The sequence below is a fragment of the Mustela nigripes genome, chromosome 7, assembly GCF_022355385.1.
Source record: "Mustela nigripes isolate SB6536 chromosome 7, MUSNIG.SB6536, whole genome shotgun sequence".
Classification (NCBI taxonomy): Eukaryota; Metazoa; Chordata; class Mammalia; order Carnivora; family Mustelidae; genus Mustela; species Mustela nigripes.
The window spans coordinates 97,843,932-97,916,020 of NC_081563.1; the positions used below are offsets into that span (position 1 = coordinate 97,843,932).

The 72,089-nt window shown below is 43.1% G+C and overlaps 1 protein-coding gene and 1 pseudogene across 9 annotated transcripts; both read right to left on the reverse strand.

Annotated features, from left to right (window-relative positions):
- Nucleotides 1-4,592: 4,592 nt before the first annotated feature.
- On the reverse strand, nt 4,593-9,102 carry LOC132022403 (cytochrome c-like; annotated as a pseudogene).
- Nucleotides 9,103-23,503: 14,401 nt separating this feature from the next.
- On the reverse strand, nt 23,504-42,971 carry ZNF133 (zinc finger protein 133). 9 transcript variants are annotated; one of them, XM_059406486.1, is made up of 6 exons: nt 42,881-42,970; nt 41,224-41,388; nt 31,291-31,368; nt 27,842-27,968; nt 27,606-27,701; nt 23,504-25,433 (listed from the first exon to the last, which is right to left on the reverse strand). In XM_059406486.1, exons 3-6 carry the CDS (start codon nt 31,321-31,323, stop codon nt 23,686-23,688), a joined length of 2,004 nt encoding a protein of 667 aa, XP_059262469.1. In that variant the 5' UTR covers nt 31,324-31,368; nt 41,224-41,388; nt 42,881-42,970; the 3' UTR covers nt 23,504-23,685. The 9 variants fall into 9 exon arrangements, with proteins under 9 accessions (XP_059262469.1, XP_059262465.1, XP_059262468.1 ...); XM_059406482.1 differs by lacking the exon at nt 42,881-42,970 and adding an exon at nt 41,546-41,691; XM_059406485.1 differs by lacking the exon at nt 41,224-41,388 and having other exon boundaries at nt 42,881-42,964.
- Nucleotides 42,972-72,089: the final 29,118 nt, after the last annotated feature.

Genomic DNA, 72,089 nt, shown 5'->3' on the forward strand with positions numbered 1-72,089 from the left:
GCCACATATATAAGTTTTCTAATAGCCAAACTTAGTTTCCACTGATTCCCAACTTACTACCAATCCTGGTGGGATGAAAAACTGTACGTTAGTGATTTTCAGCATCCATTAAATTAATTTTTCGCCATGACTGAGTTACACTGATAGCTTCTCTTTTTTAGAATTTATTTATTTATTTGACAGACAGAGATCACAAGCAGACAGAGAGAGAGGAAGAAGCAGACTCCTTGCTAAGCAGAGAGCCCAATGCGGAGCTTGATCCCAGGATCTTGGGATCATGACCTGAGCCAAAGTCAGAGGCCTTAACCCACTGAGTCGCCCAGGCGCCCCTGGACTCACAGTGTTATAACCTTCTGTTTTTTCCGACTATTTTGGAGTGGTTCATGAAACACAGGAATGAAATATGTTGTGCAGGTTTATTTAGTAGAAGGCTTTCAGTATAACTCAGGGCCTCATGATTTTTAGGCATTAATCTTGGGCCTCTGTTATCAGGGCTCAGGCAGAGAAGCAGGACTAAAAGGAGATGTGTATCAAGAGACTCACTACAAGAAACGGGTGTAGGTGGTTCTAGAGGCCTGCTGGGCAAGTCCCCAGTCGCAGGGCAGATGTCAGGAAGGACATGCTCCAGCACTACTGAAGCTGGTGTCCCCCAGCAGAACTCCTCTATGGAGATCTCTCTCCTTCAGGGCTTTCAACCCACTGAATCAGGTAAACCCAGACCTGCTCAGATGATCTCCCCTTCTTCAAGTCAGCTAAGAACTTTAATCACAATACAAAATACCATACCAGCAACACCTAGATAGGTTAGTGTGTGAATAACTAAGGACTGGAGCCCAGGCAAGATAACACATAAAAAAGGACCATCACAGCCTCTGTTACAATGTCATTGATTATTGATTCTTTTTCCTACCCCTGAATTGAATAAAATCAGTAACACGCACACATCACACACATGTACATTTTGTGTCCTTGTTTTTTTTTTAGCCAGTTGCCTGGATTTGGGGGTCATACGATTTTTATCCATCCTTCTTTTGTGTTTTTATATTCAGATCGGTTGTTAACCTCTCATTTGGCAGCCACTATTTCAATTTGTGTGAACTTAAAGCCACTTGTAGTAGCAAGAGCTTCACCGCCTACAAATGCCCAAGTAGTGAGGGTTGAAGAGAGTTGAAGAGAACTTTCTGGCAAAGCTGAACCCCCTTCTCCCCACTCCGGCCCACCCAGTCCCCAAACACATCCTCGGAGAAGGACCAGAGTGACCTAACATTTATATCTGCTTCACTCTCAGACCCCTCACCCACTACCAGGACCCCTCCCATGATAGGGGAGGGGAGGGTTAGTTTAAATGAGGTGGCCTGGAAGTAGACAGAGGTTGGTGCATTCCAGAATCACCTTGAGTAAAAACAAAACAAAACAAAACAAAACAAACAAACAAACAAAAAACCATTTAGTGGATATGAATCCAATACTTATTGTTTATAAACAGCAGTTTCCAGGCCCCTGATCTGGAGTCCCCACATTTCCAGCTGGGTGGTAATAAGTCTTTTGATTTTTTGATTAATTACTTCCAGTGCAGTTAGAATCTCAGAAATTCTACTTCTGACCCAAACTCTCAACATGTAAAATTTTATTCTTTTCTCCCCCAAACCCCTCCCCAACTTTATCCTGCATCTGCTCAACAGAAACTTCCTTTCCCCAACCAGACAGAAGGGAAAGAGGCAATCCTTGGGAGGGATTCCCAAATCCTTTCTGATTTTGTGGCAGAGAGGGGCATTCTCAAATACAGCTTTCTTTCTTTCTTTTTTTTTTTTAAAGATTTTATTTATTTATTGGACAGACAGAGATCACAAGTAGGCAGAGAGGCAAGCAGAGAGAGAGGAGGTAGCAGGCTTCCTGCTGAGCAGAGAGCCCGATGCGGGGCTCGATCCCAGGACCCTGGGATCATGACCCAAGCCGAAGGCAGAGGCTTTAACCCACTGAGCCACCCAGGTGCCCCTCAAATACAGTTTTCTATAATATGTCCACTGGGGGTGGAAAAAGAAACCAGTGAAATCTGGTCGATTCCTTTCTTCTAACCACGTAGTTGTTAGGAACAGATTGCTGTTAGAGGGACGTTCATGCCTTTTCCTCTGGCAAGTATGTTCTGTTCTTCGGTTGTTTTCAAATTTGGGGAAGTATTGGAGATTTTTAGAACTTGACCTTTCACACCCTTCCCTTAGACTGCTTTGTTAAGCGAAATGTTAGCCTTTACAGAGTATGAGACATGTATCTTCTTTTCTTTTTTTTTTTTTAAGAATTTATTTATTTATTTGACAGAAAGAGAGAGAGAGCACAAGCAGGCGGAGCAGCAGGCAGAGGGAAAGGGAGAAGCAGACTTCCTATGGAGCAGGGAGCCTGATGTGAGGCTCGATCCCAGAACTCTGGGATCATGACCTGAGGCCAAAGGCAGATGCCTAACCAACTGAGGCACCCAGGTGCCCCAAGACTCTTAGAAATTAATTTCTCTGAACATTCCTTGCTCTAAAATCTGAATAGTGTGGGGTTTTTTGTGTTTTTACTTATTTGCTCAAAATTTCGTTGTGTTTAGAGAGGGCTTGCTCTGGGCTAGTTTGATACCACCATCTTACCTCAACAGCCCTATTTGGTCAGAAATTCAAGACTCTTCACCCCCTTCCCTGCTCCAGCCAACATTTGGACATTTCCACCAGGATGCGCATAGCTCACCCCAGATCCTCCACTTTCTGAGACACTGCCCTTGCAGAAAAATTACCATCTGCTATTTCTCTCTCTTGACCCAGGGCCTGGCAAACAAGAGAATGCTTGGTAAATATTTAATTACGTTATGTTTTTACTGCTGCATAACTAACTACTCTAAAACTCTGTTGCTTATAAACAATAAAGTCTTACTATCTGGCTGTTTCTCTGCCTTAAGAATTCAGAAGCAGCTGAGCTGGTGGTTCTGATTTGGGATCTTTGATTAGTTGCACTAAAGAAGCTGGTCAGGGCCTCAATCTTCTGAAAGCTTGGCTGGGGCCAGAGGATAGGTTTCCAGATGGCTTGCTCCCATGCTGCTGGTTTTGTGAGGAGGCCTCCATTCTTCCTGGTATGGGCCTCTCCATGGGCTGCTTGGGTGACCTCACAACATGGTGGCCCACTTCCCCTCAAGTGAGCAATCTAAGAGAAACCAAGGCAGAAAACACTTGTCTTTTATCACCTATGATTGGAATTCCACACCACGAGTTCCACTGCATCCTTCTGTGGTCAGCTCTGTTCAGTGTGAGAGGCAAACACACGAAGACATGACACCAGGAGATAAGTGCCATGAGGGGGTCATTTTGGAAGTTGGCCACTTCCGCAAATAAGAGTTGATTAGTAGATTGGCTAGAAAATAAGTGTTTTGCATTCCATGATAATTATCAATCAGCTTCAGAAAACATTTCCCTTTTTCATCCTTGGTTACCTGGAGCAGAAGGTTATGATGCAGATAAATACATAAATGTTTTAAAAGTATGTATCAATAAAGTATTAAGAGTTAAATATCAGGGTACCTGGGTAGCACAGTGTGTTGAGGGTCTCTTGGTTTCAGCTTGTCCTGTGACAGGCTCTGTGCTCACAGATTCTCTCTCTCCTTCTTTCTCTGCCCCTCCCACTCATGATCTCTCTCAAATAAATAAATAAATTTTTTTAAAAAAAGAGTTATATATCAACACTTACTAGCTTTTTTTTTTTTAGATGAGAAGTGTTAAATACTTTATTTAGTATTATACATAAACCACACTAAAATGTCTTTCATTAAGAAAGAGGCAACATTTGAGATGCAGGGAATTTTTATTTATTTAATTTTTTTTAAATGCAGGGAATTTTAATTAAATTGGCATAGTTAAGGGAAAAAAGTGGACACTGCCAGCTTATCTTCTCATCTTCAACCCTTGCCTTTATCAGGCTAATGAACACAACCTGAAACACAGCTGAGTCTTGGTTCTGAGACAGTGAAGGGATTTCCTCAGTATTTAAATATATGAATATAGGGGCGCCTGGGTGGCTCAGTGGATTAAGCCGCTGCCTTCGGCTCAGGCCATGATCTCGGTGTCCTGGGATCGAGCCCCACATCAGGCCCTCTGCTCAGCAGGGAGCCTGCTTCCCCCTCTGTCTCTGCCTGCCTCTCTGCCTACTTGTGATCTCTCTCTCTGTCAAATAAAATAAATAAAATCTTTAAAATAAATAAATAAATAAATAAATAAATAAATAAATGAATATAACCAGTTATATAAATCTAAATATAAAACCAGTCTCCTATAAGTTTAGAGATGGCATTTACCACCTCTGTGAAAAGCTGAACATTACTAATCAATTCCGACCATATTTTTAGAAGGGGAAAATTGACAGCGTTTGCTGAACCAGAATTACTATCAAGGTTCAAAAGCTGATCATATTCATTTAACCACAAGCCCATCTTATTTAAATCAGGACTGTCCAAAAGAAATTGTCTATCGGCCATTCATGATCTGAATTCTGGTGCATGAATCATCTGAACACCTAAAAAAAGTCATGAGTCATTTTTGTTTTAAACTAAGTAAGGCGATGGCCAACTATTACTCCTTAGTAGATTTTTTGAGATAAGCTATCAAGTCTGTTCTTTCCCCTGTCTTCTTAATGCCAGTGAAGATAATTTGTGTCCCAGGATATACTTCTTGGGATTCTCCAAATACTCCATCAGTGTCTCCTCTCCCCAGGTCATGTCTTTATTCTTTATTCTTGTTGGCATCCGTGTAAGAAAATCCAGGGGCCTGGCCTGGCCTGTCTTTCGGCCAAATAAACCATGGAGATTTGGCCCAGTCTTGTGCTTGCCTCCCTTTTCCACGGCGTGGCACTGGGCACACTTCTGAACAAAAATCTTCTTGCCCTTCTCAACATCACCCTTTTTAAGTCGCTCTTCCGTCGCTCACGAAACGAAGGTGCCCGCTCGCAAGCCGGACGTCCCGCTCTCTAACACTTACTAGCCTTTTTAAAATAAGCATTTATACAACACATATATCTGGATCTGGCTCCTCACATTAAAGACATTTAATTTAATTCACCCGATTCCTCTATTCTCTTTCCACAATCAGTGTTACCTTTAGATAGTAATCAGAAAAAAAAAAATCACAGATACCCATTAGCTCTTAGATGCTCTCTCCCATCTCAGACTGCCTGCCCACGACAATCCACTTCTCACCAAGACAAGCAACCCCAGGCTCTCCTTCCATCTATGTCCCTCTGCATCTCCTAACTGTCCCTGTGTGTCCAGGGCACCCACTCTCATACTGCACCTGTGGGAGTGGAGTGAGTTAGGCAGAATCTGAGATCGGCCCAGACTCTACCAACGTGCACAGAGAAATGTAGCTTCACACAGGATTTTCTATTTTCCTCACTTTAGCCCTCCCGGCTCCTGTCCCTAGCCACCATGCCTGTCTTTGGAGAAGCTACCTAGAATGGTTAATTTCATAGGTCAACCTGACTGGGTCATGGAGTGCCCGGATATTCGGTGAAACATTATCTCTGAGTGTGTCTGGATGAGATGAGCATTTGAGTTGGTGCACTGAGTGAAGCAGATGGTCCTCCCCGATGTGGTGGGCATCACCCAATCTGTTGAGGGCTGGATAGAACAAAAAGATGGAGGAAGGGAGAATTCACTGCCCATGTGACTATTGAGCTGGGACATTAGTCTTCTCCTACCCTTGGACTGGGACTTCCACTGTTGGTGCTCCTGGTTCTCAGGACTTCGGACTCAAACTGGAACTATGTCACTGGCTTTCGTGGCCCTCCAGCTTGCAGATGGATGTCATGAGGATTCTCAGCCTTCATAAGAGCATGAGCCTAGTTCTTACCATAAAGCTCTCTCCCTCCCACCCTGTACTATTGGCTCTGTTTCTCTGGAGAACCCTGACGAACACGCTGCTTCAATTTATTGTTTGTTTTCCCTTGGATGCCCCAGGACTATATTCCTTCTTCTCCTTCAAACAGGAGTTACACAGACAGAGACAGAAATCTCTGCCTGCCCTGGATGCAGCTGGGAGCCCCTTCTGCTGCTTGGGTTACTTCTCAGACTGGAAGTCCTGTAACTTTCAGGTTGCCATTCGGAAGTTACTGTGTTCTACAGCTCCCTCCTCTACGCATGGCAACATCACTATGCACTTTCTTCCCTCTTGGAAGGAGTTAGTGGCAAGTCAGTGAATTTCTCATTTCACTCCCTGCATCTTGTTCTCTTCCCTGGAGACTTTGACTTGGGCCTGGCAGGCTTTCGGACACTTCGGCTTGGCTCTCTATCACACCCGCCCCCGGCGCCCCTGGAGGCCACGCCTGCTGGTTGTTCTTGAGCCTCCAGCTGCACCTGTGGCCAGGACCCCCACACTGCACCGGCTAGGATGCCAGGCTCTGGGGTCGCAACCCGGCGCCTTGCTCAGGCCCCCATCCACCGGCTCTGGGACCCTTGTAGCCTTCTTCCTCCTGTCCTGCCTTGTGCCCTGCCTTTCTCCAGGTAGCCCACAGTTGTTCTCATGAGAATCCAAATGCCCTCCCCACGTTGGCAGGCGACTCCTGGATTAGTGGCTGCAGCGATCGCCCCGGCCTTTCGCCTTGCTGCTCCTCACTCCCATACCTGGGACTAAAAAAGTTCCCTGCGCATGCTCTCTCGGCTCTGGGCCTGCGCACCTATGGCCGCCCCTCCTGTTCTTCCACCATCTGCCACAACAGCCTCTGCTTCTCCCTCCAGCAGAAGTGACCAGTCCGTTGTGAACTGGCCTGGCCATATGCCCAAACTCGCTGGGACGCTGAATGTACGTGGGCGCTGCATCTGGTGCCTAATTCCAGTTTCTGGCGTGTGGTAGGTCCTCAAAAATAGTTGTTGATGTAATACATTGCATGGCTTTTCAGTATGGGCAAAGTTTTGTGGCTGGGTGTCTGGCCCGTGGAGTTTGAAAATCACAGGTCTTATTTTTTTATCTGCTGTAAGTTTGTAGATAAAAATGAAAGTATGTATGTCAGTAGACTATAAAATACTTGAATGTGACTCTTACAACTTAAAAATTTCAAAATAAATATTTTAAATTCCAAATAATATCTGGATTGATGGGTTTATGTATTGCTCCAAGACAGGTAATGTTGTATGTTTTGCTTTTTGCCACATTTATAGTTACGGTTGATATTTAAGCCTCATGAAATGTTGACAGCCTGAGTAATTTACTATTTCTCTTATAGAAATAATTGTGAGGAGCATTATGTGTTTGTTGTTAAAAAAAAAAACACAACAATGCAGAAAATTCAAATAAAGAATGAAATGAAATGAAATACCACCATGCAGAGATAGTTTTTTATTTCTTTTTAATTAACATATAATAACACGTTTATTAACATATAATTATTTGTTTCAGGGGTACAGGTCTGTGATTCATCAGTCTTACACAATTCACAGCACTCACCATAGCAAACACCCTCCCCAGTGTCCATCCCCCAGCCACCCCATCCCTCCCACGGCCCTCCCCTCCAGCAATCCTCAGTTTGTTTCCTGAGATTAAGAGTCTCTTATGGTTTGTCTCCCTCTCTGATTTCATCTTGTTTCATTTTTCCTTCCCTTCCCCTATGATCCTCTGTCTTCTCAAATTCCTCTTATCAGTGAGATCGTATGATAATTATTTTTCTCTGATGGACTTATCTAGCTTAGCATAATACCGTTTTCTTTTATTTCTTAAAGATTTATTTATTTCTTTAAGAGAGCCTATTCCCCATCTCTCTCTGCTTGCCTCTGGGGTGTGGGGGGAGAGGAAAGGGCAGAGGGACAGGGAGAGAATCTCAAGCGGACTCCCCACTAAGCAGGGAGCCTGACATGGGGCTCAATCCCAGAACCCTGGGATCATGACCTGAGCTGAGATCAGGAGTCCCATGCTTTACCTAAAGTCTGAGCCACCCAGGCATCCCCAGAGATAGTTTTCTAAACATCTCTCTACACACAGACTATTTTACATAAATATTTTTGTTCAATAATATATGGAGGGGCGCCTGGGTGGCTCAGTGGGTTGGGCCGCTGCCTTCGGCTTAGGTCATGATCTCAGGGTCCTGGGATCGAGTCCCGCATCGGGCTCTCTGCTCAGCAGGGAGCCTGCTTCCTCCTCTCTCTCTCTGTCTGCCTCTCTGCCTCTCTCTCAAATAAATAAATAAAAATCTTTAAAAAAAAATAATATATGGAAATCTACCTCCTTATAAAAATGATATCCTGTTTTTACTCCATAGACCAAGAAATACCTTGGGAAGCATCTCTTATTTCACCTGCTTCTCCTGCTTTTTTCTTAAATTCCTTAAAATCAGAGTCCAGCTTTACAGGAAAATCGAACTTTTCCAATCAAATGGTATTCAGTGAACGATTAGTATGTGCCTGCCCTTTGGGGAGAGAAAGAGTGGAGTAAAGCGTGACTCCCAATCGGTTGGATGTGCAGTGGCACGTGGAGACACAGCAGGTGTAGCGCACTTGGAGAATTTAAGGCACACACGTGCCAGTCCATGTCCGTCCCCTGTCCGGTGCATCTGGAGGCACTCCTGGAGAAGGATATCCAAAGTAAACTCGCAGCCGGGCCTAGGCACCTTTTTGTCCTTTCAGACTTCTGGTACCATCCGTGGCTTTGATCATGTCTCTCTTTCCTCAAATCCCCATGTCTTCTCTAATAACACCTGGCCAAGGGGACACCCAAAAAAGGCAAGACCATAAGATGGAAAGCCTCTCTCTGAGGCTCTCTGAAGATGAGCTGGAATCTGTTACTCAAGTCCCTTCCCAAACTTCTTACAGATCACTTTTAAAGTTCTGCAGTAAGGAGGCGCGACTTCCCGTTTAGCTGCGGAGTGCAGTCTGCACAGTGGCTTTCACGTTCGTGCCTTTTGGATGACCTGGTTGGCAAGTGGCACGTCCAACTTCCTGTTCCCATGTTTCTCCACGCCCGACAGAATGGCGTGTAAGCGGTACCACGCAACTGTATGGTTAGTGTCTTCTATCATCTTACCCTCCCCAGGTGGTAGCCAGCCGCCTTGTGCAAGCAAGGTATGACTCTCGGCCAGGGAGGAAGCTGAGCTCCCCATCCCCCACCTCCCAAGAAGGCTGCTGGCAAGCACAATGCCAGACCTGCTACCTGATTTCACCCCCTTGGGTCAAGTGCGTGTACTGTACCTAAATCAAGAGGATGCAGTTATTATGGGGAAACCCGTAAAGCTACATTTTCAGGGTGTTTTTGCAATTAAAAAAATTAAACTGAACTATGTGGAACCTTTGGTAAATTCTGGAGAGAAATCACCTTACAGCGAGGCTGCCCTTGCTCTGCTGTGTCCCTGGGGTTGAGATAGAATAGGAACAGGACTCAGGGCCCCTCCTCAAACCTTAAAGTGATGCAACTATACTGTAAAGTGAAAAGTCCCTAAAAGAAAATTCATGAATCTGTGTTTCTTGAGCAATATATTTTACAGGAATGCAGAAAAGAGGACATCAGCTTCAAAGAGAGAGTGAGCCCCTGCAAAAAACTAGTGAGATGCAGACCAAACCAGTCTGCACCAGGGCGGACCCCCCCCCACCCCATGCTGGAGTCAGAGTCTGTGCAGTGAGCACTGGAAGTACCCACAAGTTACCTTTTCCTCTTTTATTTTTTTACTCTTTAAAAAGATTTTATTTATTTATTTGACAGAGATCACAAGTAGGCAGAGAGGCAGGCAGAGAGAGATGGGGAAGTAGGCTCCCTGCTGCGCATAGAACCCGATGCGAGGCTGTGAGGCTGGATCCCAGGACCCTGGGATCATGACCAGAGCTGAAGGGAGAGGCTTTAACCCACTGAGGCACCCAGGCACCCCATACCTTTCCCTCTTTTAAATGCTAAAAGTCATGTCCAGGGGTGGAGATTTAACATGCTAATGAGACAGGCAATGTATGGAAAGCATAATGTCAAAGTAGGAAAGAGCCAGGAAGCTCTACAAGCTTTAACTTCTACAAGCTTAACCTCACCCTTTTCTCATCTCAGTTTCTTTCTTTTCTTTTCTTTTCTTTTCTTTCTTTCTTTCTTTATTTATTTATTTGACAGAAACAAGGAGAGAAGGGATACAAGCAGGGGCAGAGGGAGAGGGAGAAGCAGGCTTCCTGCTAAGCAGGGAGTCCCATGGAGGGCTGGATCCCAGGACTCTGGGATCATGACCTGAGCAAAGGCAGACTGAGTCACTCAGGCGCCCTTCCCATCTTAAGTCTAAGAAACTCTCCATGACCTCTCCTCCCGGGGTCCTGGAGCATAAGCCCCCAGTAAAGCCTTGCCTAAAACTCCTATTTGGCCTCTTTCCTTTCTTCCCTTCCCTCTTCCTCCTCCCCCTTTCCCTCTCCCCTCCCTTCCTTCCCTTTCTTCTTTTTTTCATTTTTATTTTTAAGTAGACTCCATCCCCAAGGCTGGGCTTAAACTCACAACACTGAGATCAAGAGTCCAAGGCTCTGCAGACTGGCCACCCAGGCAATCCCCCCTCTTTTTAAAAAGATTTTATTTTTCCGGGGCGCCTGGGTGGCTCAGTGGGTTAGGCCACTGCCTTCGGCTCGGGTCATGATCTCAGCGTCCTGGGATCGAGTCCCGCATCGGGCTCTCTGCTCAGCGGGAAGTCTGCTTCCTCCTCTCTCTCTGCCTGCCTCTCTGCCTACTTGTGATCTCTCTCTGTCAAATAAATAAATAAAATCTTTAAAAATAAAAAAATAAAAAAATAAAAAGATTTTATTTTTAAGTAATCTCTACACCCAATGTGGAACCACAACTCACAACTCACGAGATCAAAAGCTGCTTCCTCAGCAAGGTCTACATTAGCCACACTATGGAAAGAACCTAGATGTCCATGAACAGATGAATGGATCAAGAAGATGTGGTATAGGGGCGCCTGGGTGGCTCAGTTGGTTGGACGACTGCCTTCGGCTCAGGTCATGATCCTGGAGTCCCGGGATCGAGTCCCACATCGGGCTCCCAGCTCCATGGGGAGTCTGCTTCTCCCTCTGACCTTCTCCTTGCTCATGTTTTCTCTCACTGTCTCTCTCTCAAATAAATAAATAAAATCTTTAAAAAAAAAAAAAAAGAAGATGTGGTATATCTACACAATGGAATACTATGCAGCCATCAAAAGAAATGAAATCTTGCCATTTGCGACAACGTGAATGGAACTAGAGCGTATCATGCTTAGCGAAATAAGTCAGTCAGAGAAAGACAACTATCATATGATCTCCCTGATGTGAGGAAGTGGTGATGCAACATGGGGGCTTAAGTGGGTAGGGGAAGAATAAATGAAACAAGATGGGATTGGGAGGGAGACAAACCATAAGTGACTCTTAATCTCACAAAACAAACTGAGGGTTGCTGGGGGGAGGGGGCTTGGGAGAGGGGGGTGGGGTTATAGACACTGGGAGGGTATGTGCTATGGTGAGTGCTGTGAAGTGTGTAAACCTGGCGATTCACAGACCTGTACCCCCGGGGATAAAAATACATTATATGTTTATAAAAAACCAAAACCAAACCAAAACAAAACAAAAAACAACAACAAAAAAAGCTGCTTCCTCTTCCAACTGAGCCTGCCAGGCGCTCCCTCTTGTCAATTTCTATCCCTTAGCTCAAGGATCGGGTTCAGAAGCAGGGTAAACCCTGGTCCCAAGACCTTGCCCTGTTGCTTATTCCCTGTCTCAGCTGGGAGCCCCCGAGGGGCCCAAGTGTGCTGCTTGGCAGTTGACCCCAGCTCCCCCTTCCCGCCGTTCACATCCAGTCACCAAGCCTTGCAGACTGGGTCTTCTAAAGTGCTCCTGGTTCCCTTTCCCCCTCTTCCTGCAACCACTGGCTTAGTCAAGGTCATTTCTTATAGTCTGATGAAACTGCCCTCTTCTGGGTTCCCATCCCCGGCTTTGTGTCCCTCCACACTCTGTCAGAGCTGCTGGAGGGGTCTGCACAAAGGTGCCCTCAATGGTGATTGCTTAGAATGTTTCCCTTTTGCCCTCCGCTCCTCAGGAGGATGGGCTTCCCTGTGCTCCAGGCTCTGCCACCCACAGCTCACACTCGGGCCTCTGGCGTGCAGCTTCCTGCATGCACCAAGAAGAACCTGAAAGCATGTGCCGGATGTGGGTATGCCCAACTCTGATCTAGCAGAGCCAGGGACAAGCTATAGAGAAGAGAAGAAAGCAGATACACAAGAAATGAAGGTCTCCATTCCTCAGCTTTCTTAGAACTCATAGTATTCCCTGGTGCCCCTGGGAGTACTTGGAGCCACTGGCTTATCCAAGTGCTGGAGGGGAAATCTGAGTCTGGGTCAGTGTACCCGCTGCCTAACAGAACACCGCCAAGTATCATCTAAAAGGGTTTGGGTGGCTGGAAGAGGGAGACTTTTATGGGTCAGATTTACTAGAAACAGAGAAAGGAAAACACTAACAGAGTGTTAAATTGTCAGATGTTCCAAAAATATTTGTGCTAAGCCTCAGATCTTTGTGTGTCGTGGAATGACTATTGGTATTCCTAGTTTCTTGTGGTCAGCACGGTTTTAATTATGGTGATGGCAAACACAATGTGCTGTGTTTTTTTGAAATAGTTTTCTGGGTGGCTCAGTCAGTTGAGCACCTGCCTTTGGCTCAAGTCATGATCTTGAGGTCCTGGGATGGAGATCCGTTTCAGGCTCCCTGCTCCGTGGGGAGTCTGCTTCTCCCTCTCCCTTGCCCACCAATCCTCCTGCTTGCACTCTTTCTCTCAAATAAATAAATTTAAAACTTTTTTTTTCTTGAAGACTTAAGGGTGTCACACAATAAATCATTAATGGAGAACAGGAATTTTAACAGTATGCTACCATAATAGGAATAAAAAGCTGCCCTGATCAAGTGATATCAATATTCTGGTAACTTATCCTTCAAAAACTGTTCAACTGACATGCCAAAAATGACATGAGGATTTTCAGTCGAAAACATTAAGGACTTCTGCAAACTGAGCCCCTTCAAGCTATCCATAACCTAGAGTATGTTAACATAAAATGGTGTTTACTATAGCTGGTTTCTAGGTGACCCATGAGTCAGCTGTGTTCACAGTGTTCTAGAAGCTTCTGTCCTATGTGATGAAATATTTAGAGGTCACTGCATTCTGAGTTCCACACAACGAGGACACTGGGAGTCTGGATCCTCCAGTCTGCAAGTGCCTTCTCCTGTGGCTGGTGGGCCCCACTACGTGGCAGCCAGAGCCCCAGCTCCAGGCGTCCTGGCCTGGGGCCTTGAAGGTAAGTTACATTAGAAAGTTTCCTTTACATAAAAGACACAAAGGCAAAAAGTGTCCTTTCTCCACTCATCCCTCCCCTTCTTTTTGATCCCCAAGCCATGGACAAAAGGGCAGCTATGTATTCAGGCTTTAGTTTTACAAAGAAACGCACAGTCTTTGGCCTTTCCAGGGAGGAACCAGCTTCTGCACACTGCTGGGTGTTTGTCCCAGGAAAGGCGGAGGGGGCTCAAGAGAACACGGCAAGGGCCAGTGGGTGGTTCTGAGGGGAGTTCCTCTGGCTTCTTCCCTTCTGCTACGTTGAAGGCCTTTTGTTCCCTCAGCTAGAATTTGCATGTGGTGGGAATCCACAGCCTGGGGTGACCCAAGACAGACTTGTGGTTTCTCCTGGGAAAGTACTTAAAGGCATCTGACCATCCAGTGACAAACGAAGCCTAGAATTGTATACATTTCTTGAAACATCCTGTTGGGGGGTGGGTGGGGCAGGATTTTTACTAGGATGCAAACCTGGTCAGGCATGTCACAGATTGGGCCTAGATGTCTTCATGGAATTGGCTAAATATTGCAAACTCAGCTTTACTGCCCCTCTCCTAAATGTCTCCCCGCTTCTTGCTGCCCCTGATCTCCCTCTCCCGCTTTACCACCTCTCCTCCTCCTCCGGCCCTTCGCCACCTCCCTCCTCCTCTCCCCCCTCCCCCACCCCAACTTTCCTCCACCTCCCTCCCCCCTTCTCCTCCTCCTCTGCCTCCTCTCCCACCGCCCCCCTCCTCAGTTACCCTCCCCCACCCTTTCTTTTCAGATGGGATATTTAGGATTTACCTTAATAATAGACTAATTGCCTTAAATTTTCCATTTTTCTTTCTGAGTGAGGGCTCCTACTGATGTTTCAGGGAGAGATCCCTTGTTTACAAAGGAAATATGAATTTGAACTGCTGCACTCCCCTCCTGTGGATATAAACTCACCAGTTTTTGCCAAAAATGTATGCTAAGTTATGCCATTTGTTATCCCCGCTTCATCATTCACACAATATAGGAATCTAGTTACTGAAAACTGTGAATGTGAATGGTGTGTAAACATTTCATCCACAGAACTCCCCTAATGATCCAGCTTTTCCCCAAGGGAACAACTGGAAGGGTCTTTCTTCTCCTTAACCACTTGGACACAATCAGGTATATGTGTGCTTGGCTTCCAGATGTGGTGGTGTTGGGGTTTTGGAATATAGGTGAGGTTCAGTGGGGTAGGTCTGGAGCAGACGACCAAGAAGGAATTCTGGAGACGTCTATGGTGTAAATAGGTGGTTTATTAAAGCACAGGGGACAGGGCCCCTGGCAGGAAGAGGGGCTGCCCCGGGCTGTGAGGCGTGGCTGATTATATACTATGGGGTTGGGGGAGGTAAGAGAAAGGGAGGTTTTTGAAAAGATTTTCATCTGTTAAAGACTCACAGGATACACAGGGGCCTGGCGATTGTCAAATTAAGGTTTTTTTTTTCCCTCTAGCAGGGCATTAACATTAAGATAGCTGGGAGCTTCCTAGAGGAACATTACACTTTGCCGGGTTCAGGTATCTGTCAATGGGCCATGGATGATAAGGACTTTTAATCTATCCACATTCCCTTCTGGAATGTAGGCCTTTGGTAGAAAGGCTTTGTTCTTGTAAATTGCTAAACCTTTTGTAAATGGGGGGAGATTCCTGTCTTGCAGGATTGTAATCTCTGTAAATCAACTGTTTGTTTTTCCTTAAGGGCAGCCAGGAGTGCCTGAGGAATGTCACATACATCCCATGGGAGGGGGTGGGGGTTGTGGGGTGTCAGCTCCTGCTTTGTCCTCAGCTTGCCTTCTGTTCCCATTGGTATTGTGCTCATGTACATGGGTTACATGTAATATGGCCGATCTTCTATGGTGACTGCTGGGGCTTTCTGGGTGGTCAGTGTTAATAGATGGCTGACCAGCAGAGTTGGTAGGTGTGGGCACTTCCTCCCATTCCTGGTGATGCTGGGCCTGTGGGGCTGGGCTGGGCTGGGTGGTTCTTCCCCTGGCTTTGCTCCAAGGATCACGGATAGGGAGCAGGCCGGTAGGCTCACTCCTCCAATCCAGACTGTTGAGTAAGTAAAGGAATTTAACTTATCCCAGGGCAAAGCTGACTTCCTTACTATTATCCCATCCATGTGCTCTGAAGTGGCCTGAATAACCCTGTTCATCTCTGTGCTTCTGAGACTCTTACATCCATGCCAGACTTCAAAAAATTGTTGATTTTATCTTATTTTAGAACTGTTCAGATTTTGCACTTCTTCTTAGGTAAATCTTTATAGGTTGTCTTTTTCTAGAATTTGGCCTTGTCATCTGGGTTTTCTAATTTGTGGAACAGCATCTGATTGTTCATAATATTTCCTTAGACTCCTTTTTATTTTAATGTCCCCTCTTTGATATTATTTTCATCTTTTCTCTTTTTTTTTTTTCTTAGTTTCAATAAAGGTTTGCCCATGGGGTCAATCTTTTCCAGGTTCAGCAGGTAAGATACAGTGCCACAGCACTCTCAGAGAAATGGAGGGTCCTCAAAAAGTTAAAAATAGAACTACCTATGGCCTAGCAATTCTATCACTAGGTATTTACCCAAAGGATACAAAAGTACAGATTCAAAGGGGGCACAGACACCCAAATGTTTATAGCAGCATTATCCACAATTGCCAAAATATGGAAAGAGCCCAAATGTCTATCGACAGATGAATGGATAAAGAAGATGTGAAAAAAGAATGGAATCTTGCCATTTGGGATGACGTGGATGGAGCCACAGTGTATTAGGCTAAGTGAAAGAAGTCAATCAGAGAAAGACAAATACCATATGATCTCACTCATATGTGGAATTTAAGAAAGAAAGCAGATGAACATATGGGAAGGAGGAAAAAAAGAAAAGGAGAGAGGGAAGCAAACTGTAAGAGACTCTTACCGATAGAGAACAAACAGGGTTGATGGAGGTGGGAAGAGAATGAGCTACACGGGTGATGGGTATTAAAGAGGTCACTTGTAATGATGGGGTTGTTGTACGCAGGGGATGAATCACTGAATTCTACTCCTGAAACCAGTACTGCACTGTATGTTCACTAACTAGGATTTAAATAAAAATTTGAAAAAGAAATAAAAACGTGTATTGTTTCAGAAAAATGATAGGATGTTCAGAACCTGAAACATTCTTGGTTAATTGTTAGTACATAAATCTTTTCATGAGCTAGGTGTTCATTACTGTTGAAGAAATGTGAAAATACAAGAAATAACACCAGGCTCTAGAAAACAAAAAACAAAGAACAACCCTCTAGCCTCAATACAAAGAACAGATATGTGTAAGTAGCATTTAAGAAATCTCATTGGGGGGCGCCTGGGTGGCTCAGTGGGTTAAAGCCTCTGCCTTCGGCTCAGGTCATGATCCCAGGGTCATGGGATCGAGCCCCGCATCGGGGTCTCTGCTCAGCGGGTAGCCTGCTTCCTCCTCTCTCTCTGCCTGCTTCTCTGCCTACTTGTGATCTCTGTCTGTCAAATAAATAAATAAAATCTTTAAAAAAAAAAAAAAAAAAAAAAAAAAAAAAAAAAAAAAAAAAAAAAAGAAATCTCATTGGGACAAAAGATGTTCAGCTTCACACATACTCAGATATATTAACTCCCTTAGTAAAGGCATTTTCAGATACTGAGAATGATTTATATTGGGAAATATGGTATAAACTGTGTGCTGAACTTTTTTTTTTTTTGTCCACCAGTACTTATACCTAATCTAAACAGTAATTCACTATGCTAGGACTGGAAAACTATCAAAGAGTAACAAAAAATGCAGAAATCTATGACTTATAAAAATTTTGATTAGAAAATTGTATTTCCAGGCCATTTTCAAATAATAATCTGACATAGGATTTATATCCAAATAATCTAAATTTTGGGATAATCTGAATTTAAAAATCATATTTCTGGACCATTTTGAAGAAAAAATTGCCATAATATGTATATCCAGAAAATGCCACAATTTGAATATGGATTTAAAATTTTTTAGAAAATATATGGTGAAGAATTCATGTCCAAAACCTTCCCAAGATTTAGGAGATTTGGATAAAATATTTTATTTTTGCACCATTTTGGAGGGAAAATATGGCATGTGATTATGTCCAAAAATACATTTTGGGAACATTTGAATGAGAAGTCATCTTTCTAAACCATTTTGGGGGGCACCTGGGTGGCTTAGTGGGTTAAAGCCTCTGCCTTCAGCTCAGGTCATGGTCTCAGTCAGGGTCCTGGGATGGGGCTGTCATTGGGCTCCTTGCTCAGCAGGGATCCTGCTTCCCCCACCTTCTGCCTGCTTCTCTGCCTACTTGTGATCTCTCTCTCTGTCAAATAAATAAATAAAGTCTTTAATAAAACTAATTTAAAAAGAGTCTAAACCATTTTGGAAGGAAAAAAGTGTCATGGGACTCATATCTAAAGAACCCACTTTATGGGAAAAAAAAACTGCATTTTGGAATGAATTTAGGTTTTTGGTTTTTTGTTTTTAAAGATTTTATTTATTTATTTGACAGGCAGAGATCACAAGTAGGCAGAAGCAGAGACGGAGAAGCGGGCTCTTTGCTGAGCAGAGAGCTCGATGTGAGGCTTGATCCCAGAACCCTGGGATCATGACCTGAGCAGAAGACAGAGGCTTTAACCCACTGAGCCACCGAGGCGCCCCAGAATGAATTTAGGTTTAAAAATATGTTTGAGGGCCACTTTATAAGAAAATATGCCACAGGACTTACATCTAACAAACCTCATGATATTAGTAAATTTTAATAAAAAATATTATTTTATGGCCATTTGCAAGGAATAACCTGGCACAGGGCCTACCAAAAAATCCTCCTACCAGTTGAGGACATTTGGATGAAATGTCACATTTTTAGACCACTCTGGAAGACAATCTGGCACAGAAATTATGTCCTCCCCGGAGAAAACCCCACCAAAAAACTAATTGAGCCAATGTGAAAAATCACATTTCCAGGTCTTTTGAAGAAAAGTCTTGCATAATACTTATGTCCAAAAGATACCAAGATTTGAGTGAATTTGGGTCAGAAATCACATGTTTGGCATAATTTAGAAAAAGAAAATCCAATGTAGGACCTAGTTTCAATAAGACCCCAAATTTGAACAGATGTAGATGAAAATATCACATTAGCGGGGCATCTGGGACAAATATGTGGCATATGACTTATTTCCCAAAGCTCCATTATTTATATGAAGTTGGATTTTAAAAATCATGTTTCTTGTCCATTTGGGAGGACAATTTGATGAATTTGTGCCCTCCAAAACCAATGATTTGAATGAGTTTGGATGAGAAAGTGTATTTCTAGGTAGTTTGTTAAAATAATGTAGCATAGAATTTATAACCACACTACCCTCCAGTCTGAGCATACTTAGATGGAAAGTCATACCTTTTTGTCATCTTAGAAAAGTCTGGTGGGGGTGCCTGGTAGCTCCATTGAGCCTTTGACTCAGGTCAAGATCCCATGGTCCTGCATATTAGGATCCTCCTCCTCCCTTTCCCTTTGTTCCCCGCTGCCCTCTCCCTGCCCTCTCTCTCAAATAAATAAATCTTTTTTTTTTTTTTAAGATTATTTATTTATTTATTTATTTATTTGACAGACAGAGATCACAAGTAGGCAGAGAGGCAGGCAGAGAGAGAGGAGGAAGCAGGCTCCCTGCGGAGCAGAGAGCCTGATGCGGGGCTCGATCCCAGGACCCTGGGATCATGACCTGCGCTGAAGGCAGTGGCTTAACCCACTGAGCCACCAATCTTAAAAAGAGAGAGAGAGAGAGAAAAGTTTGGCATATGAATTATTCCCAAAACCCATAAAACTTAATAAATTTGGATGAAAAACTGTATCTCCAAGATCATGGTGTAGTATTACAGACAGAAAATCCCACTTATTGTGCTAATTTGAATGAAAAACATCTTTCTAGGCCATTTTAGAAGAAAATCCAAGTGTATAAGTTTAGATGCAAAACTTAAACTCTGCATGAATTTGTATGAAAAGCTGCATTTCTTGGGCTATTTTGGAAGAAAATTCTGCTGTAGGGCTTCTGTTCCTGAAATGCTACTGATTATTGCTCTAGCTTTAGTAAGTTTTGAAACTGGAAGTGTAGTCTTTTAACTTAGCTCTTATTTTCTAAAAATATGTTCTGCTTTTTAATGTAAAACATAGCACAATGGCTGTTAACATTCTCAAACTGTTTTCCCCAACCCTCCCTCCATTGGTTAATCTTGGAGATCTTCCCATGTCAGAACATAATGATGCTTCTCATTCTTTGACAATATACAGCATCTTGTTCTATTTACGCATGGTTTACTTTAATTAGTTCCTCTATTGGTGAATGTTTCTTCTTTACTAAAACTTGAAGTTACTATTGCACTGAAGAACTCATGGAAATCATTTCACACATACACGTGTACAGCTATCAGATAAATTCCATTGAGTTTATGGGCTCATAAGGGGAATATGAATTTATAATTTTGGTAGATATCACTATGTTGCCCACTGTAACTTGTGCCAATTTATATTCCCAAGACTAACACCTAAGTGTCCCTGTTTCCATAGTCTATTACAAGAGTATGTTTTCAACTTTTGGAATTTTGGCCAGTCTGACAGGTCTGTCTTGCTGTGTGGCTTTCATTTGTATCTTCATTGACATTAAGGACATTTTCAAATGAAAAAAGACTTCGTACACTGTGATCTGAATCTGATCATACAGTCAGTGTATTTTTTGTTGATTTTATTTTATTTATTTTCTTAAAGATTTTTATTTATTTATTTGACAGACAGAGATCTCAAGTAGGCAGAGAGGCAGGCAGAGAGAGAGAGGGAAGAAGGCTCTCTGCTGAGCAGAGAGCCCCACGCAGGGCTTGATTCCAGGACCCTGAGATCATGACCTGAGCCAAAGGCAGAGGCTTAACCCACTGAGCCACCCAGGCACCCCTTTCGTTGATTTTTAAAACTCCGTTTCCAGAGATATCTTGTAGGTCTCTTTATATTATGGAATAACTTCAGTGTATGTCCCTCCAGTTTGTCTTTGGTTTTGGCTGAAGGTGTGGGTTGTCTTGCAGAATTTATTTTTGTGTAGCAAAACTCGACCTATTTTCACTATGGCTTCAAGATTTCGAGTCATAGTTAGAAAAGTCAGTCTTATTTATTTATTTATTTTTAAGATTTTATTTATTTATTTGACAGACAGAGATCACAAGTAGGCAGAGAGGCAGGCAGAGAGGAGGAAGCAGGCTCCCCCGCTGAGCAGACAGCCCAATGCGAATCTTGATCCCAGGACCCTGGGATCATGACCTGAGCTGAAGGCAGAAGCTTTAACCCACTGAGCCACCCAGGTGCCCCATGTTTCAAAGGTGTTAAAATTATCTATTGCTATATAACAGCAATGCTAAAATTTAGGGCTTAAGACAATTTGTGATCATCCCTCACAGTTCCATAGACTGACTGAGTTCAGCTGAATGGTTCTCTCTTGAGGTGTGAAGGTGCAGCAGAAGGGGGTTTCCAAGACAGCTCTATCATGTAACTGCAGCTGACGTTAACTGTCGGCTAGCTGAGCTAGGGCTATTGACCAGAATACCTCGATGAGGTCTCTCAGTGTGGCTTTTTTTCACAGCACGAAAATGGGAATCAGTGTAGAAACCATAAGGTTTTTTCATGAACTAGCATTAGAAGTCCCATAATTTCACTTCTCCTATATTCTATTGATTAAGCAAATCCCTAAGGCCAATCCAGATCCATGGGGAGAGTAATTAGACTCTTTCTCTCTCACACACGCACACACACACACATAAGTGAAGGAATTGATAATAAGCATCTCTGAGACTATCTGCACCATCTACCATCTGAACACCAAACTTCATGTCCATCCCATGTGAAACACACACTCATCCCTAAGACCCTCAAAGTCTTATTTCATTATGGCATTGACTCAAAAGTTCAGAATCTTGTTATCTAACCCATGTTCAAGCATAGATGATTCTTTATCTGAAGACTTGAGAGCTGAAGACATGTATCTGACATGGTGTTGATTTGGGGATAAAATATCACCACAATAAATGGTTCTATTTAAAAAAAATGGAGAAATGACAGATGTACACCAGTTCAGATATTTTGAAATTCAGCTGGGCACATGCCACCAGTTCCTTAATTAGTGTCCAGTATTGCTCTCTGGCAGTGATTCTCAATTGATTTTATGTCTGTGCTTATTCTTCCTTTTCTGTACAAAATAACCTATATTTGCAGCTTAGTTTTCTCTGCCTGCCTCTCTGCTTATAGAAAAGTAGGGATTTGGGGACACCTGGGTGGTTCAGTCAATTAAGCATCTGCCTTTGGCTTGGCTCGTGATCCTGGGGTTGTGGGATTGAGGTTTGTGTCTGGCTTTCTGCTCAGTGGGGAGTCTGCTTCTCCCTTGCCCCCTCTCTCTGCTCATGCTCTCTCTCAAATAAGAATCTTTAAAAAGAGGAAAAAGTAGGGTTTTTTTTCTCTGTCCTTTTCAGGACAGCCTGGTGTTTCTACTACAAACTCGTGTTTCCCATGCCTCTTACAGGAGTTGACTCCATTAGATAGAACATCTATAGAGCTCAAGTGAAGGCTCTCTCTTGTTGGGTTGCCAGGATGATGTTTTGTGTAGTTGAGCGTCTAGGAGCTATATAGTTAATCTTCTTAAATCTTAAAAAAGGGTTTATAGGATGTGAGGACGAGCAGGCTGCAACATCTGTCACCCCACTGATCGCCAGAGCTGACTCGGCTGCTCTGGCTGGCTAGGCGGGTGTCCCCTCTCTCCCTCACTGCTCCATGTGCATCTCTCCCGAAGCTGCAGCTCAGTCGAAGAGGACGACCTTCCCCGATGGAGAAGAGGACTGTTCTTTGGTCAAGGGTATATGAGTAGCTGCGCTCCCCTGCTAGAACCTCCAAACAAGCCCTCAGGGTCCCTTTGTAGGAGAACGTAGGGTAGTCAAGCTTCCAAGACTCCAGACACATCCAAGTGAGGCGCTGCGCATGGCAGTCTGCCTTTAAAGAAAGGGGGAGGTGTTTACCGCTGCGTCCTTGAGATGGGTCTTTATCTTAAAGGTGATTTTTTTGAGCAAATGGAGTTTGGACTGAAACATCATGAAAGGATGGTTAGGAGTCTTTAAATATGGCTGAATATAAACTTGCAATTGGAGAACTGCTGAGGGTGTGTGGCTAAAGGACCTTGGACCAGTTCCTGGATGGTTGGCATGGGGCCTGGGCCTGGGATGGAAAGCTGAGGAACATGACTGTAAGTTCTCTTTTTTCTAAAGATTTTATTTATTTATTAGACAGACAGAAATCACAAGTAGGGAGAAAGGAAGGCAGAGAGAGAGAGGAGGAAGCAGGCTCCCTGCTGAGCAGAGAGCCCAATGCGGACTCAATCCCGGACCCTGAGATCATGACCTGAGCTGAAGGCAGAGGCTTTAACCCACTGAGCCACCCAGGCACCCCAACATGACTGTAAGTCCTAAACCCTGGTATTCCAGGACTGATTTGGGGGAGTGGCTCCAAGAGTCTTTTCCCTGTTACTGGAGGGCTGAGGGGAGCATGTGGTTATTAAAGGCCATTAGATCACTAGAGTGCCAGTGAGATGGTGTGGCTGGGGGTGGCTGGAGATTCTCCATGTTTTTGGTGGTCTGACAGGAATGTGACTGGAGAAGCCAGGCTTTGAGATGAAGGAACTGGTTGGTCACAGCTGGAAGATTCCAGGTCCGAGGGACTGGAGTGTTACAATGTACTGTTGGAGGGTCTCCATAGTGGGAGGACCAGGGACTAAATAAAGCCTGAGAAAAAGCATTTAACATGATTAAGGGATGATTCAGCAAAGGCAAGAGCAGAGACATTTCAGAGCTAGGAGGAGAGAAATGAGAAAGGGGGCCATAACAGATGTCAAGGGAAGAAGGTAGCTGTAGATTGAAGTGGACCTGCTAGAGGAGGCCATGCTTTTGGGCAGAAACCTGAAAGATTCCCTCCCTTCACCTGAAATCCCTGAATACAGTTCCTCCATTTCCCCCCTCTACCAAGGACCAGACTTTCCAGTAAATATTCTAGTGACTCATAGGTTCCTGTCTTCCAAGGAATTGAATTCTTGTGGAAGAGTGGCCTTATAGAATTCCAGCTATCTGTGCCACTCCTTGTCCCTTATCTTTACAGATGAGTGAATGAGGTATGTAGTCAAGGTTACAGATTTGTAAAGAAGCAATGTTTATTAGAACAAAAGGCCCCAAAACATGAAGACTTAGTGTGGAGAAAGTGAACTAAGTCAAATGTCCTCTGACTGCTCAGAATGCACTTCTCTACTCCATTTCATGGAAGTGTCACAATTTTGATGATTTATTTAGTCCTTGCTACCACGTTCACTCTCAAAGAGAGTGTAAGACGTCAGGAGATTGCCCTGTACAGGCCTCAGAGTCAGGCTGGAGTGGCGGTTTGTAGTGGACAGATTTCATCCTCCTGTGTCTGCTGAGGTGGGACTTGTGGCTGAAGCCTTGGCCGCATGTCTTGCACATATAAGGCTTCTCCCCCTGGTGTGTCACCTGATGTAAGAGGAGGTGTGCCTTCTGGATAGAGTCTTGGCCACACTCTCGGCACACACATGGTTTCTCTTCTGAATGTGCCCGTTTGTGTGTGATTAAAGCTGACTTGTTGCTAAAGCCCAGTCCGCACTGTCGGCACATGTAAGGCTTCTCCCTCGAGTGTTTCCTCTTGTGCCTGATGAGACCCGCCTGGTGACTGAAGCCCCGACCACACTCCCTGCACACATACGGCTTTTCCCCTGAGTGTGTCCTCTGGTGTGCTACAAGATTTGACTTCTGGCTAAAGCCTCGTCCGCACTCCTCACACACCATGGGCTTTTCCCCTGAGTGTGTCCTCTGGTGTCTGATGAGATTTGACTGCTGGCTGAAGCCTCGCCCACAATCTTTGCACACGATGGGCTTATCCCCTGAGTGTATGTTCTGGTGTCTGTTGAGGTGTGATTTCAGACTAAAGCCACGCCCACACACCCCACACACGTAAGGCTTCTCCCCGGTGTGTGTCCGCCTGTGTGAGATGAGGGTTGAGTTCTGGCTAAAGCTGTGCCCACACACACCACACACGTAAGGCTTTTCTTTGGAGTGTGTCCTCTGGTGGTTGACCAGGGTCGTCCTCTGCCTAAAGCAGCGCCCACACTCCTTGCAGGCATAAGGTTTCTCCCCGGAGTGTGTTCTCTGGTGTGAGATAAGATTCGACCGGTCACTGAAGCCTAGTCCGCAGTCACTGCACACAATGGTCTTCTCCTCCAAGTGTGTCCTCTGGTGTCTAACGACAGCAGACTTCTGGCTAAAGCCCTTCCCACACTCCCGACACACGTAGGGCTTCTCCCCTGAGTGTGTCCTCCGGTGTATGATGAGGTTTGACTTCTGACTGAAGCCTCGCCCGCACTCACTGCACATGTAGGGCTTCTCGCCTGAGTGTGTCCTCTCATGGATGATAAGCGTTGACTTCCGGTTAAATCCGCGGCCGCACTCCCTGCACGTAATCGGTTTCTCCCCCGAGTGGGCCTTCTGGTGCCTGGCGAGGCTCTTCTTCAGGCTGAAGCCCTTCTCACACACCCCACACACATATGGCTTCTCCCCGGAGTGAATCCTCTGGTGACTGAGCAGGTTTGTCATCTTGCTGAAGCCCAGTCCACACTCTCTGCAGTTGACTGTTCCAAAGCCCAAGACTTCTATCCTCTTCAACAGTCTGTCTGCTTCCTCGGGGTTCCCTGTCGGAGTGGGGCTGGCCTCTATCTCCATGCCTCTGATGCCACTCCTAGAGCTGACTGACTGCCTTTGGGGTGGCCTAGAGAATGTCCCCGAAGTCCTCTTTTTTGTCTTGCCAAACAAAGGCTTGGCGACTTCTGTCTCTTGATCTTCTGCTTTATCACTCCACGGCTCTCGATCCGAGGCTTGTTGCTGTTGCTTCGGGTCCCCTGGGCATGGATCCCCTGGCTCGATGTGAGTTTCTGTACATAGGCACGTGAAGACCCATGGTGGATGATTACACAGCATGTGCTGCATGTGGAATTTCTGACTGGAAAAATACGAAGGGCAGAAAGGACAGAGGTGGAGTTCCGGCTTTGGATCCGCTGCGGAGGGGAAAAGTCAGAGTTAGAACTGAGACTCAGTGGGGCAGCCTGAGGAAGTCTGCCCAGTCTGCTGTGGGACCCAATTCTCTGCTCTTCAAAATGCTGAAAATTTGACAGCTACCCAATCAAGAATTCATTTTAAAAATATTATTTATTTATTAACATATAGTGTATTAATTGTTTCAGGGGTACAGGTCTTACACAATTCACAGTGCTCACCATGGCATATACCCTCCCCAATGTCCATCATCCAGTCACCCCATCCCTCCTGTCCCTTCCCCTCTAGCAACCCTCTGTACGTTTTCTGAGATTAAGAGTCTCTTATGGTTTGTCTCAAGACTTCCTTTAAATTGAAATGCTTTTCCAGCCTCTTCCATGACAACCCAGAAAATCCACTCCCAAGCCTCTCCCATGTAGCCAGCTATAAAAATCACCACAGACAGTTTCAATTCTTTTAAATAGGGCCACTAAGCGAGTGTACTCCCTGGCTACCTCAACTGTCTCCTCACCACCACGCACGTGACAGAAACCATGTCCACAAGTATTTTCACTGACGGACAGAGATCTGACCAGAGGACCTGTATGGAAGTGTCAGGTCTTTTTTCCCTATTTCCCCCTGAGAACAAAGGGACAGATAGAGAGAACAGTCATTCAGAATGGAGAACCCCTAGTTGTAGGAGGCAGCATAAAGATGGTTGAAGAGATCTTGTGTGAGATGCCTGGAATTCCTCCACTCACCAGCACATATGTATTAGAGGATGACTCTGGGCCAGAATTTCTACGAGGCCGCAGGTTTTCAGCAATGGATGACACAAACACAGTACAGTACAGTCCCCTACTCCCTTAAAGATGTTCCCTCCTGGGGCCCCTGACCAGTTTAAGCTCTGTTAATTTCCATAATTAATCTAAACAAAAATCTTCCCAGAAATCAGCACAGAAGCAGAAATTCCTTCTTATCGCACCTCATGTGCAAAAGATGCTAACACTGAGTGTCTTGTTTTATCACAGCTGGTTTTAGTCTCCTGAAGGCAATAAATGACCAAACAATTTGAGATACCACGTAGTGATTGTACTGGACCAACCTGAACACAATTTTCTTGATCAATGAACTTTTTTTTTAAAGATTTTATTTACTTATTTATTTGACAGAGATAGACACAGCGAGAGAGGGAACACATGCATAGGGAGAAGGAGAAGCAGGAAGCCTTCTGAGCAGGGAGCCTGATGAGGGGCATGATCCCAGGATCCTGGGATCAGGACCTGAGCCCAAGGTAGATGCTTAATGAATGAGCCACCCAGGCACCCCAATAAAGTGAACTTTTAAAAACCAACTGTATACATATCTATATTCCAGTATTCAATACAGAGTGTTATTGTATTTGGAGACAGGGCCTTTAAAGAGGTAATTAAGGTAAACCTCAATTAAGAGGTAATTCAAGTTAAAAAGGTCATGAGGGTAGAGCCCTCATACGATGAGAGTAGCGTCCTTCCAAGAGGAGGCAGAGACAGCGAGGATGTGTTCGCGTGGAGAAGCCACATGAGGTCTTAAAGAGAGGGTGGCATCTGCAAGCTTGTCTTCTTTCTGTAACTCACTGGGTTTTTTTCTTACTTTTTTGCTCAGTCTTTTTAAAATACAGTAACAGAAACAAGCCCACAAGGGCACCTGGGTGGCTCAGTCAGTTAAGCGTCTGCCTTTGGCTCAGGTCATGATCTCGGGGTCCTGAGATTGAGTCCCGAGTTGGGCTCCCTGCTCAGAAGGGAGTCTGCTTCTCCCTCTGCCTCTGCCCCCACTGTTTGTGTGCACGCACTCTCTCTCTCTCATTCTCTCATTTGCTATCTCTCTCACATAAAACTTTAAATAGAAAAAAAAAAAAGAGAGAAGAAGAAGAAGCCCATGACTGTGGAAGAGATCTGAGTGAGGGAAAGAGAGCAAACCCAGTGGGAGGAAGAAAGACTTCTAGTGGCAGACGGGGATGAGAGACACCAGGAAAGCCCTGCCTGCAGGGCTGGGTGAAGGATGAAGGTCTAGAAGGGAGGCCGTGCCAGGCAACAATAACCACAGCACAGGAGGTCAGAAGAGCTGCCCTCTCCAGCACCGGAGTGAGGCCTCCTTTCTCCCACACACAGCTGCCCGCAGCTCCAGGCTCTGTTTGCTCAGCACTCCCCACTCACCTGGACAGGTGGCGGGTGGGCACGTTCTCTCTTCTCTCCAGGTTTCCTTCCCTTGCTCCAGCTGGGTGATAAGTTTTGGCTTAGAAAATGGAATTCCTGTTCACAGGAAAGGAAAAAACAAGGTGGCTGTAGGTGAGGGGCACAAGGGCCAACTCAGAAAGCAAGATGGCTGCTTCAAGCATAGCCTGAAACACCCAGCAGCAAGAACGTGAGTCCTTAGAGATTCCAGGGCTTACCCAGGGAGACCAGGTTGCTGTAGTTCTCCAGCATCACCTCCCTGTACAGGGATCTCTGAGCAGGGCTCAGCAGCATCCACTCTTCCTGGCTGAAATCCACAGCCACATCTCTGAAGGCCATGTGTGCCTGTAACAGAATACAGAGCCCTGCTCACTGGGGAGCCAGCCTCACCCAAGACTCAGGCTGAGGAGAAGGGAGAAGGCTGCCCGGCGGGAGGCGGGTGAGCTATCAAGATTCTGTCTTTGGGGCACATTGTAACTCAGTCAGTTAAGCCTCTGACTCTTGATTTCAGCTCGGGTCATGAGATTGAGCCCCACATCAGGCTCCTTGGTCAGCAGGGAGTCTGTTTGAGATTCTCTCTCTCTCTCCTGCCCCTCCCCCTGCTCGTGCACTCTGTCTCCATCTCAGTCTCTCAAATAAATAAATAAACCTTAGGGGCACCTAGGTGGCTCAGTCAGTTAAGCGTCCAGCTCCTGATTTCACATCAGGTCCTAATCTCAGAGTTGTGAGATCGAGACCTGTATCAGGCCTTGTTGGGCATGGAGCCTGTTTGGGATTCTCTCTCTCCCTCTCTCTCTGCCCCTCACTGCACTCGTGTGTGCACACCTGTGAGCTACCTCTCAAAATAAAACAAGCAAATCTTTAAAAATAAATAAACCTTAGAAAAAAAGGGGGGGGCACTCTGCCTTTCATTGTGACCCTAATGCCATGCGTTCCAAGACCTTTAAACCTCTGTTGCTAGCCAGCCAACAACACTGTGAATCTACAGTCAAGATCTTGGGTGGGCTGTGTGAAGACTATGTGCAAAAAAGAGTCCCTAACTTTCAAGAACTTCAAATCTAGGCAGACAGAAGAACAAGCAACATATAAAAATTAAACAAAAGTACAAACATAACAGACTTTTGAATTTTAAGAATTTAGAAAATTAAGTAATATATCAATCATGTTAGTATTGAATGAAGCATCTGAATGACTGGAGTTCATAAACTCAATAATGGCAAAGCCTAAATATAACTCAGTCCTTTCCTTAAATGCCATGGTTCCTTGGCCTCCTTGGGTCTGATAGGCACAAGTGGGGAGCAGTGAAGAGCATGGACTTGAGCGTACTGTCTGGGTTTGGGGTCCACCTCTGTGGTCAACCAGTGAAATGTAGACAATATATTAAATTTATGGTCCCACACTGTGGATGCTCAGGGTGGACCTTCTTGGCCACTCAACCTACAAATTTATCTCTACATTCATTCTCACCCTCCAGCCCAGTTTTACTCATCTGCTTAACTCTATTTCAAAATGGAGGGCACTGTGAAATGCAGACATCAGGAAAAGGGTCCTGAGTCAGCCCCAGGAACTTCTCTTAAGATGCACAGAAGTGAGAAGAGGGAGTGTTAGGTATTCCAGGTGAAGCTTATGGGGAGCAGAGAAGATGACACTGTGAGCAAAGGAAGAGAGGAAGCCACTACACGAACAGGGAGGACAACCCAGGAGGAATAAAAGGTAGAATACAGAAGGGGTGGAATGTAGCAGCCTACAGATTTTTAATTTTTATTGTAAAATATACCTAACAATTATTTTACTGTTTCAAGTGTACATTTAAGTACATTTTAAGTGTACATTTCAGTAGCCTTAAGTACATTCACGTAGTTGTACAACCCTCACGGCTATCCATCTCCATGACTTGTTCATCATCCCGTGCTGAAACTGTAACCATTAAATAATAACCCCTTCTCCTCCCAAACCCTGGTACCAACCATTTTAGTTTTCATCTCTACGTATGTGATTATTCTACAAAGTACAAATATGTGGACTTATACAGTATCTTTCCTTTTGTGTCAGGCTAATTTCAAGGTTCATTCCTTTGGAAGCATGAACTCAGAATTTCTTCTCTCTTCGAGACTAAAAAAACATTCGATTTTATGTATACACCATTCATCCATTGATGGACATCTGGTTTGTATTCACTTTTTAACGACTGTGAACAATACTACCTTGCAAATTGGTGTATAATGAACTGTTTGAGTCCCTGCTTTCAATTCTTTGGGGGTATATACCTAGAAGTAGAATTACAAGACCAAATGGTAATGTCACATTCATTTTTTTTTTTTTTCAGGAATCACTGTGTTCCCCAGCAACTGCATAATTTTACAACTCCACTAGCGATACAAAAGGGTTCTAATTTCTCCACATTCTCACCAACACTTGTTGCTTTCTGTTTTGTTGTTGTTTGTTAACAGCCTTCTGATGGGTATAAAATAGTATCTCATTGTGGACTTAATTGCATTTCTCTAATGATTAGTGATGATGATCATCTTTTCACATGCTTATTTGCCATTTAGATAACTTCTTTGCATAAATATCTATTCAAGTTCTTTTCTTTGTCCACTGAATTGAGGTGTTTCTATTTTTGTTGGATTATGGTTCTTTATATATTCTGAATATTAGTCACTTCTCAGATCATTTATCAGATAAGTCATTTGCAAATATATTTGCACAGAAGTTATACATTTTGGTGAAGACCAGTTTATCTATTTCTTCTTTTGTTGCCCGGGCTTTTTGTGTAATATCCAAGAACTCAACACTAAATCCAATTTCATGAAGACTTCCTTCTATTTTCCTCTAAGAATTTCATAGTTTCAGTTCCTAACTGTTTAGGTTTTTGATCCATTTTTAGTTCATTTTTGTGTATGATATGAGGTATGGGTCCAACTACATTCTACTGCATGTAGACATACAGTTTCCCAGGACTATCTGTTAAATAGGGTTGTTTCCACATTGAATGGTCTTGGCACTCTTGTCCCAAATCATTTGACCATATACATGAGGGTTTATTTCTGGGCTCTGTGGTCTATCCATTACTCTGTAATTCTGTCTTTATCTCAGTAACACAGCTTGGATGATTTGTAGTAAATTTTGAAATCAAGAACTGTGAGCCCTCCACGTTTGTTCTCTTTCAAGTTTGTTTTGGCTATTCAGAGTCCCTTGAGATTACATATGAATTTTAAGGTTTAGAGTTCTATTTCTGGGGGGAAAAAGTCATTGGGATTTTGGTAGGGATTACACTGAAGTGATCTGGAATGCTGTAACCATTCAACTAGACTCCAGAGTTCCAAAATAGTTATATCAGAAAGATTTTGCCAATAAAATTGTTGCCTAGGTAGGGAGACAGATTCCTGGTGCTTCCTACTTCATTATTTTCCCTGATATCACTCTCAACTTGTAAAAAAGTCTTAAAGCTGAACAACGGAATGGGACTCTCTCCTATACAAACTTTGTGTTGCTTAGAGTCAGCCACTTGGTGAGTGACTTAAGTCACAGGTGGAACAGGCTTCAGGTAAGGTAAGTCAAACCTCCAGAACTAGAGCTAGACTCTGCCAGGTACCAATAAGACAGCCAGGATAAGAAAATGTGTCTACTCTGAAACAGCCAGTGTGGAAATACAGAAAACACTCACCATTACCCTGGCTTTCCGGGACCCTGTGGCCATTTTTCCTGGTATCCCTAAAGAAGGCTGATATCTCAGAAGGCAGATCTGGGTAAGGAAAACAGAAATGAAAGCGTGTCAGGTGGAAATGCTCTCCCCATGAGTGAGGCAAGACCTGCCTCAGTTGGGGGATGGGTGGTATGATGGGGAATGTTGCCAGGCTGATTCTCAACTAGGGCCCTGGAAAAAGGTCCAGAAAGCCAGGCCTTCAACAAGTTCAGATCCAAACTCCTGATCACAACAAGTTGAATGTAAAAGGACATTTAAAAAAAAATATTTTATTTATTTGTCAGAGAGAGAGACAGAGAGATACACAGAAAGAGAGAGAGTGCGAGCACAAACAGGCATAGCGGCAGGCAGAGTCGGAGAAGCAGGCTCCCTGCCAAGCAAGGAGCCCGATGTGGGACTTGATCCCAGGATCATGACCTGAACTGAAGGCAGTGGCTTAACCTACTGAGCCACCCAGGTGTCCCTAAAAGGACATTTTTGAGGCCATTTACTTGGTAGTAGATAATGTTAAATGCAGCATTATGAACTTGAGGGGTTGTGAAAATGGTATTCTGGTTGTTTTTCAAAGAAATACATATTGAAGTATTTATAGATGGAAATGATTAAAAACATTTCAGAAAAAATGAGACAAAAACATGAAACAAGACTGCAACATGGTGATGACTATTAACGCTGGGACTTTATTATAGTATTGCTGCTGCTTTTGAACATGTCTGAAATTCTTCCATTAATAAAAAGTTATTTTAAAACTCTTAACCAGCAAAAAATCTTTTGCAATACAATAAAATGTCAAGAAGCATAACATCAAGATGATGTACATAAGGATGGTAATTATGTTGTTGTTTCTTTAATAATTGAAAATTTCCAGTAAAAAAGATTTTTCCACAAAAAAAGGGTAAATTTTTCATTGGATAGCCAGGATAGAAAAAACATTGTGTTGAGAACAAAATATTGTGGAATCAAAAGCAATAACCAAGGACAGAAACTGGCAAGAATGAATTAGCAATCTTAAATAACAAATTATGACAACTCAGGTTAAGTAAATAATAAGACTTGGACGAAGTGGTCAAGAAAGAACGAAATGAAGTGGCAAATCACTCATAAGAGAAGTCAAAAAAACATTTTTCAGGAAATTTATTTTTGTGGTTTAATTTCATTCTATTTAATTATACATGTGATTAAAATCTCTGTTAGTGTTAGAAAGAATCTAGAGTAGTTTGAAGATAATAAAGGAGAAAGTTTAGTTCTCTTTCTGGACTCTGTCCCAGCTCACACCTGGGTAACTGCTCTTAACTATTTCATGAGTGCTCTTTACAATTTTTTTTTCTCTTCATTTTCATTTGTATTTAGGTACATGTGTAAACAATTTTACTTTCCTATAAGTAAAACCATCCGTATTCTGACTTATTTGCATTAAATATCTTGGGGCTATGTGCACACCAGTACTCATAGACCCAACTCCATTCTTCTTATTTAAAAAAACTTTTAAAAAATTCCATTCTTTTTAATAACTGTTATACTATGTGCATCAGCCAACCACATTTTGTTTAAGAAAGTATTCCTCTGTCAATGAACAGACTGTTGTATTTATCACCAATCAAAAGGTTATAAGCAATACCTTTCTGCAAACACATCAGTCTTTCCGTATGAGTGCTAACAGAGTGGAATTACTGGGCTTAATATTGAACATATGCTTACACTGCCAAACTGCCCTCCGAAGGCCAACCAACTCACAATGCCACATATAACAGCCACATATATGGCCGTTATATGACCACATAATGGCCATATATAACTGCGCCTTTCCACACTTTTGATAACACTTGATTCATCCAAGGGAGTCTTCAGGTAAGGGGGCTACAGGAAACCAGTTTTACACATGGAAGAGCTTGGGGAATTCCATAGCCATGAGCTTTTTGTGAACTGGAAGATGAATATTAAACATAAGACAGGACAGGGCAAATCAGCTAAAGAACTGATATTGAGCATTTAAGATACATAACCTTAGATCTAGCACTACAGGGTGGGTAAGAGAGCAGGGAAGAAAAATATATACTAATGGTATATGGCAAGTGTCCTCATCAAGTAGAAATGCCACTAAAATGGGAGAAGAGACAAGGGAAGGGAAAAGTAGAGAAGGTTTACTGAAGGTTACATCAGGTGGGAGTTAGAGGGAAAACACAAATGAAGTCACAGATTTCTAAATATAACATAAAACACTGTGGATGTGTGGGATTCATTTGAAACAGTGAGGTAAGGGAAATGTACAGCTTTAGATATTTTAATAAGGATAAAACAGAAATTAATGAACAGAAAAAAGTGTAATAAGGGAAATCCTCATTTCTTAAAAAATTAGTGAAATAAACACAGCTATCTTAAGAGAAAACATAAATATTGAAAATAAGATACCACAAAAGGAAAATGACAGTTTCTGAACTGTCAAAGTACTGCATTAAAACAAACAACCGTTTTCACTTGCCTTCTACTCCAGAAAGTAGGAAAACAAACAAACAAACAAAAAACTGAGAAAAAAGAGAAGAAAATGTTTTTTAAAAGAACAAGAAACAGTACATTAAAACAGTAGCAGTAGATTCTGATACTGAGAACAGCTTGTATCAAACTAACCCTCTTACTAATAACTATATACCCTAGTGAAAACATAAAAAACAACTATTTGAAGATACTATATCCAAAAGCAGCACGTAACTGAAGGGGGGACAACCTTGAAAGAAGGGACACACCCAGTGTGAGACCTGTATTTAACTCATTTTTCACCAGAGGGCACTCCCTAGTCCAAGTGGCACATGAGGAACAACTGATCAAGAGTCTGTGGCTTACCGACTTCCTGGAAACCGAATGGTGAAATCCTAGAAAAGTGGGAGCAACTAAGGATGAGCCTCAGATCTACACACAAGTACCTCCTACAGTCTGCTGAATACTTTGGCTGAATGCGGAAGGCAAGACAACAAAAAGCTCAAGTGGTTAACAATGGATGGAAGGTGAACAGAGCTATGCAGGCATGTGCTCACAGGTGAGACTGAGTTTAAAGCTTGAGTCCAATCATGTCAAAGATTGCTGAACACCTTAGATAAGCCTCTACTGAAACACAGGTCATTTACACAAAACATACATCCTTTGAGCATACCTTGAGAGAGGACATTCTAAATTCAAATTACCTGTGAATAAATTATCTATTTTTAAAAGAGCGAAAAACAGAGGTGCCTGAGTGGCTCAGTTGGTTAGGTGTCTGCCTTTGGCTCAGGTCGTCATCCTCAAGTCCTGGGATTGAGCCCTGCATTGGGTTCCCTCCTCTGTAGGGAGTCTGCTTCTCCCTCTGCCTTCTGCTCTCCATGCTTGTGCTCTCTCTCTCACTCTCGTTCTATCTCAAATAAATTTAATTTAAAAAGCAAAAAATAAAAAAAAAGTTAAAAAAAAAAAGCATGAAACATGAAACCAGAGATGTATCTCCTATACTTCCAACATTAAGCCATCAGAGAGTAGAAGAACAGCTCAGGGAGGAAAACTAATGAAAGAGAGAAGAAAGGAATTAAGAGGTGATTTAAAGTAGATAGAAAACAACCATCAGAAAAAAATAAAAATAAAAATAAAGCTACCATACATGAGAAAATGCTGAAAAGGTGTACTGATAGGTCAGAGCACGTACTACATGTAGGGATGGGACTTTAAAAGTGTAGGCAGAATGAGCACAGAAAGTCCTGGAAACGGGAAGCTCCAGGGGAAAAGGGGGCTACAAGCAAAGAAAAGGCACCTTTTGGAAACTCCAAGGTAAAGGGAAAAATAAGCAAGGGGGAAATACAGGGTCCTGCAAAACAGAAGAGAATTTTTAAAAAGAACATATAATCTCTTCTCCTCCTGCAATCCAGCAAAGAAATCATACTAGTTACACCAACAGAAGAGTCTCCCTGAACTAGGAAACTTCAAAAACACGTGAATCTGACAGTTGTCTACAGAAATGCAGATATGCAGTCCTCCTCCATAGAAAACCAAAACAGAAAATGAGAATCCAAAATTTAGCTAAAGAAAATTCTGCAAACAAAAACAAAAAGGAAAAAGAAAAAAAGCAGAAAAGGAAAGAGAAAAAATAGTGACAGAGAAAAAGTCACAACAAAACACTATAAGCTGAATTCAATATCCTCAAACATAAGGAGAAATCATCTTGAATCAAAAATTCAAATTTGTAACTATGTTGAGGAAATGGATAGACTTAAACTTACTGGGATAATCATTTCCCAACAAATACATGTATCAGGTCACTATATTGCACACCTTAAGTTAACACAATGTTACATGTCAATTATATTTCAATAAAACTGGAAACAAAATTCAAAAGCTAAACAGAAACTGGCAAAATAATGAAACAAAATGAGTGTTGACTGAATTTCAGAAAGAAATGAAACAAAGTTACAAGACAGACACAAATAGATTGAAATGAAAACAGGATGGGCATTGAAGTGTAGCAGGAAAACCGCTTAAGAGAATAAAGATGAAATAAAGGACTGGCTAAGAGAAAGTGATTGAAATGGAAATCAGACCCCACCCCCCCAAAAAAAGAGTATCACCTATATCATTGTAGTTCCTGAAAAAAAAAAAAAACAAAAAAAAGGAAACAATATTTAAAACTATAGTCCAAGAAAAGTTCAAGAATAAATGACCTGAATACGAAGGACCTACAGAGTACCAGGAAATTTATTCACAACCACCCTCTTCAAGATATCTACTAGAAAAGCTATCAGACCTTTAAGAACAAGAATCCTAAGTGATCCTTGGCAAAAAATATACCAGACTTCCATCAGAATTATCAAAATCATCAACCCTCATGCACTGCTCAAAATACAAAATGGTGTGGTCACCATGGAGAACAATATAGTGGTTGCTCAAAAAACTAAGAATAGAATCATCATATACTCTACCAATTCCATTTCTGGGGATAGCCCAAAAGAACTGAAAGCAGGGACTACAACAGATATTTTTGTTCTGGGAACCGTCATTCAAAGCAAGGCAACAGCAGAGCTACATTTACCAGAAACTTAAAAGGAAAGACATTATGACCCAAAGATTTCATATTCACCCAAGGGATTCTTCAAGTAAGAGGCCTCTAGGAAACCACTTTTACACATGCAAGAGATTGGGGAATTCTATAGCCATGAGCTCTTTGTGAGGAATCTGCTGGAAGATGAACATTAAATATGATCAGGACAGGGGAAACCAGCTAAAGAACTGATGGTGACCACTACACGGTGGGTAAGAGAGCAGAAAAATATATACTAATGGTATATGGCATGTGTCCTCATCAAGTAGAAATGCCACTAAAAAGGGAGAAGAGACAAGGGAAGGGGAAAGTAGAAAAGGTTTAATGAATGTTGCATCAGGTGGGAGTTAGAGGGAAAACACAAATGAAGTCACAGATTTCTAAAAATAATGAGGGGCACCTGGGTTGCTCAGTGGGTTAAGCCTCTGCCTTCGGCTCAGGTCATGATCTCAGGGTCCTGGGATTGAGTCCTGCATCGGGCTCTCTGCTCAGCAGGGAGCCTGCTTTCCCTTCTATCTCTGCCTGCCTCTCTGCCAACTTGTGATCTCTCTCTCTGGGTCAAATAAATAAATAAAACCTTTAAAAATTTTAAAAAAATAACGAAAACACTGTGGATTCATTTGAAACAGTGAGGTAAGGAAAATCTACAGCTTTAGATATTTTAATAAAGATAAAAACAAATTAACGAACAGAAAAAAGCATAATAACTGACATCCCATTTCTGTAAAAAATTAGTGAAACATGCCTAACTCAAGAAAAGAGAAAACATGAATATTGAAAATAAGAAACAACAAAGGGGAAATAACTACCGAATCACTAAAACACATTTTTAAAAAAGTCATATAAGAATATTTTTCAAACCCCTATAAAAAATGTGTATGCTTAGATGAAATGCATAACTTCTAAGGAAATGTAACTGAACCTAGATGATCACAAGGGAATTTCACCAAACTTTCAAACCAGACAGTCCCAATGCTCTGAACACTGTCCCAGAGCACTGAAAAATGGAGGGAATGTCCTTATTCTTTTTATAAAGCAACTCTAATGTTGACACCTAAACTTGATGGCAGTTTAAAAAACTGAAAATTCGTATCACTTATGAATACTGAAGCAAAATTCTAGAAATATCAGCTAAGAGACTCCCAATATGATAATAAGAAAATATTTCACCAAGACAAAGTGGGACTCCCAGAAATTCAAGACTGGTATAATATTAGGAAATCCATTACTATAATACACCATTTAATCAACAGATCTGAAGAGAAAAATCAAGTGTTTTTATGTAAGCTGAAACAGTCTGACAAAACTCAACACCCATTCCTTATTAAAAAAGAAAACAACTCAAGAATATAAGATTGATGGATTTTCAAAACTTTTTATTTTGAACTAATTTTAGTCTTACACAGAAGTTGCCAAAATATCATTTCTCATATAACCTTCACCCAGCTTTCTCTAATGTTAACATCTTAGAAAACCATAGTACAATGATCAAAAGCAGGAAATTAGCATTGACTAAACCACAGTACTTAATCAAATGTTGTCAGTTTTCTCCTCTAATGTCCTTTTTCTGGTCCAGGATTCAAATGAAGTTCCCATATTGTATTTAGTTGCCAGGTATGTTTAATTTCCTCCAATCTGTGACATCTTTTCTTGTCTTTCGTGAACTTGACACTTCTGAAGGATATCTCTCAATTTTGGGCTTGTCAGATGTTTTTTTCATGATTAGAAGGAAGTTAGTTCATTTCTGGCTAGATTATCTCAGAAGTGATGTCATGTCCTTTTCAGTGTACTGCATCACTTGATCTTGATCACTTGGTTAAGGCGATGTCAGCTGGGTATTTATAATTAATAAATAACTTGGGAGAGATACTTTGAGATTATACAAATACCCTAATTCTCTTCAAATGTCCACTCACTAATGTCAGCATGCATTTTTGGGAGGTTTCAATAATAGTTATTACGGTGGTATTTACCAAATGATGAGGTTCTATCTTCCTTTTTAATTCTAAATTCATTAATTGTTCTGTAAGCAAGAGCTATCCCTTCTCCCCATTCTTTAAATTTATTCAATTCTTTATATTGGTATGGATTCACATCTTATCCCACGGGTTATAATAGAATATCATCACTATTTGGCTACTGAAATTATTCCAGCTTCAAACACTGGGAGCTCCTTCAGGTTGTCCTTGCTGCTGTTTTGCCCAATCAGCGTGGCCCAAGTGACACTGTCAGTTACAGATTTATGTCTTAAGAAGACCAGAGAACTTACGATATAGGGAGGCCCAAGATAACCATGTCAGAACTTCAATCCCTCTGCTGGAGAAACCATGCAGAGACAGAGGCCCTGATACTACATGGAAAGAGTGAGGCCTAGCTGTCCCAGCTGACCCCAGCCTTCTAGCCAACTCAGAAAGAGCCAAATATATGAGGGAACCATCTCTGAAGTTCTAACCCAAGCAAGGCCCCAAGGGACTGTGGCCACAGCCAGATCTGTAACATACATAGCACAAGAACCACAAAGCTGATCCCAGTAAACCCAAAGAATTGTGAGAAATTATAACATGCTGATTCTTCTGAGCCACTAAATTTTGGGGTGGTTTGTACTGTAGCAATCAACAATCAGAACCCTTCCAGACATGCCATGCCTTCTCCCTTAACTTTCTTACTGACAGAAGCACCTTCCCTCTTGCCCACACGCCCTACTCAGGCACCAGGCCTACTTCACCACTTGCCACAGAAAGCCCGTTACCAAGGCCAACTGATTCTCCCTCTGAGATCCCTCTCAATTCCTCCCCACTCCTGTACCCGCTGGGGGAGGAGGACAATGGCCAGGGATCGTCCAGGTAGGGTCTGCAGACCCTCTCCCAGCATCCCACTCAGCCTCATCCATTCTTTCCAGAATTAGGTCTATGTATATATGGCTGGATCATTCATTCAGTTATTAAAATATTTATTAAGCTTCTACGGGATGATAGACACTATTTTAGACACTGAGGATACAAAAGTGAACAAAGACAAAAAACATCTGGCCTCACTGACATGGAAGTCCAGAGGAGGAAGACGAGCATACTAAATTAATGAGTAAAACACACAGTACAGCAGGAAGTGATGAGTGAGATGAAGACCAATATAGGAGGGAAGGAGAAAAGTTAAGAGAAGCAGGGTGGGGTTTGGGAATTTAAAACATGTATTTATTTAGTCATTTATTTAATTGGGGGGATTAGAAGTTTAAATAGTGGTTAGGCATGGGCTCTCTGAAAAGGTGACGGAGTTAACATCTAAAGCCTGTGAAGGAGTGAGCCAAGTGAGTAGCTTTGAAAAGATCCAGTTCACTGGGGCTGGTATGCTGAGCATCGCAGACAAGAGCCAGCACACGGTCAAAGTACAGAGTTCATTGTGGCTGGTGTACTGTGCTTGAGACTGAGGGGGAGAAAGTTCATTTCCACATGGGAGAGCAAATGCAGCTTTGTAGGATACTGGGTCTGACTCTGCCTGAGATAAGAAGCAACTAGAAGGTTTTGAGCAAATGTATAGCGTGATCTGATTGACATTTTAAAAGATCCCTCTGGTTGCTGTACTGGCTAATATATGTTAGGGGGATGAAGGAAGATGCAAAGAGATCATTCAAATATCTTTGTGAGCCAGGAGACATGGTGGTGGTTTTGGCCACGATGGAAGCAGCAGAGGTTGGAGATTGTTAAGGGTCCAGATTTGCTTACTGGAGATGGGGTATGAAAGTTAAGAAAGTTAAGAATGACTCCAAGGTATTGAGCCTGAGCAAGCGCTAAGCTCTCTGAGAGAGTGCTCTATATTCTTTTGGGGTGGAGCATGTTTGGGGGAGGGGATCAGAGTTTGTTGTTGGACACATGAGGTTTGGGATGCCAAAGATATATATCCATGAGGAAATTCTAAGTAGACAGCGGGAGACTGGAATCCCGGGTGAAAGGCCTAGTTCTAGGCTGAACCTCAGAGAGATGGCATTTAAAACCTTGAGAGGAGATGAGGCCACCACGGAGATGGTGTGCCTGGAGAAGATGAGAGGTCCAAGGGCAGTGGGGATTTGGGACAAGAGAAGCTGGGAGAGGGACAGGAGGAGCAGCCTATGAGGTAGGAGGAAAACCTGGAAACCAGGAGCCATGACATGAAAGGATATTTTAAAGAGAAGGAAGTACGATGCAACAACGTAAAATGTTGCAGAGAACGGACTGTGGCATTACCACACGATGCCCACCCTCGAGGACAATGTTTTTCAGTGGGTAGAGCTGAAAAGGCCTCAGTGGAATGTTTAAGAGATGAAGGAAGGATAGATATGAAGACAGCAGCAGAGGCAATTTTTTCAAGCTCAGCTCTAATGGAAAGGAGACAGAGAGCCATACCTGGAGTGGGAAATCCTGCCACTGCTCTGCTCCCCGCTGCCCTCAGATAGAGGCCACCCTCATCAACTTGTCATTTAGGGCTCATTCCAACAACACCCTACCCATGCCTTTCCAATCAGCCACCTCTCCCCCACCCCCGAATGTCCCCTTCCAACCAGCAATGACGACAACACGTGTCTTCACACTACATCATCCGCTTAGCCTAACCAGGTGCCAGGTATTTGATTTGAGGTACCTAATCCAGCAGGACAGCTGGACAGTCACGATGCAGCCTGAGAGCCTAAGAGTCCTGATCATGTGTGTTCTGCTGCTGACAAGGACACACTGGAATCCAGGAATGCTACGCAGTGGGATCGCATCTAAGCTAAATCAACAGAGTTTCTACTGAAGCAGAGAGGCATGGAGAAATCAAAAGGGTCACAAATGAGGACACAAGGTCTGAAGAACAGTCCTTATGAAAACTGTTACCTTGGGGCGCCTGGGTGGCTCAGTGGGTTAAGCCGCTGCCTTCGGCTCAGGTCATGATCTCAGGATCCTGGGATCGAGTCCCGCATCGGGCTCTCTGCTCAGCGGGGAGCCTGCTTCCTCCTCTCTCTCTCTCTGCCTGCCTCTCTGCCTACTTATGATCTCTCTCTGTCAAATAAATAAATAAAATCTTTAAAAAAAAAAAAAAAAAAAGAAAACTGTTACCTTGTTTTCATGCAGATGGGACACTGTAGGGCACAAGATATCTAAGATGAGCAAAGGAAACCCACTGAGGTTTGGCATGCAAATGGGGAAGGGTCCCCACCTGAAGGTGGACTGTCAGGAGCCCAGCAGTCCTCTCTTTGCCCACCAGGCAGTCCTCTCTTGGCAGGCAGGGGCTGCAGGTTCAGAAGAGTTACTGGAAACCCTCAAGTTCCAGTAGGGTAGGGCCTCCTCCTTAAAGGAATGGACCTATCACAGAAGACAGGACTGTGGGTAGCTTGCTGGGAACAGAGCCTGCCCTGACATGCCACTGACACTGAGCATGAGCAGAGCTGATCCTCCCTCACCTTTGTTCTTAGTAAGAATAGTACTTATGCAGCGCACTAAATATACACCAGGGACTCTTCCAGGCACTGTAGGAGTTCCACCTCATCCTGCTCACCCAGTGAAGCACAGTTTCTTATCTTCATTTTACACATAAGAAAATGAAGACACAGAGAGGTCAGTCTCTTGCCCAAGGTGGCACAGCTATGACAGCCTGGCTGAGATCTGGCTGTAGAGGCCATATTCTTAACCAGTAAGGGTGGTGATGGTGAATCTCTGTGGGTTCTAAGGATTCTCAGTGTATCCCTCACGGGAAGAAATCAAAACCTGTCATAAGGTGATAAACACTGAATTTGAGTAATGGGTCTATGGAGTTTTATCTACTTCTGACTGAAATTTCTCCAACATAAAAAGTTAAAATGGACTTTCAAATGCCAAAGCCTGTTCACACCAGAGGTGTGGGAATCTGTGATTCCTGTGGTCAGTGAGGATCCTGGGGACTCTGAAAAACTTGCCTACTGCACCCTAACGACCCCTCATCCAAGGCCGGAACCCTGGGGCGACCAGCCAAACTGAGGGCGTAGGATCGCGCCAAAATGGCCACTTCACACCCAGTGCAACTCGGGCACGTCTGGCCAAGCCAGCCTGCTTGTCGCCCCGCCTCGGCAAAGCTGAGGGGTAGCTGGACCCAAAAAAAAAGAGGCGATCAACATCCACCCACCGAAACCCCGGACACATGGCCCCAGGGACGGCTCCCACACCACAACCCAGGAAATAACAACCCCCAAAAGCCTACTTACTGAACTCTCCGCAAACCCGGGGAGTTGTGACATGAGCGAGCCCTCTCTCAATACCGCGATTTCGGCAAAGGCCGAACCTGTCCCCACCCTCAGGAACCCTTGCTCGAAAGGCCCAAGCCCAGGACCCACTACCACTGGGCTCTACGGCTGGGCTTCACCCACGTTCCTCGGAGATGCGCGCCCACACCCCCCAAAATAAGACATCCGGGAGAGCACGGCCTGAGCCACGACAGCGTGTCCCCACCACTACCTCCTCTCCCCGCCGTCTGCACCGTCCCCAGCCTCAGCCCATAGACCAGCCTTTTAAGACCTACCTTGCTGCGCCAGGAAGGGCACAGTTGCCGCAAGGATCCCGCGGGAGCCTCACTCACCAGCGCCACCCAAGAACAAGGGGTCACTCCAGCCACCAGCTGGGGACCTACTTCTGTACCATGCCGGGACTACACTACCCAGCATCCTCGGCGAGGCGCTGGGACCACACCTCCCAGGATGCTCCGCGCAGCCAGACGCGAACTGACAGCCCACAGCTCCCAATGGCCTCCCAGGTAGCCAATTCTGGGTAACGTGCCCCTGTCATTAGAGAATGACCACTGCGGCACCTGGATCCTCGGTGTTTTTTTAAACCACGTTCACAAAACACGTACAGGGTCCCGAGTATAGCTTCTCGCCCTGCCATGACCGTTTCTCTAACGCTTCCGCCTCAAAGACTACACTCCCCAGTGCCCCCTGCAGTGACTTCCGCATCCGGTGCCGGCCCGCCTACCGACCGGCGGAAATGACGCATCACGGGGAGGTTCGGCTTGGCTTCTGGGATTGGCTGGGGTCGGCGGCACTAGGGAGGTGAGGTAGCTGCTCTCCAGCGGCGGTGTGGCACACCCTGTCCCGTGTTCCGTGAACGACAGGCAGGTGTGGCCTCGTCTCGCTCGCGTGTCCTTTTAACTGTGTTGAGGTCCATGGAGAGAGCGAAGCTGAAAGACGCAGAGCAGTCTTCCTGAGGTCTCCCATCTCGTGCGAGGTAGACCCGGGTTCCGAACACACGCCCTCAACCCGAAATACTCACTGCGGCGTCCCTGAGATCTTTTTCCTCTGTTGGAGTCCCCAGAGTTTAGGGCAAACTCTCACTTGTCTGCTGGGGAACAGGAACCTCACTCTTTGGCCGTCGCTTGGAATAGAGCCCGCCTTTGGCTTGGCTCTTTGGATCTTTGTTCCGGGCTGTGGTTGCGAACAGGGTTGCGTTGGCGCCCATCAGGAACACCCCAATCTAGAAGCTGGAGAATAAGCCCCACTACAGTCGTGGGAGGGTGTTTACAGCCGGGCACCCTCTCCCTTGTCTTCACCTTCCTCAGACAGGCTTTCAGAAATTCAGTTCTCTAGGAAGACCCAAGAAAACGTCCACGTGGCCTGAACTAGGGAGGAAAAAAAGACTAAAATGACTTCTTAGCTTTTGGGAAATGAATCTATTCCCTTCTTTTGCCCCGCTGCCTTGTTCAGAGTAAATTCAGTTCATCCCTGGCTCTGGAGAAGCGCCTAGCCCTCTGTTGACAGTTCCTCTCTGCTCCACCCGTGACTTAGGCACCAAGAAATTAGCTGTTAACACCCATGGAGGTTCAAAGTAACAGTGCAGGGACGTCCCTGTGTAAGTGTCCAGCGATGCTTGCTGTATGCCAAGGGCAGCGATGGCTGGGATCCTGGGAGCCTTAGAGATGAGGAAACAAGGAAGACTTCAGGAGAAGAGACTGCCTGAGCTTCCCCGAGGGAGTACATGAGAGGAAGAGTCGGGGGACAGCCCAGTGGGGAGAGAGCAGGAAGTGAGGTTAGAGTCTCAGAGGCTTAGTCACTGGGTAAGCTGCCTTGGCCTCCATGAGGGAGGTTTAACAAACAAACAAACAAACAAAAAACACCAAATGGTCTTCTGTCTGGCTGATTTTTTCTTGCATATAGGCAAGGATGCCCTGTGACTGTTCACATGTGGCATGCAGATGTTTTGTTTGGCCAGCCTTAGGACTCATATTTGGAAGAGTTCAGCATTTAATAACTAGGAGTTTCCATCTAAAAGTCTGGATTGCCTGCCCCCCCCCTTTTTAAGATTTTATTTAATTAATTTATTTTTGTCAGAGAGTACAAGCTGGGGGAACAGCAGGCAGAGGGAGAAGCCGGTTCCCTGCTGAGCAAGGAGCCCAGTGTGAGACTTGATCCTAGGACTCTGGAATCCTGACCTGAGCTGAAGGCAGATGCTTAACTAACTGAGTCACCCAGGCATCCCAAGCATTTCAAGCTTTCTAAAAAGACTCCTGGCCTCTCTTCTCTATCTCTTCTTTCCTAACAGTACTTCCCATCCACTCTGTCCCACTCCCTACCTCATCTGGAATACCTTGCCTTCTCCTCCTTGACTTCTAAATCTTGCACATTCTTCAAGACCAAATTTCCAACTCTCTTTCCTGAACCCTTCCCTAATCTGTCTAGGGTGATTTCTTGAGATTCCTGTGACCCTGGCTGTACCTGGGGGTTTTGAAAAATATAACACACCACCCCAAGAAATAAGTTTAGAGTGGGGCCCTGGCATCCAGTGTTTGTAATAAAGCTGCTTTCACTCAGAGAAGGGAAAGTGTCACCTGTAATGTAGAGGACAAATTCTGTTTTGGAGAAAAAGTTTCATTCATGGTGAGTTGTTGCTGTTACTGAACCACTTACCTGGGTAGATCCTTTAAGCCAGTGCTTCTCAGGTGTGATGTCCATCTGTATCACCTGAGGTCTTGTAAACATGCAAATTATAAACCAGCATGACTGGGTTGGAGCTCAATCATCAGCAGTTTTAACAATCTGATGATGTTGACTCTGTCCTCAGACCACACTAAGGCAGCAAGAATTTAATCGAGGGCCTCAGATCCTCCAATCTAGTGCCATTAGATCAAGTAATCTCCAAATTCCTAAAACTTAGATCTGACTATATTTATGTTTTATTTTCATGTGTAGTTTCCCTAAGTTTAAAGTACTTCAGGTTTAGGAAATCTATTTTTGCTTTGCTTGGAAACCCCATAGGAGCCAGAGCAGGACCTAGACAGTAGACAAAAGATGCTGGTTGGATAGAGACCAGGGTTAATGATCTTGGGATCCCCACACCAGGGTTATAGTGAAGAGCAGGAAAGACATTTTCCCTACCTTTCTCAGGGAAGCTTTCTTGCTTTTTCCATTTGAATAGTAGGCAAGTCTGGCAACAGAGTAAGGAGGACTCTTTGGTATAGCAGGCCTTTATAGTGTTCAGGGGTGTGGCTGTGGCTTTCATCTAGGAGGTGTGGAGGACTTGGAGTCCTGCACAAGTCTTATACAGACAGGTGATGCTGGGGAACTATGGCAGCCTGGTCTCACTGGGTACTGATGGCTTCCCTCAAACTTCAAATCTGACCTAGTTTAAACTTCTCATGCAGCTGCCAGGCATAGCTGACCTTTGCCTTAGGACTGGACCTCACTACAAAGATGTGCTCTTCAAATATCCCTCCAAGGAAAATCTGCTTTTTTGTAGAGTTGAGAATAGGTAGATGGTGGAGCTGGAGGGTGGGTGTTTCCTATACTTCAGATGTTCTTCCCTAGGCTGGATTCTATTCCTAGATACTCTATTGCTTTAGGCAGGGAAGATTTTTTTCATCCACCCAGCATGCAGTAGACATAATGAGCTGCTTTGCTGATCTGAGGTTTCTTTCCCTTACTCATTACTTTTCCACTGCTGAGAGTTCACTCACCCAGTTTAGCTCTGAGTTTTGAAATGACGCCTTAAACTTGTATTTTACAGTAATGTCATTCCCCCCCCCCCATATGCGCAGGAATCCCATTTTTGCAAACCAGAGCTCATCATTCACTGGAGCTGTTCAGGAAGGGCCACAACATCTGCTGGGCCCCTGTCTAGGTCAGTGGGTACTGAGTGCAGTTCACGATGTCAGTAGAACAGGAATTAGGAGACGTCATTGAGGTGCTAGGGAAGAAGCTGTTTCTGTGGCTTTCTGGGTTACTGTTTAGATTACCTGGCTTTGTCTTTCTTCCAGACTTTCATCTTTGTCTTCTATCTCTGCCGGGAAAACACACTATGTCCCACTAGGCTTGCTTTTTCAAGCTTATACAGTCTTTCTCTATTTATGTGCTTCTTTCAGTTGGCCTAATCTTAAATGAGCACCAGACTGTGTGCCCAAGACTGCCCAAGAAATTGTGTGTTGAATGTCAGAGGGATCCAATAAATACCTTTTCTTTGCCCCACCTGCACTTTGGCATTTTGAGTCAACCGGTTTGGCTGGGGTATTTGGTCCAAATATGTGGGACCATATGTGATCATATTTGATCATGTGATCATAGGCAAGTGACTTGCCCTGTTAAGGTTGATCAAGATCATGGTTTTCAGTGCATGAAACAAAAAACAAAACAACAAAAAAAGGAACTTCACTAATGTGCCCTGTGAGGAGACAGGAAGCCTTATTTTCTTGGTATGTGTCATAGCTTTAACTTTTTTTTTTTTAGGATTTTGTTTTAAAGATTTTATTTATTTATTTGACAGAGAGAGAGAGGGAGAGAGAGAGATAGAGAGATTTCACAGGCAGAGAAAGAGGGGGAAGCAGACTCCCTGTGAGCAGAGAGCCCGATGTGGGACTCAATCCCAGGACCCCGAGATCATGACCTGAGCTGAAGGCAGAGGCCCAACCCACTGAGCCACCCAGGTGCCCCTAGGATTTTTTTTTTTTTTATTTATTCAGAGCACAGGCGAGCACAGCAGAGGGAGTAGCAGAGTGAGAAGCACTCCCTGCTAAGCAGGGAGCCTGACATGGGGCTCGATCCCAGGACCCTGGGACCATGACCCAAGCTGAAGGCAGATGCCCAACCAACTGAGTCACCCAGGTGCCCCATAGCTTTCACTTTTATATACATCATGAACCCCCATCTTACAGCATTACATCTACAGAGTCAATTGTATCACTGGGAAATTATGAGAGGAAAAGATAAGTCATGTATTTGCCATTTCTAGTGCTCTTTATTCTTTTCTGAAGATCTGAGTTTCTCTCTGTTCTTAATTTTCTGTAACTATAAGAACATTCTTTAGCATGTATAGTGTGGATTGCAGACAACAAATTCTATATTGGTTTATTTGGAATTGTCTTTCTTTTGCCTTCATTTGTGAAGATTATTTTTGCTGGATACTGAGTTGAGTTCACACATTTTCCTTTAGCACTTTAAAAAAAGTTGTGCTTCCATTTTATTTTGGTCTCCATCATGTCATTGAGAAGTCAGCTTTAATATGGACTCTTGTCCCCTGTATATAACGTTTCTTTGTTCTCTCACTGCTTTGGAGGTTTTGCTTTCTCTTCAGTTTTCAGCATATGATATTGATAGTTTGTTACTGTGTTGATGTTGTTCTTTCGTATTTATCCAGTGTGAGGCTTATTAAGATTCTCTATTCTATAAGCCAATATTCTTCATTAAATTTGGCAACTTTGGCTATCATATCTTTAAATAATTTTCAACCACTTTCTCAATTTCTTCTCCCTTTGGGTCTCCAGTTATACATATATTAGACCATTTGATTATCCCACAGTTCACTGAAGCTCTGTCCAATTTTCTTCAGTATTTTTTTCTGTTTGTCAGGTTGGTTAATCTCTACTATCTGTTTTCAAATTCACTAAGACTACCTTCTGTCATCTTCAATCTTTTAAGCCCATTTGATGAATTTTATCTATTATGCTTTTTCACTTCTAGAATTCCCATTTGGTTCTTTTTTCATAACTTTTACCCTTCAACTGAGATTTCCCCCTTCTGTTGACTCATGTGCATATGTTCCTTTATTATATTTATAACCACTGTTGGAAAACCACAAGGCCGTCCCAGGATCTATTCCTGTTGACTGCTTTTTCTTTTTCCTTGACTTTGTTTCTGTGCATGTCCAGTAATTTTTCAATCTTATACTGGATATTTCTTGGTAGCAAAACTAACTTCTCTTCTGTCCCTCTCCTCTGAGTGTGTTTTTTGTTCCTGTAGGCAGTTTAGTTATGAACTGGTCCTTTTGAACTTTTATAGGTTTTATCTTGTGCTTTGTTAGGGTAGATATTTGGGTGTTCAAAGTATTTATCAAGCCTCTCTGACTTGGCAGGACTCCAATTCCAAGTTATTTCACGTTACATCTTTATTTTAGATTCCATTAGAACATGTTTAAAGAAGACCTTACTATAAGATGTGGTTTTTCTTAGTAGTGGGTTAAACATTACATTAAATAGTTGAGAGAATTAGTCAAGTGGAAGATAAAGGCCACATATTTACACAGAATGTAGCACAGAAAGACAAAGGGAAAAAGTGTTAAGAAGTGAAGAGATATGGAAGATAAAATAAGAAGGAGACAATATAGGTAATGAAAGAGAAATAGTAAACAAGGAGATAAAGGATAATTTTTTTCCAAAATTAATTTTTAATCCCTAGCAGTGTAAAAGGAAATCAATAAATAAAAACTAGGAAATAAGAAGAAGGGAAAGCTATGCCTAAACATACCAGTATTCAACGACCAAAAAAATATATCTTAGCAATAACAAGAAAGAAAAGAATGCTTGGCTATTAAGAAGTGATAGTTTGGGGCACCTAGGTGGCCCAGTCAGTTAAGCATCCGATTCTTGATCTCAGCTCAGGTCTTCATCTCAAGGTAATGAGTCCAAGCCCTGCATTGGACTGCACACTAGATGTGGAGCCTACTTTTTAAAAAAAAAAAAAGAAGAACTGGCAATTAGACTGAGAGCAGATATTTCAGCAGCAACAATGAAGACCAAATCCATGGAGTCATCTTTTCCGAAGACTAAAGAATAATAACTCTGAATCATATACCAGCTAAATTATTATTCAAGAATAATGTATAAAAAGAGATGTTTTATCTAACCAGAATTTTGAAATCTGGGGTTATTACAGTTATAGATCATAAGATATTAGGTGAAAACTTGGGAGAGAGAAAGTCACTGAAATAAAATGTTATCCTTAAAATTTAAAAAATGTGGTTTTTACTCCTAGAGGCATGGCCTGTTGATGAGGTCTCTGGTGGAATCAGAACTTCTGCAGCTGTGACCCTATCCAGTTTCCAGTATCTCTGTCCTCTTAACTGTAAAGCAGCTCGTATAGTTAATCCTTGTATAGTCTGCACCGTACAGGCAAGGCCCACCCTCAGCCGAGGACAGGCTCTGTGCCTTCTGTACAGCTGCCTCCTTGGAGATCTGCCCTACTCATTTCATCTGCTTTACTCTCATCCCTTAAGTCTTTTTTGCCTCCCATTAGTGGGTGACCAGTATGTTCTAGCCCACCACCCTATAAGAAATTGTCCCCAAGCCTGGCAGCCCGGGAAATGTGAGACTCCCCTTATAAGTTTCCCCTGTCTCAGGAATCAAAGTCTTGTGCTGCCTGTGGTCCAATGCCTAAAAGCAGTTACCTCATACTTTCTCCATTGTTAAGGTTACATGGAAATGATGGTTTGGTACCAGCTACTCCCTCATAGCTAGTAGAGCCAAGTTCATCTGTTAACTACTTTCAGTCACAAAATTTATATTTATTTTTCTGACATTCTAATTCTAGGAGTAATCCTTTATATAAGCAATAATTTGTTAGAATCAATAAGGCCACTCAGCCTTAAGAAGGAAACGCTACCATTTGTGGCAACACAGATGGACCCAGAAGACATTCTGCTATGTGAAATAAGTCGATCACCAAAGGAGAAATTCTACCTGATTTCCCTTGTTTAAGGCATTTAAAATAGTCAAAAGTGCAGAAATAGACAATAGAATGATGGTTATTGGAGGACTTGGGCAAGGGGACATGGGGAGTTGTACAGTAGGCATAAAGTTATACAAAAGTCATTTATAGAGATCTGCCAAATTACATAGCGCCTATAGATAACAGCAAGATGTTATGTACTTAAAAATTTGTTGAGAGTAAATCTAATGTTAAGTGTTCTTGCCACCCCCCCCCCCATACACAAAGGAGCTCAAGGAAACAGATGAAGGATTTATTTATTACCTGGATTGTGGTGATAGTAACATGAGTGTGTACACATGTCCAAACTCACCAAATTGTCTACATTAATCATAACCAGTTTTCTGTATACCAATTACACCTCCATAAAGAATTAATAAGGCCATGGGTGTATAAGGAATTTTAATAAGTGTTGGATTTCTCATTCTTTCTCTGGAATACTTGTCAGATACATTTTACTAGGGTATCCTAAAAAAAAATCTTCAGTGGCAATTGTGATAAAGTTTAGCCACAAACAAAGTTATCATGTTTCTCTTTAACTCACACACACAAAAATTACCTCACAGGTTAATGATGTTCAGGAACCAGTTTTGACGTAGAATAAGTTTAATGGATTGAAAATTTAAAGGTATGTTACCAGTGTTACTATTATCCCTGGTAACACAACACAGATATTTCAGCTATGTGGTATTTAGCTTTTTTTAAAACCTTGTAATAAATAATTGTGCTGATGTTGGATTACAGGAGATTAATAATACTTACTACATTCAACTAGTTAAAGTCCTTGTTCTAGTTTAATTTATTATACCTTTAAATTATAACCTTATACATATTTTGTTATATTGTATTCCTGACATCTGGGAAATAGTTACAGAATGTATCAAATTTCCTCATTCCCCCCCCCCCCCACTAGGCTTGATGTATTCATGCCAAGTTATGATCACTGGATAATATCAGCTTTGGAGAGAGGAAGGAGTCTGCCCCTGGGGAATGGTTTTATGTCATGATTCAGTTTAATATGTCTACACTTCTTACCCAGATTTCAAATGACTTAATCTTCTCTCATCAGTGTGCCTGTTGAAGTGCAGACTTCCCAGGAGGAAGTGTAATCTTTCCAGGAGGCAGCTGATTTCTGTTGCCTTATGTCCAGCTTTTCCCCTCGGTTTTGGGCACTTGAACCTAGAAGGATACATGTGGAAAACTGTCTCTTATGATGACAGTCTTGGCCCATGGAATCTGTTTCTACTATACAAACAACAGAAAAGCCTGTCATTTGCTGCAAAGGTGCTGGACAAGGGAATCACTTTGGGATATTATGTACCAAACAAGTTGGCATTTGTGTGGTGACTGTAATTTTTACTTGTATTCAGATACATGTGTCTGAATAATAGAGTTCAAGAACAAGCCAATTGGTTATCCCAGGCAGGACAAACTCTACCATCAAATTTTCTTTTATATGACTTGGTTTGGCCAAGCAGGAAGTTGGTCGAGGGACCCTTTACATATCTTAGATAGGTTGTTGCCTTACTTGTTCCCAGTGGTTGCTTCTGTGAAGTGTATTGTGAACAAAGTATTAAATACTTGGCAGAGATACCAACCCATTGGTTCAAACCACAGGTGATTTTCTATCAGAAGGAAATTAATGCAGCTCTGACAAAAAGAAATTCTGTGAGCATGACACTGAAAACAGTATAGAGGTGTAGAACTGAAAATCTGGTCATTTGGCTGTTACGTATTTGCGTGTCATTTGGCTGTTACGTATTTGTCTGGTCATCCCATCGTTTTAGGAAGACAAAGGACCAAAAGGTGGGACAATAAAAAGAAAATATTTTATTTTTTCAGCAGCACTTCCCTAGTGAACCTTGCATGACCCCATTAGGCCAAAAACTTTCTGGACCTAACTCAAGGATTCTTCCTGGCCTCTGAAAAATGGACCCTCTTTTAATCCATCAAGTAGCAGTTTTATGGATTCTTTCCAACCTATCCAGAGTGCTAGCTCTCAGTCCTTGATCAACACAGCCACAATGAAACACTACTTTTGAGCATTGTAAGACATGTGAAATTTCCTCCCTAATGAACAACTTAGGAAAGTTTTCAGTGGTGCATATAACAAACTAAGCCTTTTTCTTAAGCCCCAGTCATTTCGTTTTGCATTAGAAACAAAACAATACTGCTTCATATGAAAACCAGAATTTTGATCACAACAAATTCGCTGATTTAAATGATTATATTATGGAAAGAAAAAGATGCAAAAGGTAAAAAAAAACAAAGCCTTCAACCCAACTTAGGAAAAAAAAATACCAAAAGGAAACACAAAGACGGGGTCCCTGGGTGGCAAAGTTGGCTAAGCATCTGACTCTTGGTTTTGGTTCAGATCTGATCTTAGGGTCATAGTTTAAGCCAGCCTGTGTGGAGCTAAGTTTGGGTTGGCTTGAGTTTCTCTCTCTCTCTCTTCCTCTACTCCTCTGCTGCTCTCTCTCACTGAAATAAATCTTTAAAAAAAAAAAAAAAAAAAAGGCCACACACACATACACACACAGAAAAGCATACACACCCACATCTCCCCTGAATCATTTGTGGGTAGGTATATCAGCATGCATTTCCTAAGAGTAAGGACTTTCTCTTCCATGACCACCATAGTTATCAGGTTCAGTACTTTTAATGCTGATGTGACATTTCTTCATAACTATGGTCCATATTCCAGTTTGACAGCCTGATAATGTGTTTTGTGCCTTTCCCCCACTCTAGTAGAGAAGCTAGTCTATGCTTTTACCTTTAGTTGTTGTGTCCTTCCTTTCCTTAAATCTGGAATATTTTTCAGATTTGTTTTTGATTTTTATCTTTTATGACAATCATGTCTTGAAGAAGAGGGACCTTCTTTTTGGTAGATGAACGTTTCTTGCTGGGGGAGTTCCTACATATTAGATTCAGGCTGAGCACTGACATGTGTGGGTTGTGTCTTTCACAGGGTATCACATTAGGTTGTGCCTGATTCTGCCTTGTACAGTTACCTCAGACCATCTCTTGGGGACACTCTTTAAGACCATCTATCTATTAATGATTCTTGCCTAAACAAACCAGTCTTTACTATGATGTTTACAAAGTGATGATTTTCTTTTCTTTTTTTTTTTTTTTAAAGATTTTATTTATTTATTTGACAGAGAGAGATCACAGCAGGCAGAGAGGCAGGCAGAGAGAGGAGAAGGGAAGGAAGCAGGCCCTTGCTGAGCAGAGAGCCCGATGCGGGACTCGATCCCAGGACCCTGAGATCATGACCTGAGCCGAAGGCAGCGGCTTAACCCACTGAGCTACCCAGGCGCCCCCAAAGTGATGATTTTCTAATGCCTGCACCCCTTCCCTATTGTCCAGTCATCACTAGGCATTGGAATAGAATGGTATTTTATTATTTTTTTAAGATTTTATTTATTTATTTGAGAGAGAGAGAGCATGTGAGCATGAGCAGTGGGAGAGGGAGAAGCAGACTCCCTGTTGAGCAGGGAGCTCAATCCCAGGACCCCAGGATCACGACCTGAGCCACCGGCAGATGCTTAACTGACTGAGCCTTGCAGGCACCCCTAAAATACAAATTTTTCAAAAAGATTTTATTTATTTATTTGACAGAGAGAGACAGCGAGAGAGGGAACACAAACAGGGGAAGAGAGGGAGAAGCAGGCTTCCTACTGAGCCGGGAGCCTGATATGGGGCTCGATCCCTGAACACTGGGATCAGGACCTGAGCTGAATGCAGATGCTTAATGACTGAGACACGCAGGGGCCCCTAGAATACTATTTTAAAAAGTAGTATTTCCAGGTAGCAGTCAGAGACGGATGTGCACAGCCCTGATCCCAGTCACCAGGGCTTTCCAGAGGTGCAGAGAGCTGTGAGGGCTCAGGAAGTGGGCGGGGGGTCGGGTGAGGGTGGGAGTGGCAGGAGGCAACGCTGATGAGGGAGGCTTCCATACGCTTCCTCACCTGCCTGGCTGAGGTGTCCAGACTCTGTCCTGAACTTTGGTGAGCCTATAAAAATCATAACAATATAAAAACCTAATTGTGGAGAAAAGAACTTTATCAATGTAGTAATTTTTATTTAAATAATGCACTCATGTACTCATGTATTTAATATTTTCAGAAAAGCCAATTGTCCTTTAATAAGTTAATTTTTTAATCATATTCATAGTTAAACAAGACTGAGTGTCATGATCAGATTTTTTTTTTGAATGACAATAATGCAGCAGCAGTGAAGAGTAGGTTGTTTTTTTTTTTTTTTAAGATTTTATTTATTTATTTGACAGAGATCACAAGTAGGCAGAGAGGCAGGCAGAGAGAGAGGGAAGAAGCAGGCTCCCTGCTGAGCAGAGAGAGCCCGATGCAGGGCTCGATCCCAGGACCCTGGGATCATGACCTGAGCCAAAGGCAGAGGCTTTAACCCACTGAGCTACCCAGGCGCCCCGAAGAGCAGGTTCTGAAGAATGAAAAGATATAGGGCCATAAGAAGTGAAAGGAAGAGAGTAAAGGACCAGGGCAGGGTAGATCTGCTAAAGACAAATGAGAGTTATCATTAGTGGGCAACTAGGAGCCATCCTAACTCTCATCTAATGTACACTAGAACTTTTCAAAGATGAATATGCTGGGGCTTCTGATAAGATGCAGATCATGACCCGGGGACCTGAGCTCCTCAGCAAGGGAGATGTTCATGGTCTGGGCCCACGCTCAGAGCTGTCAGTCCCTAGGAGGTGTGTCGTAAATGACAGGGAGCATGTGGATAAGGCAAGCCACCAAAGGAGCTGTGGAATGACAAGATATCTCAGTCTCCATAAGCATGAACAGTACCCCCAACCACCACCACCAAACCCTTTGGAGTTTTTGTCCCCAGTAGTTCCTTGATGGCTTAATCATCCAGGGGTGGCTCAACCTTGGGTATGGGCTGTTTTTTTAAAGCTATACTCAAGAGCTAGATACTGTGCTCTACCTACATCAGCTCATTGAAGCCTCTGTAGCAGCCAATGGAGATGACTCCCTTTTTTCTTTTTCTTTTTTTTTTTAAAGATGGGGACATAGGAACTCAGTGCTGGTGGCAGCAGCCAAATCTGAACCCATCTGGCTCCAAAACCCTGCTCTGACCACACATGAATGAAGTGCCCACCACCCACCATTTACGGCATTCATGAAACCATGTGCTGTGAGGCACTCCTGCCCTGCAGCAGTACAGACTGAAGGAAAAAGGATGTGTCTGCAAGGAGTTCCCATCCAGCCATGGGAGTAAAGAAAAGGACTTAGGCTTCTGATCTGCAGACTTCTTTGGTTAGAGCTATAATAAATGCCCTTTACAAAGTAGGCTCTTGAGGGGACACCTGGGCAGCTCAGTCGGTTAAGCATTTGCTTTCAGTTCAAGCTGTAATCTCAGGGTCCTGGGATTGAGCCCTGCACTGGGCTCTCTGCTCAGTGGGGAGTCCGCTGCTGCTTCTCACTCTCCATCTGTGCACTCTCTCTTAAATAAATAAATAAACAAATCTTAAAAAAAAAAAGTAGAATCTTGAGACTGAAATATATTGGAGTAACATTATATTTAAAATTTTTTTTTTAAAGATTTTATTTATTTATTTGACAGAAATCACAAGTAGATGGAGAGGCAGGCAGAGAGAGAGAGAGGGAAGCAGGCTCCCTGCTGAGCAGAGAGTCCCGTGTGGGACTCGATTCCAGGACCCTGAGATCACGACCTGAGCAGAAGGCAGCGGCCTAATCCACTGAGCCACCCAGGCGCCCCTAAAAATTTTTTTAAAAATGACTGACCCTACCTTAATTCTCTCCCTTTCAACATTTTACTGTGGAAATTTCCTAACATCAAAGTTGAGACAGTTGTACAGTGACTATCCAGATGCTCACTGCAGTTAACATTTTACTGTTTGCTTTCGTCACACAGTCCCTCTAAATTTTTAATGGATCACAAAATTTCCAGATATCAGTCACTTCACCTCTAAACACATCCATGTGCATATCATCATTAACTAAAGTTCAATATTTGTTTATAGTCCTTTAAGTAAAACTGATTTACAGTGAAATGCACAAATCTTTAGTGTACCATTGAATGGATTTTGACCAACGCAGATGCCCCAAACCGTTCTCCAGAAGTAGAATGTTCCCATCACTCCAGAAAAAAAATCCCTCATGTCCTTTCCTAGTCAGTTTTCACCCCCATAGCTTCAGGGACAATCACTAGATTAGTGATTTCTGTCCTAGATCACAAAATTAGAATTAACTTTTTTTTTTTCTGAGAAGCCTGTGAACTTAGCAAACATTTTGACATTAAGTAGACTTCAGATATACATCTGTAAAAATTAGTTTATAGAAAACATTTGTTTTTGTTGAGTGGTAAGAAAGATTGGAAGGTTGCACAGGTCTTCCTACCAGGGTACCTGCACTGACACTCTTGGTCGAGGAGCATCATAGACCCATGAGAGAGCAAAGCAACCCCCCGAGTGGGGGATTCAATGGCCCACAGAGGTCAAGGCTCCTAGACTTCAGGGTATCCTTGGGGTCACCTTCAAGCATTTACTATTTTTCATATTTCAAAATGTCAAGTAGAAGGGATACGTTAGTTTTCCAGAAGGCAGCACAGATTGGCAGAAATAGCTTTTAGTCCCCTTAGTTTGGGCTGTTATTATGTAATCATAATAGCTAACGTTTCCAGAATGTTGGCTTTGTCACAGCCACTGTTTTAAGGGTTTTACACATCTGATTTCATGTGATAATATAAGTCAGTAGCATAGCATTTTGTATGTGGCAGTTGTATCTGAGCTTTCCCTCTAAACGTGTGCATTGTTTGGTAGATTAAAAACCTTCAAAATACAAGGCCTATGGAGAAAAATAATGTTGAACTATCTAAGCTAAAAACAGACAAGTGTCTCATTCATGTGCAAGGAGAACCATTCACGGGGAGCACTTGAGATGCAAAAATAATGGATGATTTATTTTAAATCACATACTGAATATGTGAGTAGTTCACATTACAGGAAGTGGAAGGTATAAATCATAAGAAATGGTACAGTAAATTTGTGATTAGTCATTCTTAACTTTTAAAAAATGTATATAGGGGTGCCTGGGTGGCTCAGTGGGTTAAACCTCTGCCTTCAGCTTGGGTCATGATCCCAGGGGTCCTGGGATTGAGCCCCACATCAGGCTCTCTGCTCAGCAGGGAGTCTGCTTCCTCCTCTCTCTCTCTGCCTGCCTTTCTGCCTACTTATGATCTCTATCTGTCAAATAAATAAATAAAATCTTTAAAAAAAGTATATATATATATTTTACTTTATTTATTAAAGGACAGCTTTGTGTCACTCATTGTAAAAAAGGAAAAAACACCCAAACACAAGGCCATTCTGAACTACATGAAAAAGAAAGAAATCAACCCAAATCCCATCCTCCAGAAACAACTATCATTAACATTTCATGAATATCATCACAGATACGAATAATAAAGCTGGAAGGAGAGATCGTTAGAGCTAACATTTCAACCTGTACTAAGAACTTTACATGGATTACCTGTAAATCATAAACTAGTGACTATTAATCTCATTTTACAGATGAACTCAGAGCAAATGAGCAACCTTCATTCATTAGCAATCTGAGTCAAGAATTCAGACTCTTGTTTCCTCAAAAAGTAGAAAATAGAGCTACCTTAAGACCCAGTAATTGCACTACTGGGTATTTACCCCAAAGATACAAATGTAGTGATCCAAAGAGGCACTTGCACCCCAATGTTTATAACAGCAATGTCCACAATAGCCAAACTATGGAAAGAGCCCAGATGTCCATCAACAGATGAATGGATAAAGAAGTGGTATATATATATATATATATACAATGGAATACTACTCAGCCATCAAAAAAAAAGAAATCTTAACATTTGCAATGACATGGATGGAACTAGAGGGTATTATGCTAAGCAAAGTAAGTCAATCAAAAAGATAACTATCATATGATCTCATATGTGGAATTTAAGGAACAAAACAGGATCGTAGGGGAAGAGAGGAAAAAATAGAACAAAACAAAATCAGAGAGGGAGACAAACCATAAGAGACTCTTAATCATAGAAAACAAACAGGGTTGCTGGAGGGGAGTGAGGTGGGGCATAATGAATCTCTGACTTCTACCTCTGAAACCAATAATACATTATATGCTAATTAACCAAATTTAAATTAAAAACATTCAGACTCTTAACCACTTGGCTATCATTTTACAAAATTGGGATTATATTAGTCATGCTATTTTTTAAAAGGTTTTATTTATTTGACACAGAGAGAGAACAAGCAGGGGGAGCAGCAGGCAGAGGGAGAGGGAAAAGCAGACTTCCCACTGAGCAGGGAGCCTGAAATAGGGCCCGATTCCAGGACCCCGGGATCATGACCAGAGCTGAAGGCAGACGCTCAACTTACTGAGCGACCCAGGTGCCCTTAGTCATGCTATTTTAATGATTTATTTTAAGTTTAACATATTAAATTAGATTTTCTTGAATTTAGAGAAAGAAGGAGAAATTAAATCTAAATGAACTTTGAACACCAGCTAAACGTTTATAACATGACCCTCCTCCTTCAAGTTATCTTTAAAAAAAAAAAAAAGATTTTATTTATTTCTTTGGGGGAGAGAGAGTGAGAACAGGAAGGTAGGGGTGAAGGAGGGGAGAGAAGGGAGTAGCAGACGCCCTGCTGAGCCTGACTCAGGATGAGGAGGAAGCTGGAAGTGGGGCTCCATTCCAGACCCTAAGATCATGACCTGAGCTGAAGGCAGACGCTTAACCAACTGAGACAGAGTCACCCCTAAGTTATTCTTCTAAAGAAAAGGAAAAGATCATGAAAAACGTGAAGCAACTGAGTATTTTTTTGAAGTACGTATTTCACTTTTAGGCATAGAAATAACCCCCGCCCCCAAGAGCTCAGTTTTTGTGAACTGTTTTTATTTTGTAAAAATTCACATAGTTTACATTCTATCCATTACTCTGTAATTCTCATGATGGCTTCATTTTGGATCTATATTAAACTGGATTCTCGGTAATAGTTCATTTACTGCAGCTCCTCCAAATGTGAGTTCTTCATTAATGTCACATTTTTGTTGGCTGGATTTCAACAACTCATTTTTATGACGGTCAAAATTTTTTCATAAAGACAGAAGAGATGAGTTCCAAGTTCAATTTCTCTCTTTGGGAGACACAGGTAGGGGAATCAAGCTTCCACCCCTTCAAGAGATTTAACCAGCTAGGTACTTGGGGGTGAGACACTTGACCTCTTTGGGCTTCAGTTTCCCCATCTGTAGTATATGGGTTTCAACTAATTGCCTCGGAGGTCCTTTCCAGAAATGAAATCCGTGGTTCCCGGACCTTCCATCCAAGCGGCTCCTCCATGGAAAGACGGGCCCGGTTCTCCCAGCGGCAGCGCTGAACAGCAGGGGGCGCCCTAAACTCAGTGATCCATTCCCTTGCCTGCAAGCCCTCCTGGGTATCCAGGAGGACATTGGGAGCCGGCCAACTTCTCAAAATTCAGGATTCAGTTGTCCAGAAGTTAGCCCTCGCTCTGAACAACACAGCTAACCAAAGCCTCAGAGGAATCCGTTGATTTTGTATCTTTCCAAATATTGGTGAGACAAACATTTCATTGTATTTTAAGTCTGGATATTATCGAAGAAGATGGAAATAAAGGACTTAGATTCTTAGAGTTCTATGGCAATTTACTGCTCTAAAATTAAAGAGATGCCTAGTATAGGTAGTCTTTTTGGGGAGTGTGGGGGTGCAGAGTTCACATAATGCCCCCAGTTTCTCAGAACGTGAATTCATTCTTTCATTCATATTTATGGATGGTCTACTTTGTGCCACCACTGTTTGTTTATAGCATTAACAGCACAAAGTCCTTGCCCCCATTCAAACCTACCCTGTATGAGCATTTTTTTTTTTTTTAAGATTTTATTTATTTGACAGAGATCACAAGTAGGCAGAGAAGCAAGCAAAGAGAGAGAGGAGGAAGCAGGCTCCCTGCTGAGCAGAGAGCCTGAGGCGGGGCTCTATCCCAGGACCCTGAGATCATGACCTGAGCCGAAGGCAGAGCCACTGCCACCCAGGCGCCCCTCTATGAGCATTTTAAGATGGTGGGCTGAAGTAGGGTCTTGGGGATCAAAACGCATAGGCAGAGTCATATATGAGCTAACCACAGGTGTGGCCTTTCCAAACACCAGATAATATTCAAAGGAAATCACTCATGGGGTAGAAAGTCTGCTATCTATTCAGGAATTTTCCCACCAGCAAAATGGGGTAACTGAGAAAGTGACTGTTGAATGAGTTCACGGTGCAGAGAAAACATTCTGGAAAGAAAGACAAGAAAGCCAGCTCAGTTTGTATTTCTCAGTCTCAAGGAAGGCTATTAGTGTTCACACTAATTATGATAGCTAAAGCACTTATTGTGGTCAACAGCACGGGTTCCGGAATTAAATCCCCAACTAGCTGATTTGGGGGAAATTTTTTCTTCAGCCTTCAGTGGGTTGTGAGGATTCCATGGGTCTATACGCTTGAGCCATTAGAACAGTGGCCTGGCACATAGTTGTCCTCAATAAATGTTTACCATAGTCATCAACGTGATTATCATTATAGTTTTAAATTGGCCTGATTTCTTTCCAATCTGACTGAAGTCTTCCGAAACTTAGTTTCAATTTGCTTAGTCAGCAAAAAATGTAAACCTCAAGTCAAATTGAACTGAGCACCTGCTATGTGCCTGGCACTGTTCTGGGCACTAAGGATTTGGCAATAAACAAGACAGCGTCTATCTTCTCATGAGCTTATTTCCAGGGAATAAATTTTTTAAAAAATAATACACAAGTGAAGGTGTAATCAGGATGGAAGTTTTGTTACCTTCTCTGGAATTAATTTTAACAACCTTAAAATATTATTTGTAGTATTCTTGATGATATACTGCTATAGATAGAATGTTTGTATGCCTCCCCAAAATTCGGATGTTGAAGCCTAATCGCCCACGTGATTGGAGGTGGGGCCTTTGGGAGGTAATGAGGTCATGCTGGCAGAACCCTCATAAAAGGATTAGTGCCCTTACAAAAGAGGTCCTGGAGAGTTTCCTCACCCTTTCCACCGTGTGAGGACACACGTGAGAGCCCCAGGAAGTGGGCTCACACCACTTGGAATTTGCCAATGACTTGACCTTGGACTTCCAGCATCCAGAACTGTGAGAAATAAATGTTCATTGTTTAATACATCCAGCCTATGGTGTCCACAGTCAGAATGGATTAAGACATGGGTTCCTGCAAATAAACATCTTCCACTTAAGGAACTGATACATGAACTTGAGTCAAGATAGCTTCTGGCTTCCTTCTCCACTTCCACAACATGGAAGCAGGAGGTGGAGATGCTAGACCTTCTCTTTTGGTCAAAGAACATTGCCTTTGACTGTAACAAGATTTTAGACCTGATTATATCTTGAATTTTGTTTGTTCTGGCTCAAGATTGAATTTCATGCTGATACGCACAGTATGATTCCAGCAACTAGAGAATGAGTAGATAATGTTTCTTCAACCTTCAAATAATCTGGGTGAAATGATTATATGTTACATCTCTTACATTTCTCATTAGTGAGCCACCTCCAATAGGAGTTTCCAGAAAAAGATGCCCCCTTCCTTAAGGCATTTTACTTCCATCTTCTTTAAATTTTCCATGCTACGTATCTATTTCTACAAAGTCTAAGATGTAAATTGCACTCCTTAGTTTTGTTCAGTGCACACCCTGTGCGGCACTATCAAACAGCTCTCCTGGTAGGTCTCATCAAGTCCTGTGAAGTGAGAAATAGGAGAGCAACTTATTTCATAACCTTATTTTGTAACTGCCTTCTTTCTACCCCTTCCACTGAAGGCTGAATAGTCACCAGCTCTTCTCACCTGCAGGCACACATAAATTTTTATGCCAGTGGATAATAAGTCTATTCCAGATCCTAGCAATTAAGTACATTCTTGGGAGAAGACAGTCAGTTCGTATCTAGATGACCACCACAAACAAGCAAGCAAAGAAAACTGCACACACACACCCTCAAGAAAACAAAACTAAACAAAATTTTAAAACCTAGGAGACCTCCTCGTCTGGGCCGGTATTGGGCCATCCTTTTCAGCTGCCAGGTTAGGTCTCACGTTCTTATCCCACCTTCTGAATATGTACTGCTCCATTGTTTTAGAATCAAGAGAGCCCTGCAATCTCTTCAATCAGAACCAAACTCTGCCTGTAGCCTATAAGATACATCACTTCTCCACGTTCTGGAACTCCAGACCTAGTCTCCCGTGCCAGGAGCTTGTCTCTGGGAGACCATCAGGCACCTCTAGCTGAGCATGTCCCAGAGTCACCTCAGTGCTGTCCTTCCTGGTTCTCTGCCTCCTCCTCCATCCCCGGTCTCCATCAATTTCATTGCTCTCCGCTCAGCATCTCAGCCATTAACCACCTTCTTAGAGTCGTTGTCCGCATCTCCCTTTCCTTTCACGCTGACCTCAAATCAATTACCAAGCCCTCTTTGTCTGTCCTAGGCTCTTAAAACCGCCAGGTTCTCTCTGCGGCATTGCCTCCAGGGAGGAATGCAACAGCTTCTGAGCATACCTCTGTTCAGTCTTCCACTCTCCTATTATCCAAATAGAGCGCTGCCCATTCACTTGAACTTCTTACAGACCTCCAGACGCCCCTTACAGCTTTCAGGATAAAAGTTCAGTTCTGGTCCGGTCTACCCCACTCACTCCTAGTCTTCGCCACTATTCACTGTCCTCTTTTCTGCCCTCTCCTCATCTCCTGCTACTCTCTGCCACTTTCGGCTACTTAGAACCTCCTCAAAACGTTGCACTTCAATCCTCTTACCTTTCTATGCCCCGTGGATCAACTAACACCTTCTTCCCCCAGCAAACTCGTATTTGTCGTTCAAGGTCCAGCTCAAGTGTTGCCCCTTCCCCTGAAGCTTCCTCACTCACCCCACCTTCATGTGGCTTCCCTGGGTGTGATGCAAGCCTCTGCCCTGCTGTTTCTTTTCACTTTTCCTTTTCTTTCTTCCTTCCTTCCGTCCCTTTCTTCCTTTCTCTCTTTCTTAAAGATTTGACAGAGAGAGAGAAAGAGAGATAAAGCACATAAGCAGGGGGAGCGGCAGAGGGAGAGGCTCCTGAGCAGGGAGCCTGACGAGGGGCTCGATCCCAGGATCCCAGGATCACGACCTGAGCTGAAGATAGAGGCTTAACGAACTGAGCCACCAAGATGCCCCTGCCCTGATGTTCCTTCTCATGGTGCGGTGCGAGCGTGTTTCTCCTGGCTTTTTCTCCCTGCAGGAACAAGCTCCTGCAGGAAAGGTGCCAGGCTTCATTTTATCACCTAACGCCCTCAGAGCTGACACCACTAAGTGCTCAGGACTTGGTTGGAACCTTGACATGGAAAGATAAGAACAATGAGATAGGCACGTGACTCCAGAGCCTGCTGAGTGCTTCAGAGGTAGAAGGGAGGAGATTGCTGAGGCCAGGCAGGTCGCTGGTTGTTCAGAGAGCTGCAAAACTCAAGAGGGTTAACAATCAGAACGTCCCCCGCAGAATGTTTTCCTGTTTCATGCACTTGACATTCTGGGGTCATAATTGGGATTAGGCCTTTACAAAATGAAATAGAAGGATCTGTGTTGTTGACTATAAAGTGATCATCTTTAGGAAGACCTCCCAAGGGGAAAAAAAAATCCCTAATACAGGGAATTGGAAGTTCAGAATTCTAGGGTTGATTTGTGAACTCCAGCAAGGGATCAGATATTAAATGGATATTGTTGTGACTTTTTCTGGTTCATTGTTCAAAAAATGTTACAAAAGCTAAATCAAGGGGCATCTGGGTGGCTCAGTTGGTTGGGCAACTGACCCTTGGTTTCAGCTCAGGCTGTGATCTCAGGGTCCTGAGATCTAGCCCCGTATCTGCGTCTGGCTCAGTGGGGAGTCTTTTTGCCCCCTCTCTCTCTATCTCCCCCTCCCCCTTCTCTGCTTGTGAGTGCTTGTGCACTCTCTCTAAAACCAAACAATCAATCAAATCCTTTTTAAAAAAGCTGAATCAGTCATGCTTATATGATACATTTTGAATTTCTCAGAGTTCAAGATTCTACTGCAAGTAAAATATGAATGGGTCTCATTATCTTGCCTGCTTAATTATCATTGATGAAATGACACATTTTCTCCTTGCCTAGAAACAGCTTTTTTTCAGAAATATTTTTTAAGAAACAAAAAAGTCATCTTAGATTATGATTATTTAAGTAAATTAATTTTTACAGGAAATATGCATCTTTTGCAAATATATTTCTATATGTTTATATTAATTTGATATGTTAGTTATATATTTGTATCAGTTTGTTAAATGTTCTTATGTATAAACAACTAAGAGCCCTGCATTGAGTACTTACTGTGTCGGCTGGGTTGGTGGGATTCAAAGTGGTGACACTCAGTCTCGCTGGGGAGGTAATGAAGTAAAGAAATATTCATGTCAGGGGCGCCTGGGTGGCTCAGTGGGTTAAAGCCTCTGCCTTCGGCTCAGGTCATGATCTCAGGGTCCTGGGATCGAGCCCCGAGCTCTCTGCTCAGCAGGGAGCCTGCTTCCCCCTCTCTCTCTGCCTGCCTCTGCCTACTTATGATCTCTGTCAAATAAATAAATAAAACATTAAAAAAAAAGAAAAAAAAAGAGAAATATTCGTGTCAGTGTAGTGAGTGTAGAAAGGTCTTTCACATTCTGTTGGCGCACCAAGTTCAATCAGGTAATTATCTAGTGAGGCTGGGATACACATCACAGAGGGGGGCACAAGCTGGATCCCAGTGTGGCAGAGAAAGCAGGCGGCCTCATCCAGCAAATCACCCATAAGCAGGTGGGAGCTCAAGAAAGGAGCTCCAAAAGTCTTCTGATTTGGCCCTATTCTTTTCACAGTGAGGCAACCCAGGTCTAGTGCCTCATCCCACTTCACAAGATGCTAGGAAAACTTTGTGTTACCTGGCCAGGTGGAAACCAAATTCTACACATAGTGCATTAGAGAGATGCTTTCAGTTTCGATTTTATTTTCCTTCTGTGTTCTACTAGAGGTGTAGTGAATGCTTCTGATTTAGGAAATAAGCTTCAAGTTAGCCAGAAGCTCGGACACTTCTAGCTCCAGGGTAGACATCTTTTTTTTTTTTTTTAATTTTTTATTTTTTATAAACATGTATTTTTATCCCCAGGGGTACAGGTCTGTGAATCAGCACTCACCAAAGCAAATACCCTCCCCAATGTCCATAACCCCACCCCCCTTCTCCCAACCCCCCTCCCCCCTCCAGGGTAGACATCTATTTCAACCACACGGGAATCCTGAATACATCACAGGTGTGGAGGGAATATATGTTAATGGAGAAGACCCTGGGATGCTTCAGATTCTTGGTTGTCACTGAAGGATAAGCCAAATAGGAAGAAGATTGCCGTGAACTGGAGATGAAGATTAGATGTCTTCAAAAGGCAAAGTATTTCTTTCCTTTTCTTGGATTCTCTTTCAGGTGTGAGTATTGTAACACCTCTAGTAGCGGAGGGATCCGGAAGGAATCTATCTCTCCCTTCCCTGCACCGTTTTGTTAAGAACAATGTTTCTTGATTTTCCTTCTTTCTTTTTTTTATTCATATTTCTTTTCTTTGTTTGTTTTTTTCTTCTTATTTTCATGGTGTGATACTTAGAAGCCCCTACTGCTTTTGGCAGGTGTGCTAGCCAGAGATATCCTACACTTTCGTTCAGTGAAATGTTAGATTCTTTTTTGTTTCCCCTTCTGGAGAGCGTTTCAAATGACAAGGCTTTGAGAGCGCTGTTTTCACATTTGGATGGCAACTTGCAGTTGCGTTTTCCCAAATGTCTCACATGCCTTGCAGCCAGGGGCCACAAGCTCCAATAGGTCTGGAAGGAAAGTAAAAAGTGCAAGACTCTTTCCAGTTTCTTCTTTTATGGCCAATTTTTCAGGTGATCTTGAAATGGTCCCAAGTGCGTAAGGTATAATGGGGATGACACCACCTATGGATAGGTTGTCACACAGGTAAATAAGGTCATGTCTGCGAAAGATCCTCACCTCCTTGGAAGATGATGGTATTATGGAGCCGTAATGATTACAGCAGTTGGGTCTAATTGTTTAGGATCAGCACTAGTGCATCTTGTCCCTGTCTGGTTTCATTATAACAGCATCTTTTTCAAGGAAGGGGGTGTTTCATGAAACCATGAAAGGATAAGAGAATTAAGAATACCAGTCCATTTGTAGAATGATGTGTTATCAAGCATTTTCCTTACCACTATTTTTTTTTAAGTGTTGTTTGTTTTTTTGTTTTATTTGACAGACAAAGATCACAAGTAGGCAGAGAGGCAGGCAGAGAGAGAGGAGGAAGCAGGATCCCTGCTGAGCAGAAAGCCCGATGTGGGACTCGATCCCCGGACCCTGAGATCATGACCTGAGCCGAAGGCAGCGGCTTAACCCACTGAGCCACCCAGGCACCCCTTCCTTACCAGTATTTTTAACAACTGGTTTGCTCCTAGAGGCACTGGTATGGGCCAGGGAGATCATTCCTACATTCAGCAATGTACTTCCCAAGGTCTTTATGACCTTGTCTGCCTCACTTTGTCTAGTGGGTGTGCATTCCTAGTGTCTTTGGAAGTGTGGACAAGTAAATGTAGGCTGAGGAATCTGTACTGTGCATCTCCCCCAGGAGACATGACTTCAATCCACAGCTTGGGTGATTCTGAGGCTTCCAGGTGGTTGAGTGGGTTTCAGAATACACGTCAGACTTCTGGAAGATTTGAGGGGGAAAGTGCTCATATGAAAACTTCCTGCACATGGGAGGCCCTTTCATGGATTGACAGATAGCCATGCTCTAGAAGGAGATCCTACAGGTTGATTAGAGGGTTTGTGGGGCCGTCAGAGCCAATGTCAGAGAGTACACTTGTGTTCAATCCTTCTCCAACACTGGAACACTTATGTCAGAAGTCCTCAACCCTATGAGACCCAACAATCTCCCTATTACAAAGGGGTAAATCCCCTTTACTACTAGAGGTGAAATTCACAGATAATAAATGTATGTAATTAAATACATGTGTACATATATATACATGTATGCATCACATATGTATCATATGTATCATCAGCGTATATATTCCAAGCAATATGTATGTAAATATATATGTATATTACAAACTATAATAGAAGTAGAAAAAAGTAGTTTATAAAGAAGTGCTACATAATACGTGTTTTGGGGCGCCTGGGTGGCTCAGTGGGTTAAAGCCTCTGCCTTCGGCTCAGGTCATGATCCCAGGGTCCTGGGATCGAGCACCGTATCGGGCTCTCTGCTCAGCAGGGAGCCTGCTTCTTCCTCTTTCTCTGCCTGCTTCTCTGCCTACTTGTGATCTCTGTCAAATAAATAAATAAAATCTTTAAAAAAAAAAGAAATACTATATAATATGTGTTTCAATATGTGGTTCTATCATGACTACAAGAGAAAGCATAATAAAGGAGCCAATGGTTATACCTGTGTGTAGAGTTAGTTATACCTACTTGTAACTAATACATTTGGATTTAAAAGTAAGTGAGACATTCCGAAAACATTCCAGATGGGTAGGACAGAAAAATAAAAGATGACAGTTAAGAGTGGAGGATAGCCTGAAAAGGAGAGCTCCTGTAAGATAGAGCACTTATTTGCATATGAAAAGCAACATGGGGAACTAAGCTTAACGTGAGCAGGAATAACATGTCAGGACAAATACACGCCTGAGGGACGTGGTGGACACACCAAGTATCCACGGGCACCCCAGTGGACACAGAGGACACTCCTGCAGGAGGGAGTGAAGGGTGTTTCCTGAAGGTCCAGGCAGGCTTCCAGAAAACCATCAGGGAAGGACCAGGCTCTCGAGTGGCTAGCAAAAGTTCCTGCAGGTTCAAGGGGAAGCAGCAATGGATGGAACTCAGTGAGCTGTGGAGCTGGCCACACCCGCACTGTAGCCACAGGCACAGGAACTTGGCCCCCGCCAACCCACCGCTGGGCCGGGAGGAAACCAGGATACTAAGGAGCCTGACCTCTCTCCTTCTACCCTCCATTCTCTTCTCAGAGCCTCATGTTGGCCAGCTCCAACAGGAGCCAGGGGGCAAAGAACATCTGAAAGCTGTGTGGGGTGTTAGCTAGTTCTTCCTTTTGCAGGACTCCCTTGTGCACGGCTGCACCCCCAACCACACTTCCACAGATTTCCAGTATGGCTTCTGGGAATGGTATCCCCTTGAGAATCACTGCTTTGCTTTATCAGACTGAAAAATGCTTTTCTTGCCTTGACCCTCCAGTGACCTTTGGAAAATAAGGCGATGACAGTCATCTATAGCCTGGTTGATGACAGTCATCTACAGCCTATGTCTAAGTAGTGAGTGGGTCCAACTGTGGAATTGCTTTAAAGATGCACTAACTTGTCATGACAAAATGGCTCCACTGGTTTTTTATTCCTGCATAACCAATCACACCAAGCCCTGGTGGCTTCTAGCATAGTAATCATTTCTTCTTTCTCACTGTTTCTGGAGGACAGGCATTCAAGCGGGACACAAAGGCGGTGGTTTATCAGACTGAAAGGTTTGGGACTGCAATTGTCTGAAAGCTGCTTCACTCACACGTCTGGGGATTGATGTTGACTGTGGGCTGCGGGCCTCACTGGAGCACCTGGGGAAACAGCCACGCATCCCCTCTGCATGTGGTCCAAGCTCCCACACGACATGGTGACAGGGTTCCAAGAGCAAGAAAGAGGAGAGTGGGAAGCTGTATGACCTGGCCTCAAAAGGGACAGCTGGCTCATCAGTTCTACCACATTCTGTTCATCAGAAGCCCACACATATTCAAAGGCAGAGGCAGGGAGGGGACTAGGTCCACCTTTCAAGGGGAGCCAATTCAAAGAATCTGTGGACTTATTTTAGAACTACCACACTGGCCTTCCAGAAGCTCCAGCTCCTGCCTCTATAAATATAGGAAGGGGAGAGGGTATGTCAGAGCCTCATCCTATCCTTCCTTTATAACCCCAAACTTACATGGAAGGCAGTTTGGCTCTCTGAATCCTTGTAAGCCAAGGGGCAGTTCCTGGTGGTCTGAGTAAGTCAGAAGGCAGACTTTGTCTTTTCCAAAGGAACCTCGAGACAGCCGTGAAAAGGAGGGACCTGCAGGGACTCCATCCATTCAACTTTCCACTTCCTCCCCAAGTGTTCCTTGGAGCATCATCACTGCTCCAGAGCTCCAGTCCCGTACATTAGTTCTGCAAAGGTAGCACCCTGGATGTGTTAGTCATTCTCTGCAGAATCCCCTCAGGCAGCGGGGCCAGAAGTCTTACTCTATGGGCTGGCCCTTTGGGAAGACCACTGCTGAGAGAACACTCCAAAGGTGGGTCATGGGCTGGTGGGTCCCAGCAAGCATCTTAAACGACCCTGGTGTACCAAGCGTCCTTAATAAAATCATATGGCGATAAGCTTAAACTCATCACTTATCAATTTACTTCTTGAACACCTACTCAGTGCCAGGTATTGTCCTTCTCCTCACAATCATCCTGACAGATTAGGCTTGTTTTCCCATTTTGCTGATGAGGAAACTGAGAGGCAGGCAAAGGGAATAAATAAAATAAGAGGACTTCTCTCTTACAAAATTTGATGCACTGTCCAGGGAAAGCCAAGAGTCTTGCCGTATAGGGACAGAGCCCTCCCCACTTGGCCACATGGAACATCTATCTGCAGCCTTTACCCAACAGAGCGAAAACTCTCATCATCTATGCCCTGGACATAGATGAACGTCTTCCAGCCATCCATGGGAAATAAATCTTCATACACAGTAGATTAGGGAATCCAGACCAGCCATGGAATCCTTTGCCTGAATGGGTCAAAGAACCTGCCGAAGGTGCCAACTAGTCCTTGGGATTGAGCGGGGATACAAATGCAGGTCTCTAAATAAAAACCACTCTTTTAATTGCATCTTGTTCCTTCTCTAATTAAATGCCAAGATGAGAATGTAATCTTAAATTTGAAGTTTGAAACCTAATTATTTGCTATTTTATATCTTGCACTATTATCTATCTTTTGTTATCTTTTATCATGCCTTGAGGAAGACATTCTGCCCCAACAGTGATTATACAGAAAGACAGACTAAGGGATAAGTAATATAATTACTTTAATGTTTTTAATTAAGACTTTAATAGGCACCATAAAATAAACATTAAAAATACTAACATGGCACAAGAAGATCATTTACCCTAATTCACAGTGCATTAAGGACCAAATTCGTGTGAGGATTTAAGGTGTTTGGTAGCCACACACCAGTCATGTTTTCTCTATCCTACTTGTACATAGTAATGTAAAAGAAGTATGTAAATATCTGTTGGATGAATAATTTTATGTAAAATTAAATCCCTGTATTTGTAATTTATTAAGTGAAAAAATCAGTAGGTATTTTTTTCTTTAAAAGTATATACATGGGGGGAGCACCTAGCTAACTCGGTCAGTAGAGTATGACTCTTGATCTCGGGGTTGTGGACTCAAGCCCCATGTTGGGTGTAGAGATTACTTAAAAATTAAATTAAATTAAAAACCCAAAACAGAGGTATATGCATAAGTAACAAAAATGATGGAGTAAGAGATCCAGTACCTCCATCCTCCGACAAAGGTCAACAGTTAGACAAGTATCCATGAATAAAAACAGCTCTGGGAGAGCTCAGGAGTCCACTGAAGAAGTTTCAGCAACACAGTGGAACAACAACAAAAAGAACCCTGAGAATAACTGCACAAAAAGAGGAGGAAGAACAGCTCTGTTTTGTCACCAACATCCCATTGCATCCCCCAGGATGGCACAGCTCAGGGCCAAGAGGAGCTTCTGGCTTGAAAGGGTTCCCCTTGCCACTAATTAGTAACATGAAAACATATAAAATATACAATACACTGATAATGGCACATATATAGTCAAATTCAGAATACTCCAATACCATAATACGGCAGTGTGTTAATCACTTAACTCTAGTATAAAGGTTAAAAGACAGAAGTATTAAATATAGCTATAACCACAATAATTCGTTAATGTACACACAATGTAAAAAAAAAGTAAATTGTGATAGCAAAACCATAAAATGTGGGAAAAGAGTAAAAGCACAGAAATTTTGTATGTCATCAAAGTTAAGTTGTTACCAGCCAAAATAGACTCTGATATCTAGAAGATGCCTTATGGAAACCACAGGGTAATCACAAAACAAAAATCTGTAGTAGATAAACACAAGATAAAGAGAAGGGAATCAGAGTAAAGCACTATAGAAAATCATCACCAAATCACAAAGGAAGAGAGATAAAGAGATAAAGAAAGGAACAAAAGAACTATGCAAGTCAGAAAACAATATGATAGTATTAGTGAGTCTTTACCTATCAATAATTACTTTAAACATAAATTAAATTCTCCAAATGAAAATCGAAGTGGCTCCAAAGGGCCAACAGACACATGAAAAAGTGCTCAACATCACCCAGCATCAGGGAAATACAAATCAAAACACAGTGAGATACCACCACACACGGGTCAGAATGGCTAAGATTAACCAGTCAGGAAACGACAAGTGTTGGTGGGGATGCAGAGAAAGGGGAACCCTCCTACACTGTTGGTGGGAATGCAAGCTGGTGCAGCCACTCTGGAAAACAGTATGGAGGTTCCTCAAAAAGTTGAAAATAGAGCTACCCTATAACCCAGCAATCACACTACTGGGTA

Coding starts and splice junctions, on each gene's coding strand:
- ZNF133 (XM_059406486.1), bottom strand. CDS start 31,323: ATGGCCACAGGGTCCCGGAAAGCCAGGGTAATG. Junction 27,969..31,290: donor CCCGGAAAGCCAGGGTAATG/GTGAGTGTTTTC, acceptor ATTCTGTTACAG/GCACACATGGCCTTCAGAGA. Junction 27,702..27,841: donor CAGCAACCTGGTCTCCCTGG/GTAAGCCCTGGA, acceptor TCCTGTGAACAG/GAATTCCATTTTCTAAGCCA.